This window comes from Lepus europaeus, unplaced genomic scaffold (assembly GCF_033115175.1).
Source record: "Lepus europaeus isolate LE1 unplaced genomic scaffold, mLepTim1.pri SCAFFOLD_394, whole genome shotgun sequence".
Lineage (NCBI taxonomy): Eukaryota > Metazoa > Chordata > Mammalia > Lagomorpha > Leporidae > Lepus > Lepus europaeus.
Window position 1 is genome coordinate 1 of NW_026909270.1, and position 72,089 is coordinate 72,089.

At 43.4% G+C, this 72,089-nt stretch overlaps 1 protein-coding gene across 1 annotated transcript; it reads right to left on the reverse strand.

Moving 5' to 3' along the window:
- Positions 1 to 10,879: 10,879 nt before the first annotated feature.
- Positions 10,880 to 49,797, reverse strand: LOC133755039 (leucine-rich repeat-containing protein 37A3-like). The gene is made up of 9 exons (XM_062185356.1): positions 45,050 to 49,797; positions 44,678 to 44,941; positions 42,963 to 43,034; positions 40,169 to 40,249; positions 21,853 to 21,924; positions 21,251 to 21,325; positions 13,164 to 13,282; positions 11,417 to 12,348; positions 10,880 to 11,101 (listed from the first exon to the last, which is right to left on the reverse strand). The coding sequence occupies exons 1-9, from the start codon at positions 49,795 to 49,797 to the stop codon at positions 10,880 to 10,882; spliced, it is 6,585 nt and encodes a 2,194-aa protein (XP_062041340.1).
- Positions 49,798 to 72,089: the final 22,292 nt, after the last annotated feature.

The window sequence follows — 72,089 nt, forward strand, 5'->3', positions numbered from 1 at the left end:
TGATTTTTGGGCCCATCTTGAACACTGTCCCTGTTATTTATAGCCTTGGACTTGTTAGGTTGCAATCCCTGGCTTTACCACTTAGCTTTGCTCATTTACAATCCCAGGTGTCTTTGTTTTGTTCATTTAGAGTCTCAAAACTCTTATCTCCTTAATATTTTTTAGGTTCCAGGCTTTTTTGATTCTCAATTGCATGTCTCTTAAATGCAACCCTTTGCTTGTATAAGGCTTGCTCTCTGCACTTAATTTCAGTCGGCTTTTATGCAAAGTCTGCCTTAACAGCATGCAGGCTCAATGTTCATTAGAAAACCTTCTCCCCATCTTGTAGCCACCTGCCTTCACTTTCCATCCAAGTTCAACCTAACCTAGCTGGCTTTTTCCTACCTGTATCACCACGACCTACAGAGGTGAAAGAATGGTGATTGTAACCCACTCTGTGTTTTTGGATGGTGTATGACATAGTGTTATTGTGACCATAGCTAACATTGATGAGGTTATAGGTTCAGGTGCTACAACAGAGACCCACACAAGGGTAGGTTAAAATAAAAGAGCAGTTTATTGGGCTCTTGAGTAATGACGTGGTTAGGATGTCTGGGGCTAGTGTTTTGGCTCATGTGTCAGGGACCCTGGTACCTTTTATTGCTCTACCTTCCTTGGGGTGTGGCTCTCATCCACATGGAGATTTCGTAACCCTTCATTTCCTTCCACCCTGCAAGCCCACACAGCTACAGCATGTGGCAAACCCTCTTTCCAGCAGTACCCGCCAACACTTAAAGCTTCAGCTTGAAGCCCTGTTTCCGCTTCTGTTCCATCCTTGGGCGTCTTCCTCTTCTTGAATGGGGGTGCGCTCCCTACTGCATTCTCCAAGACTCTGCAGCGTCCCAATCCCACCAGGATGTTGGGAGCCACAGCCAGTGGAGCCTGTTGCCCTGGACGTGGGAGGCCCTGGCTTCCAGGATGGGAGGCTATGAAGCAGTGTTAACATTGTGCCTTCCAGACTTTGCCAGACACCAGTCCTCCTCAGCCTGCTCTGCCTTTCCCACCCTCATCTCCCTGCTGACCTCTAGCCTTGAAGTAGCCAGAGGGCCTCTGCTTTCTCCTGGCCTTCCCTATAACACCTCAGGAGTGTAGAGAGCACACAGAGCCTTGTTAAAGTAGGTGCCTGTGTCTTGGAGATTGACTCAGGACAGCTGGCATAGGGGATCCTCCAGGTGGAGGCATATGTCCATGTGTTGGGAGGGTGGATCCCCCTGACTCCATGGGAGCCTTCCAGACCATGCGGATATGTGTCTTCATCTGGCTGCTCATTTGCATCCTTTACACCATCCTTTTTGATCAGTTGGCAAGACTAAGTGATTATTTTTCTGGATTCTAGCATGTGATTGTACCCAAAGAGGGATGTCACAGGAATCCAGATTTACAGCTACCCAGTCAGAAGCACAGGTGGCAGACTGGATTTTTGATTGGCACCTGAAGTAAGGTCAGCCTGTGGGACTAAGCCCTTAGCTTGTGTGACCTGACACTAGCTGTGTCATAATTGAATTGAATTATAGAATGCCTACTTGGCATTCACAGAGAATTGCAGAACTGCTTAGTGTGGGAACTGCCCCCCCTTCCCCCCAGCAGGGGTCAGAAGTGAAGTACTGAAGAGTGAGATTAATAGTGGGGAAAATTGGTTTTTTTCTTTTTTACCCTATGTGCAAGAGGTTTTACTATATATTTACAAATTCTTTAACCCTTCTCTCTTCAAGAGATCGAATCATTGAGTTCTTGACCATACTATTGGCAGAGATAATGCCCTGTACTTCTGAGGCTAGTTCATAAAAAGTGTCATCTGTCTCTTTGTCCTCAGAACACTCCCTTCCAAAAGGAGCCAGTCATCATGGTGTGAGGACACGTCACCAAATAGCATGTGGACAGGCCCCCTAATGGGAGACACTGAGGCATCCCTCCTTGGCCGGCACCAACTTCCCCTGATGATGAGTGGGTGAGCCACTTGGGAGGTAGATCCGCCAGCCTCAGTTAAGCTCTCTGATGCCTGCAGCTCTGGCTAATAGCTTGAGAAACTTTTGAGTGACCCAGAGCCAGAGCTGCCAAAGCTACCCCTGAATTCTTGACTTGGAGAAAATCTGAGTGGTAAATTTATATTGTTCTTACAGAGCATCAACCATAACTGTCTGACACAGGGTTAAGGCAGACAGACTTGAGACAAGCCTCTGACATGGTGTATTAATTAATGATGTCTAGATCATGGTTGGGGACTTTGGCCCCAGGCTCTAAGTCTCCTCACTACCACAATACTTGCCGTGCCTACAAACTCATAGTTTTCCTAGGTATAAAATTCCTTGCTTCCCTGTCCCATAAAAAGGATGCTAGCATCACATTGTGCAGGGAGGAGTTAGAGTTTTGGGGGAAGATGTACAAGCAGAGCGATACAAGAGCAGACTCAGTCTCCCTGGTTTTCAGACAAAGGTGCGTTAGGCTGGACTTAGCTTGCCTGTGTCTGCCATGGATAGAGTTCTATAGAGGAGACCTGCCCTGGAATGTACTACATGTTTAAAGAGGTGGCGAGGCAGAGGGCACATAGGCCATCATCAATGGAAACTGTCTGATGGTAGAAACTGTCTCACTAGAAAGGGGGAGCCTGTTTTCCCATTGTGCTCATGTGTCTTGAGCTATTTGTCTGCCAACAAACTGAAAGGGGGAATCCAAGCCCTGCTGCATTGTCCCACCTGTTAGATACCCAATCCCCCAGGTTCCTGCTGAGTCTGGACCTCCCAGTTGATCTCTCGCTCTCTCCATTTCCAGGCTATCAGCACTCTTGTAAGACTGAAGCTTGGTCACATCTTCTCTCTGCTTAAACTGTCAGTAGTTCATCTTGTTTGGCCAAGTTCATGACCAGGTATGGTTCTCCGTCACATGTACAGCTTCATGAACTGTCTTCTACTTGCACTCCATGTTCTAGAAGACTCACACAGTTTGTTGCTTCTCTGCCCATGTGCCGTCCTCTGTTTAGAGTGCCTTTGCTTCCTCCTGGCAGCTAAAACAATGCCTTTCTTTCCCAGCTACTTTACTCCTTCCACACCTGCATCCCTTTCCACTCAACCAGGAGCCTGGCCACTTGTTGGTACTGAGCTACTGTCATGTGCAACACAACATGGATTCAGATGGTTGTCTTTCTTCTCAGTGTAGGAGCCCCATGAGTAAAGGGACTCTGCCCCAGTCAGCTCCCTCCCCAGCACAAGTTCCTCTTTCTCACACTGCCCTGGCCACCTATCTCCTCCTCTGAACCACTGCATTTCTTTTCTGTATCCCTTTTCCCTAGTCATCTGCTGCTGCTTTTCATCATCTTTTTAAAAGTGCTTCATTTCTCTCTGGCAGGTTTCATAGGAATCTGTGAGAATTTCATTCACGTAGTGGCATTGGTCTTCTGAGCTCAAGTTTGCCTGTCAGTAAGTTGGAGGTAGAGGCAGCTTTTGTGCCACCTGGCCATGGGTTCCCATTTTCCCTTCAGATTACAGCCAGCGGTGTGCACCTGACCCCAGGGGAGACAGGTCATCAACAGCTGGCCAGGCTCTAGGGTAGGATACAAACTGAGCAATCCAGGACAAGCTGGGCAAAGCAGACTCTCACTCTTGGGAGTTTTTGTTTAGGAATAACAATAGCCAAATTGAGGAGAGAGCACTTAGAAGAAACCAAACACTACCAGCATCTTGATCTTAGACTTCTGGCCTCCAGATCTGTGAGAAAAGCAGTGTCTATGCGTTAAGTTACTTTATTATGGGTACTTTAGCAAAAATAATACAGGGAGTATACCCTCATATGTGTTCTTCCAATTATCTTCCAATGTGTTCTTCAGATTATCAAGTGATATGTAAACCCAAAGTAATGTTGATGACATTGAAAAAACTGTTGTATTAAAATATGGTGGTCTTCATAAGAGTATTTTAGGCATGGAAAGCCAAGACACTCTGGAAAAAAAAAGAAGACCTAAATGAAATATCTCTGTGAGTGAGATCCCAGTGGACAGAACGGGGCCATCAAAGAAGGAGGTACCTTTCTCTGAAGGGAGGAGAGAACTTCCACTTTGACTATGACCCTATCGGAATAAGATCAAAGTTGGCGAACCCTAAAGGCTTCCATAGCCCTGGCAACTCATGATTAGAGGCTACGGAGATTACTGACGCCATAAACAACAGTGTTAAATTGTTCAGTCAACAACAGAAGTCACTGTGTACTTACTTCTCATGTGGGATCTGTCCTTAATGTGTTGTCCAGTGTGAAGTGATGCTATAACTAGTACTGAAACAGTATTTTTACACTTTGTGTTTCTGTGTGGGTGCAAACTGATGAAATCTTTACTTAGTATATACTAAATCGATCTTTTGTATATAAAGATAATTGAAAATGAATCTTGATGTGATTGGAATGGGAGAGGGAGCAGGAGATGGGAAGGGTGCGAGTGGGAGGGAAATTATGGGGGGAGGGGAAGCCATTGTAATCCATAAACTGTACTTTGGAAACTTACATTTACTAAATAAAAGTTTAAAAAAATGTGGCAGGCTTATTTTTATTATTGAGACTAATAAGAATTATTTAATTTGAGGCTGTATTACATTAAAACATTATCTAAGCCTCATATTGTGTACCACATTGTAAATATTGTAAGTAAGCCAAAATAGGAACCTGCAGCTGTCTGGAATCCCCATCCAGACTCCGGGAAGCCCAAAAGTCTCTATTGTGATTTCTCCCTGTTTATATCCAACACTCGTATTCAAATCAACATCCCCCTCCCCCAGTTATAAAATGTGACCAGCGTGGGGGCGTTTCTGTGACCCTACTTCCTAGTACTGTACCTGTGCCCAGCTGGTGCTCAGTGAACAGTAACAGCCACCGTCTTTTCCCAACAGTGTGATCATCGCTGCTGTCGCCACTTTGGTGGCAGCCCTGGTTGTTCCTTTCTTCTTCTTCTTCTTTTTTTTAAGATTATTTATTTGACAAAGTCACAAGCAGCAAGGGAGAGAAAGAGAGAGAGAGCTCTTCCATCTTCTGGCTTACTCCCCAAATGGCTGTAAAGGCTGGAGCTGGGCCAGTCCAAAGCCAGGAGTGAGCAGTCAGGAGCTTTTCCCGGGTCTCTCACATGGGTGCAGAGGCCCAGGAACTTGGACCATCTTCTACTACTTTCCCAGGCCATAGCAGAGAGCTGGATTGGAAGAGGAGCAGCTGAGACTAGAACCAGTGCCCATATGGGATGCCAGCACCACAGGTGGAGGCTTAGCCTACTGTGCCACAGCACCGGCCCTGGTTGTTCTTTTTCTCTATCCCTGTGCCCTACAGCAGGTCCCAGAGGCTTTGGAGTCTAACAGCCCTAGGTTAAAATCCTAACTCTTCTCCTGGCTCCTGGCTTCAGACTGGCACAGCTCCAGGCATTGAGGCCAATTGGGGAGTGATGGAAGACCTCTCTCTCTCTCTCTCTCTCTCTCTGATGGAAGACCTCTCTCTCTCTCTCTCTCTCTCTCTCTCTCTCTCTCTGCCTCTGCTCTTTCTGTGTAACTCTGACTTTCAAATAAATAAATCTTTAAAAAAATCCTAACACTTTTGGATGTGTGACTTTGGGCAGGTCACCCCCATGCCTTGAGCCGTGTTTCTTTATCTGTCAAATAATGATAAAGGCATTTGCTCCCATGGATTGCTGGGATACCTGATACAAGAATGTAAAATGCCTGACATAGAGCCTGGCACAAAGTAGGAAAATCCTGAATGGCAGTGGCTGCTGCCACTGCCCATTGGTTTTGGTTTTTAAAAAGATTTGTTTATTTACTTTAAAGGCAGAGTTACAGAGAGAGAGAGAGAGAGAGAGAGAGAGAGAGAGAGAGAGAGAAAGAAAGAGAGAGAGGTTTTCCATCCGCTGGTTCACTCCCCAGTTGGCTGCAATGGCCGGAGCTGAGCCAATCCAAAGCCAGGAGCCAGAAGCTTCTTCTGGGTCTCCCACATGGGAGCAGGGGCCCAAGGACTTGGGCCATCTTCTACTGCTTTCCCAGGCCATAGCAGAGAGCTGGATGAGAAGTGGAGCAGCTGGGACTTGAACCGGCACCCATATGGGAGGCCAGCACTGCAGGCGCCAGCTTGACCCACTACGCCACAGCGCCGGCCTCTGTGCATTGTTATTAGTACCATTTCATCCTATATTTTAGACTCAGGAATATTGGTAGCTTGCTGAAGTGTTTCTCACTTCCAGTGACGAACTTTGGACAGTGACTTGGGAGGTATTAAGATCCAAATATTCTGACCACCTCCAAGGCCCTCCGAGACCGACCAGAGGAAGCGGGTCCTCTGTGAGCTGGAGGTCTAGTCCCCCTCAGTTGACTGGTTCTCAGTGATCCAGGGGAGAGAAAGCACCAGAACACCTGGTATTTGATTTAAAAGTCTGTGCCTTGAGGATGTGTTTTCCTGTTCTCAGACTGCTGTTATGGAGGAAGAGAGGTGAGAGTCCTTGCCGGTGCTGTGCGCACGCTGCCCCTGTGGAGGGCTTGACTCCCTCCGAGGCTTCTAGAAGCGGTCCTGCTTTTCTTGCCTGTGGCCCCTGTTATTGCATATAATAAATATTTGACAACATTTTAATTTCTTGCCACCTGACTAGAATTGCTTACGAATATCACATCCATGAATGTAAGAAATTAAGTATTTTATAAGCACCACTGAGATGCCAATATCAGAAAACAGGATGTGCAGGTGACAGAGGCGGGTCACTCCATGTTTTCCTCGGGGGCTTCGCTCTCTTCACCTTCTGCAGAGGTCTCTGGAGGTGGCGTCTTCTCAGCGGGGCCCTCACTGAGCTCCCTGTGAGAAGAGAGCAGAGCAAGGCTTCCCCTCCTGCCGCTCTCCCCGCCTCCCCAAGCTCGGTACGGTGAAGTGGCCCTGTCACGTGCCCTGCGTCCTTGTCGAAAGCTCTTCCTTTACGGAAGGCTCCTTGTACAGGGGCAAGTCCTCGGCTTTCGTGCGTGTGCCACCGAAAGGACTGAGCAGACGCCTCAGCCAGAGTGGCCACCTCAGCCGGAAAAAGCCCTAGGAAAGAGAAAAAGACATGTGAATTGCGCATTTTCCCTGCTGTCTCTGGCCACAGACTGCAGCCTCCTCCCATTTACCTGAGTCTCATCTTCCGAACACTTTTTAGGCTCTTGTTCGTAAAAGCTCCTTGGGGAAAAAACACACAAGACCATTAGAGACTAATGCCATTGTTCACTTCTCACAGTGTGCATCTCCGGTCTTCCTGGGATGACACATGCACCTCAGCCATCACTGCAGTGAGCAGTCACTACAAGCCGGGGTCTCAGACACAATTCCCAGGGCGCTGGGCTTCCAGGAGCCCTCTGTCCGCACAGACCTGCAGTGTCTCTGGGGAGACTTTTGTCTGTCATCAGTCCCAGTGCCTTTCTTAGCCAAGTATGCTTATGCAGTGGACACACTGCACCACCACTCCGGGCAGAAGTATTTTCTCTCCCCAGAGGCATTTGACACCTGCCCCTTTAGGATTGAGCCTCACGAGCATCATTCACTGGGGTGTAGGGAGAACATGCTTGTGTTTCCATAGCTGCTCTAGTCCCCTATAAATTGAATCCTATGAAGCAATGCCCGAGTCCAATAGCAACGTTACCCAGCTCATAGATTTTTCTCACTGCAGGGTGTCTGTCACTGATGGAAGATGGAGTTGTGAAACCACTTTAAAGGACAAAACCAGCGTGGAAATACAAGGTACCCTTTTTGAATATGATTAAAACAGAAAGAGAGTGCATTGTTTCAGCAACTGCTTGTGTCTACAGAGTGTGTGGGTATTGATTTGCAATAGAAATTGTAGCACACAGCCCAAGCTCACTATGACCAAGGGAGAAGTCCCTGACTGGGGAGGAACCATCTTCTCTGTGATAGTCAGTGGCAGTGTGACTATGGGACTAGTATTGTCCCTTTCTCCTTGTATCCTTACCATAACAGGGAGAGACAAAAGGTCTGAGAAGTTGTGAATAAAAGGCATAGGCAGCGGGGGTCTGGAAACCAGTAAGTTGACAAGGTAAGTTTTCCAGGCACCTCATACGTTTTACTCTCCAGCAGCCTTGAGGGTGACTGTCCCCCTTCCCCCAGTGTGATGTGACTTTCCATAGCCCTTCTCTGAGCCTCTGGGAAGGCCTCTGGACTGGCCAGATGCCCAGCAGCAGCAGGAACAGCACAGCCAAAGCCCCTCCCTAGCTGCTGTGTCTCGGAAGGACCCCTGACAGCACATGTCTCCATGCTGGTCCTGTCTCCCCAGCCATGGCTGAGGACCAGTTTTGCTGGAATGAGGCAAAACATTCTGATGGGTAGTCTTCTGCCTCTGGCAACGTCCTCATTCTAAAATGAGCAGGTTTAAATAGATGAGTTCTAAATACTCCTCTACTTCTATACTAATGTAACAATTATCAGATTGATACTTACGTTGAAGCTTTTTCTATGTCTTCTGTTACTCTTCCTCTATGAGAGTAAATCTGTTTTGTAAGGAAAAGCAATCATTATTCACCATAATGATACTATCTCCAAATTGTTTACCTTCCGTTTACTCCTCTAAAACTCTTGCCTGCCCAATAAGATAACTTTTTTTGAGGACAGGCATTCTATCTTGTTAATAGTTCTCACTCTTCCACAGTCCTTAAATGCCTCTGGGACTTAATACATTCTATTGACAGCCATTCATCAATGAGTCCTCTTAAAAGTGGAATGGGAGTGCAACGTCATGCATTTAATATATACAAATTTGGGAACATGGAAGTTGTAGTCCTTAAACAAAATAAAAAAAAATCTGGAAGAAAAAAAAAGTGGAGTAGAAGGAAACACCCTTAACCTGCTGAAAGTATGGACCAGAAACCTAAACAATGGTGTTTTAAAGGCAAAAACAGGAGTAGGATACTTATTAGACTGCTACTAGTCATCATTGTTGAAAAGGCTGAAATCCGTGCAATAAGAAAAATAAATGGGGTATAATTACTGCAAAGGAAGAGGCAAAACTGTCATCATTTGCATAGGAGATGGTGGACAACCTAAAAAGCCCAAGATAATCGCTGACATTTCCTTGGCAGTAACGTGTGGGTCCGAGGAGGTGACTAGGTGCTGAGTCAGGAGAGCAGTACAGTGGATCTCCTGTTTGTTTTGCCCCACCAGTGACACAGAGCCCTTCTGTGATAGCAATAGAAAGGAATAAACTATCTTGGAATAAACTCAACGAAAGTTGTATAAGATTTATGTGATGAGGATGCTCTTCTGAAGCCCATAAAATGTCATGTTTCTAGGGTAGCATAAAGATATCAGTTCTCAAATTACTCCAAAAATTCAGTGCAACTTAACTCAAATCACAAGAAAACTTTTTACAAAAACCAAGCAGCTGCCATCCTTTAGGGAAAAATATATGAGAAAAACTACTAAATTTATGAAAAAGATTAGAGAGCAGGAGCTTGCCCTGCACTGAAACTGTGTAGTGTTAGGGTGGGCACTGCCCGTGCTGGTCTCTTTCTCATCTCCTCTGTGCTGTTATCACTTACTTCTTGTGCCTAGACATGTCTTTTAAAAAACTTTCATTGAAGATATACAGATTTCATGGATACAGATTCAGGAACATAGTGATGCTTTCCACCTTACCCTCCCTCCCACCCACACTCCCATCCCTTATTCTTCCCCCTATTTCCATTCTTATTTTTTATGAAGATCTATTTTCAGTTAACATTATACTCCTAAGATTAACCCTACACTAAGTAAAATGTTCAACAAATAATATGAAGAAAAAAATTCACTGTTCTTCAACAGTCCAGACAAGGGCTATTTAAAATCATCACATGTCAGGGATTTTTCAATATGGTGGCATAGGGAGGCAGCTTGCTGCTCTAGTCTAGGAGTGGATAGTTAAAAAAAAGTGGAAGGAGTGCAATCTCAGGGAAGGTTTAGGGGGAAAATGGTAGAGGAAACTCCATGCAAATTGGATGGACACTGTGGACCTATGTGGAGGGTGTGGACTTGCACAGTTTGAGACCCTAGCAGTTGAGAGCCTCAGCACCCCTTTGTTATGAGGTGAGACCATACTGCAGCAGCTCAAGCCACTGGCAATAAAGCTGTGTTAAAAGCCTGGCATGGGTCTGGCTTGGAGCCCTGTGGGGGTGGTGTACCTGCCAACCTAGAGCAAAAAAAAGGGGGGGGGCTCACGTTTCTCTCTCCCTGACCACAGGCACTGGCATGCTGTAAGTAGCCAAGAGAGGCACCATTTTGGAGATACGTAACAACTGCTCGAGCTACTGACCGCGAACCCAGCAACCAACCTAGAGGAGATGCTGGACTCTGGGAGAATTGACAGGGGGCTGGGTGCTTGTGACTGTGGGAGCCTTGTGTGGTGGGACTGTGAAAACACTGGGCTGTGTGGGAGGGTGCAGGCAACCTCCATGGAGGGAACATATTTAGAGTAGCTTGATGCAGGAATCAGCTGCAGTGCATCAGCTGAACTTATTTAGACAAAGTCTTAGACATTGGAGCAGTAGGATGCTACGTAGATCTAATGTTTCTGTAAGATAATACTTTTGTCTTTTGGCTGCGTCCATTCTCCCAAGGGCAGTGACAGTTCCTAATCTCATTGTTTCAGCAATGAGGAAAGAGTTCAGTGGTAGAAGAGAGTACATCAAATCCCTGACATAATTTTGGAGAACTTCTGCCACTTTACTCTGGCTTTCTTACACTTAACCTCTCCAAATGTCCAGTCCCTTGTTATCTTGGTTCCAGTTGCACAGAGATTTTCCATGAGTGGGGTTCCTATAAAAAATCTGTGGAATGTGCTTTTCAAGGAAAAGAATAAAGCGCATCTCAGTCTTGGTGACTAAAGGGGAAGGTCAGCTCGTGGTACATGGAAAGTGGCTTTGATGCTCAGTCTGTGGATTCCGAATATATTACAAAGGAAGGATGCACTCTGGAAATCTGAATGAGTCGTCCTTACCTTAATGAGACAGAGGATGATAACCAGCATCGTGAGCTCTGCCGTCACAGGTATTGCCACGATGAGCTTGTTGTGACAGCCGTGATCTTGAGCTCCTTTTGCGAGCTAAGAAAGAGCACAGTTTAAAAAGACAGAAGAAAGAACTAGAAAATATGAATGCTTAATATTCAGAACCCCCTTCTTCCAGGTGAGTGGCTTAAAAGATCTTAAAAGACCATACAAAATCTACTCTAATATTATAATCTTGGTATTACTCATTTTCTTCTACAGTGTATTAGGTCTGCCTCCTTCCCTAAGGGAACCAAGTGTCACCGTCTTGGCTAAAGTTACATTACTGAGACAAGATCTGGTCTGGGAGCCCCTGGTCTTCCCGTGTGGGGTCTCCTAAGTGATGGAAAGGTGCAGGTCTCCTGTCCTCACCTTACTCGACTCCTGCTCTTTCTGTCCACTCGGGGCTTCTGTACTCTCATTGATATAGGTCTCAGTCCTCCACTGCTCTGTATCCCATTCTTCCTTGGCTATCTTTTCTTCCTGCTGCTCACTGAGGAGCTTCATCAGGATGCCTGTTTTGGAGATGAGCTTGGCACAGGGCAGTTGCACCTGGGCCTCAGAGCAGTCCATTTTCAGAGTGCGGATGATGTGAGAAATGAGCCTTCTCACGTCAGTGTTGGGGATGAGGGGCTGTAGCTGCTGATTCAGCTGAATTTCCAACTGTTCCCCCTGGGACAGCATCACGGGGTAGGTGAAGCCTGCGGGCATGGTGGGGGCTTCAGTGCCCTCGCTGGGGTATTCCCACTGTGTTTCCTTGGTTTGGTCCACAGTCGGCATTAGGTTGAACTCGGTCCCAGCAGAATCTGTAAAAGACCTGCCCAGGATGTGTTTCTTCAGCAAAGAGGAGGCTGCAGCCCCATGTTCCTTTGTGAGCAAGGGCTCTGTGTGCAAGGAGTTTCCGACCAACTCCCTGGGCCTCTGAGCCACTTGAAGCTCCTTCAGCTCCCTGGAGCCTGCTCTCCCAAGCCTTCTTCCCCCGATGCTCTCCGCAAAGGGCCAGGTGCCCTGTCTCCTCCCGAGTCTCTTCTTCCTCATCTCCTGGTGGTGCCTTTTCCATAAGCCCTTTGGCCCCTTGATGACTTTGTTCACTCTCTGCAGCCTGTACCCCACACTTGGCGTGGTTGCCAGGCTGTTCTGTGACGGGGCCGGCTGTTCACTCATGCGACCTGGGAAGTCCACGCTGTTTCTCTCTGATACTGGGTTCTCTGGCTCAATAGTCAGCTCCTTGCTGGTGTTGTTCTTCCGGGCTTGCAATATCTTCATGAATGCCCCCTTTGGGTTCCCTATGGATGCTTCTTCAACTGTCAAAAAAAGAAGAGACTTCTTTTTGGTACGGAAGACTGATGGGACAGCTTTATGTCAGTCCACAGCCTTACAGTCATCAATTAAATTAGGAGTCAAATCCAATATTTGGGGTACCATTGAGACTGTAGAGAGAAAAGTAAAACCAAACTCAAACCTATGAAATTGCAACAAAAAGAGGAGGAAAAAGATATTTTTGAGAGAGGCATTCGGAAGAGTTCACAGTGTTAAAAAAACAGGAACTATGATCAGTATTATTTCATTGGTTTCCAATGACCGACCACTGCAGCCTTCTGACTGCATCGGAGGAGCCAGGCAGCCATTTCTGGTTATGGAACCAGAAACTGCCAGGCTCCAAATAAAACAGCATCATGTGTACTCTTTTATACAAGTGCAAAAACAAACAACCGCAGTGAGCAGTGTAGACCTGTTCTGTAAGACAGAGGGCCCTTGAGGCCCAACACATAGAAAACCAGTTTATAGACTGTGTGCAAATGAGTTATCATTGAAAAGCAAAGCACCCAAGAGCACAGAACACCACATGTGTGGTTCCCAATATTACTTCCTTCCCCTTCTATCTCTTTTCCATGATCCTTAGTGCATATGTAAGTTACATTATTAAATTACATAGTGGTAATTGGGAACCTGACTTTTAGCAAGGGAGCAGTGTAGCAATTTAGGGAGTTTAGATCTAAATGAATGAATAAAAATACAGCAATTACATTGTTACTTTAAACTTGACCCTCAAATTTTAAAATAGGAAATTTAAAACAAATAAAAATCTAAAAAAGATCATCAGGTAGTTCCGACTCACGGCAATGTGTGGTATTTGCCAGGCATTCATTGTCACAATGAAGCTTGATGGTCTTGCAGACAACCTCGATAGTATGTTTAAATTGGCAGAGGCAGCAGGCCATATGGCTAGGTAAGATCCTATGAATAGAAACAGAGAATTAAGTTACGTGTAAAGGGGTTCCTTGGGTAGGTCAAACAGGTGAGCCAAGGTGCCAGCAAAGGAGTTCTTGAGGTATGTGGCCAGGACATTTGGGTAGGAGCCTGGTGGCCAATTGTTGCTCTTGAATATGAGAATAAAGGAAGGAGGGAGAGGTGGCCAAAGGAGGTATAGGCGTGGAAGTGGTTATGGTGTGCCCAAAATAAAGTTGACAGGGTGAGCATTGGGCACCATAGTTCTGTAGTTTGACTCAGGGGTGTCTCCTTCCAGTTCACAAGTCTCACTGTGGGTTGGGAGTGCACAGGAGGACTTCCCCCAACCCCTGGAGTCCCCTTCTCCATCCCTATTGGAAGTGTTCACTATTAGAAACTACTCTGGTCCCAGAAAAATGACTGACTACAGTAATTGTTGGGAAAGATGTGGAGAAAAAGGAACACTCGTTTACTGTTTGATGAGTGAAAGTAATTGGACCAGGCAGGTGTTTAGCCTAGTGATGAAGATGCTGCTTGGGACAAGCACATGCCATTGTGGATTGCATGGCTCCATTTCTGATCCCTGTTTCCTGCCAGTGAGTGCCCTGGGATGTGTCAGGTGGTGCTTCAGTAAATACCCAGAAATGGAAAGGCTGCAACTTATGGTAGGTGTGTGTTTTTAAGTTTTTAAGAAACTGTTAGTCTATTTCCATTATATTTTTTTTTCAAATTTATCATTTTAGCAGTTTCTGTGGAAGGAAGAGAGAGAACAGACACAAACACACACACATCTTTTCATTAGGTGGTTTACTCCCCAAATGTCTGTGACATCCAGGGCTTGTCCAGGCCAAAGCCAGGAGCTCAGAAACTAGTTTGGTTTTCCATGTGAGGAGCGAGAACTCAAGTCCTTGGGGCATCACCCACTGCCTTCCAGGGTGCACATTAGCAGGAAGCTGGGGTGGAACAGAGCCAGGACTTGGATCCAGGCATTCTGATGTGGGATTTGAGTATCCCAGGTAGTGGCTTAACGGCTGCACCAAATGCCTGCCCTCATAAACAGTTTAATTTTTATTTGTTTTGTTTTTTAAAGCTTTTATTTAATGAATGTAATTTTCATAGGTACAACTTTAGGAATATAGTGTTTCTTCCCCCATACCTGCCCTCCCACCCACACTCCTATCCTACCTCCTACTCCCTCTCCCATCCCATTCTTCATTAAGATTCACTTTTGATTAACTTTATATACAAAAGAGCAACTCTATACTAAGTAAAGATTTCAACACTTTGCACCCCCCACCCCCCACCCCCATAAAAAGTACTGTTTGAGAACAAGTTTTGCAGTTAATTCTCATAGTACAACTCATTAAGAACAAAGGTCCTACATGGGGACTAAGTGCAAACAGCTTAATTTTTAATACCCCCAAATTGGAACAACCTAAGTGTTCACAAATAGGTGAATAGATAAACTATGATAGGTTCATATAATGAAATGCTATTCAGCAATAAAAGGAAATTAACTCTTGGTACACACAACAACAAGAGTGTCTTAATCATGTTGAGTGACAAAAAGTGGTTAGAAAACAGTGCATACTGTGTGGTTCCATTTCTATAAAAGTGTAGAACATGCATATTAGCCCATAGTAACACAAGAAGGTCAAGGTTATGTGGAAATTGGATTGGGGAGAGCAAGGAGGGATGGAAGGGAAGAATAATAAAAAGATATAAGGACAAGTTGAGGTGGCGGGTATTTTGCTGTGGTCATGGCCTATGCTATATACATCTATCCACATAGATTGTCCACTGTGTCTATTGTTTCTTCATCTCTGGAACTACTGTGAAATTGCTCAGAGGAAAGAAGGAAGGGAGGAAGCAAGAGAGAGGAGGAGGCAGGAGTAGGGGTGGGAGTGAGGGAGCAGAGGAGGGGAGGAAGGCTAATAATTGAGTCCACATGAGAAGTATGCTGCTTGTGATACTCACATCCTGTATCGCAGTGCCTGGGTTCTCAGTGTACTTTTTGTACTATTCTTTATTTTTCTTGGGGGATTGAATTATTTTTAAAAGATTTATTTATTTATGCTATTATTTATTATTATTTTTCACTCCCCAAATGGCCACAAAAGCTGAGTGGAGTAGCTGGGATTCAAACTGACATTCCAATATGGAGTGCTGGCATCACAAGTGGTGACTTACCTTGCTGTGCCACAAGGCGTGTCCCTAGTAGGTTTGAGTATTTCTAAAATTAAAATTTGGCAAAAATGCTAACAAAGCTAGTTGGTTATCTTACTAAGAATTATTGGAGGCTGTTTCAGGGAGATAAAAACAGCCTGTTTAATAGGAGTGAGTCCTCAAGATGATACTTAAGCAGTATAATCACTTAGGAATATGGATTCCATCGCCAGATTAGGTTCACATCTTAGCTCTGCTAATAATATGATCTTGGGCAAATGGCTTAGACTCTGTGTCTCAACCACCTCATTCTGATAGCACCTACCTCTACTGAGATGTGAGGATCAAATGAATCAGCGCTTGAAATGTGCCTGACACATGTGAGTGTGCAACACAAGTTAGCCACTGTAGTTGTTCACTTGCAAACCACTACCTGCACAGTACTGATGCTCTCCCACCTTTGGTTGTTTGGGGACCTTCTCTGAGGCAAAAGGATGACTTTATTAGGAAAACAGAAAGTGTGCTTCATGGAAACATGAAGGCTGTGGGTTGGGAGCACAATGTATAGAGTTTAGATTAACACTGGGTACACTTAGTGGGCCTGGATCTTTCTAACCAATAGAATAACCAATAGTTGAGTTGTTACAGATGACTAATGTTACTTCTTTGGGTCCAGGGAAAGCTTCATATAGAAAGAATGTACTCAGAATGGTAACCTAGCATTTTACTAGACTTCAATGCTAACACGAAATTTTTGTTAAGTCCTTTCCTACCCCTAACTTTGTATTTTGAAAATTTTCAAGCCTACAAAAATATCCGAAAGATTGGTGTCATGAATTTACATATTCTTTCACTTAGATTCAACTCTTGCTAACATTTTGCCACATTCACTTTCCACGTGTGTGTCTCTATACACTTCTTGGACAAACCATGTGAGAATGAGCTGTAGATATGATGACCTTTTATTGCTAAAACTGAAGTCTGTGTCTCCTACGAACAAAGGCATTCTCCTGTATATCCACAACACTGTTATCACCCAGTCAGCTTTACATTAATATCACCGTCTATTGTCCACATAGAGGAGCTCTCAGTTGTTCCAAACATGTCTTGGCTATTTTTAAATCAGCCATTGCATTTTATTTTCATGGCTCTTTAATTTTCTTCAGTGTAGAACTGTTCCTGGTTAGCAGTATTTCAAGACATTGACATTTTTGAGGCATTCAAATCAGTTGTTTTACAGCATGTACCTCAATTTGTCTTTCTAAGACCAATACTGAATATAATCACCATGGATCATTTATTTTTTTATGTGGCTAAGATTTTTTTTTAAAAAGTTTTATTTATTTGAAAGGCAGAGTGATGGTTGGGTGGAGAAGGAGAGAGAGGGGAGAGAGAGAGGGGAGAGAGAGAGAGAGAGAGAGAGAGAGAGAGAGAGAGAGAGAGAAGGGACAGAGAGAGAGGGAGGGAGGGAGGGGGAGAGAGAGAGAGAAAGAGAAAGAATATGAATGAATGTGAATAAATCTTCAGCCACTAGTTCATGCCCCAAGTGACCACAGGAGCTGGGGTTGGGCTGGGTTGAAGTCAGGAGCCAGGAGCCAGGAGCCAGGAGCCAGGAACTATATTCAGGCCTCTGCTGGGTGGCAGGGGGTCAAGCACTTTGGTCATCCTATGCTGCTTTCCCAGGTTCATTAGCAAGGAGCTGGGAGGGAAGTGGAGCAGCTGGGACTTGAACTGGCACTCCCATATGGGATGCCAGCATCACAGACAACTTCACCTTATGTCACAACACCAGCCCCACCAGGGACCATTTCTAGCAGGAACACTGCATCTTGCATAGGGAATGTTGTAGTTTTGCTGCTTACTAACATGGATGCACTAGGGATGATGTCAGTGATAAACTTAAAATATTTATTTTTAGAAGATTTATATTTATTTGTGAGGTAGAGTTACAAACACAGAAAGGGAGAGACAGAGACAAAGATCTTCCATCTTAAGCTGGTTCACTTCCCAAATGGCCTCAATGGCCAGAGCTGGGCCAATCTGAAGCCAGGAGCCAGGAGCTTCTTCCAGGTCTCCCATGCAGGTGCAGGGGCTCAAGCACTTGGGTCATCTTCTACTGCTTTCCCAGGCCATAGCAGAGAGCTGGATCAGAAAAGGATCAGCCAGGACTGGAACTGGTGCCCATATGGGATGCTGGCACCACAGGTGGAGATAGCCCACTATACCACAGTGCTGGCCCCCAAATCATTATTTTCAAAATATTGGCAACTCTGGGGCCGGCACTGTGGTGCAGTAGGTTAATCCTTCACCTGCGGCACCGGCATCCCATAGGGGCACTGGTTCTAGTCCTAGCTGCTCTGCTTCTGATCCAGGTCTCTTCTATGGCCTGGGAAATCAGTGGCAGATGGCCCAAGTCCTTGGGCCCCTGCACTCGCATGGGAGACTGGGAAGAAGCACCTGGCTCCTGGCTTCAATTAGTGCAGCTCCTGCCATTGTGGCCATTTGGGGAGTGAACCAACAGAAGGCTTTTCTCTCTGTCTCTCTCTCTCACTGTCTGTAACTCTATCTGTCAAATAAATAAATAAATAAATAAATAAAATCTTTTAAAAAATTGGAAAATGTTTTGAAATTGCTAATGACCTGAGGTATAGCTTATTCTTACTAGGTAATATTTAAGTATTAAAGACCATTGCACATTAATATGCAATAAAAGGGCCAATGCTGTGGTGTAGCAGGTTAAGCCTTTGCCTGCAGTGCCAGCATCCCTTATAGGCACTGGTTCAAGTCCCAGCTGCTCTGCTTCTGATCCAGCTCCCTGCTAATGCACTTGGGAAAGGAGCAGAGGCCCAAGTGCTTGGGCCCCTGCACCCACGTGAGTCGGAATAAGCTCTGACTCCTGACTTTGGCCTGGGCAAGCCCTGGCTGTGGTAGTGTTTTGAGATAGGAACTAGCAGATGGAAGATCTTTCTCTCTCTCTGTGTATTTCTGCCTTTCAAATAAATAAATAAGTCTTTAAAATGCATTCAAGACCATTGCTTATGAATCATGACACAAATGAGCTGGTCTGCTTTGTCTAAACTCCTGAGGACTTCTAATAATGAACTGCAGTGTAACAATTGCTTTCAGGTTTTTATAGCCTTGGTTGCAAATGGCTCCAGAAAATGCTAGCACTTTTCCTGTCCACTGATGGTCAAGTATAAAAAAAACAGCTAGAACACCACTCCCTTGGCTAACAGAGAAAGCTTGTTGATGATGAGAGCTTTGACTCTTTGGAAAGGAAGGCCTCTCACTGACCTAGGAGGGATCCACTGTGGCAGATGCTGCCCAAGGTTGAGGAAGAGGAGGCTAGAGCAGAAACCAATGGATTTGATGATGTAGGAAAGTTAGTCAAGGAGGTGATCTGAAAGAAATGATTAGAGCAGGGTATGCTATGAGAGGCCTTTCCCCATTCTTATCTTGTGGAGTCCACTCAACTAGCCTTATCATAGTTTCTGTTTAGCTTGTCCAATTGGCAGGGAGGAGGTCACAGTGGAAGTTGCAGTAAGTTTATGATAAAATGTCACAATAGGGCTCTAAGGAAATACTTTTTAAAACTTCAAAACTTGAGATACTTCAACCTCTACATGAAAATTAACTAGAATGGATCATGGACCTAAATGTAACTCTACAGTTTCTACAAGAAAACAGGAGAAAATCTTTGTAACTTTAGATTAGACGATGGGTTATTTGAAAGATTTTTTTACGAAAGGCACAATAAAAGGACAAACCATACAAGATAAAAAGTTGCTATAGGCTCATCAAAATTAAAAAAATTAACTTCTACTCTTCAGAAGGTACAGTTAATAGAGTGAAAGGATAACTCACAACCAGAGAGAAGATATTTAGTAAACATACATCTGAGAGAAAGTACTCATACCCAGAGCATACAAAACACTCTTAAAACTCCCTAAGATTAACATCAAATTACTACATGGGAACAGATTTGAATAGACACTTTGTAAAGATATTTGCACAACAGTATCATTAATTATTAGAGAGTGCAAGTTTAAACTGCAGTGAGTGTACCCAAGGTGCCAGCGTTAGGATGACTGAGTCCCACATTTGAGCACTTGTATTTGATTCTTCACTCTGGTTCCTGGTTTCAGCTTCCTGCTAATATGTTTTTCTGCCGTTCTTGGGCTTGAGTAATTGGGGTTCCTGCCACCTACATGGGAGGTCTGGGTTGAATTCCCAGCCGTCAACTCTAGCTTCAGCCCAGCGCTGGTCATGGTGGGCATTTGGTGAGAGAACTGATTGACTTTCAAGTATCTATTTTTAAATACTAAAAAAAAATAGAGATTCCACTATATATCTACTAGCAGAAGAGCTACATTTAAAAAATTTTATTTTTTAACTTATTCGAAAGAACGAGAGAGAGGAGAGAGAGAAAGAGAAAGAGAGAGAGATATTGATTGATTGATTGACCTTCCATCTGCTGGTTCACTTCCCCAAATGCTGATAACAGCCAGGGTTGGGCCAGGACTATGCCAAGGACATAGGTCTCAATGTGTGGGTCTCCTACATGGGTGGCAGAGACCAGAATACTTGAGTTACCATCAGCTACCTCCCAGGGTGCACATTAGCTGGAAGCAGAGTAGCTGGGACTCAAACTGGGCACTCTGATATGGGATGCAGGCATCCCAAGTGGTATCTTTTTATTTATTTATTTATTTGACAGGTAGAGTTAGACAGTGAGAGAGAGAGACAGAGAGAAAGGTCTTCCTTCCATTGGTTCACCCCCCTATTACCCCCAAAAATGGCCGCTACAGCCGGAGCTGTGCCCATCTGAAGCCAGGAGCCAGGTGCTTCCTCCTGGTCTCCCATGTGGGTGCAGGGCCCAAGCACTTGGGCCATCTTCCACTGCCCTCCCAGGCCACAGCAGAGAGCTGGACTAGAAGAGGAGCAACCGGGACTAGAACCCGGTGCCCATATGGGATGCCGGTGCCACAGATGGAGGATTAGCCAAGTGAGCCATGAATGCCAGCCCCCCAAGTGGTATCTTAATGCTGTGCCACAATGTCCAGTTTCTAAATTTTTGTTAAAAAAGTTGAAATCTGAGGACTAGGACAACACATGTTGCAACTGCCACTCTCAAACAGTGTTGGTGAGAGTGCAGACTGCAGCAGCTACTTGGCAAACAGTTTAGCTGTGTGTTAAACAGTTCAGTATACACTTAGTACGTAATGAACTGTCCTACCCCTAGATCTTTACACCAAAGAAATGAAGACACATATTCACACACAGACCTGCATGTGAGTGCTGCTAGTGGCTTTATTTATAATTGCAAAAAGTTGGAAAACACAGTTCTGTAAACTGATGAAATGGATAAACAAAATGGTATAACTACACAATTGGAATGTTACTCAGCAATAGGTAGCCACAGCAACATGAATAGTAGTTTAATCTCTAAAGGATTATGCTGAGTAAAAGGAGCCAGACACAGGAGGCTACACTTACTACGTGATTTTGCTTATATGACACTGTGGAAAGAAAAACTACAAGAATAGAAACAGGATGAGTGGTTTGCAGGGCCTGGGTCTGGGGATAGGAGGAGACAATTGATTGGAAAGGACCATGAGGGACCTTTTGGGGTTGATAGAAATGTTCTACATCAGGAATTTGGTGGTGGTTACATAACCACATGTTTGCCAAAATTCAATAAACTTTACAGTGTGAATTTCAATACATAAAAATTATACCTCCATAAGCCTGACTTAAGAAAACATGTCTACAGAATTACATGGAAATAAACCTAAGAAAAAGATAACTTACAGTTTTTCCAATTGAAGAGTCATCATGAGGATGTTCTCAACTGTGGTAAGTGATACTTGTGTTGCTCCCAAGTCTCTGAAGGAGAAAGCCCAAACATTCATGGTGTGGAACTCAATAAAAAAAAATCTGTCCTTAAAAAGATTGTTTCAGGAAGATGTGGTTACATCAGTTTTGGCTTCTCTATAAAGAAAGACAGCTCAAGAGTTTGTCATGGAGACAGATCCAGAAAGCCCTGGTTGAAATGACTTTACTATGTGCATCATCAGATTAATGACCTTGGCATTGAAGAGTAGAACCTACAACTTTTTATGCCATTGTCTTATTTTTCATTTTATACTACATTTACCTCTTTTAATTACTTAATTTGTTATTTAAAAAATTTACATCTATACCTCTTTGCTTGGGATAAATGGTGTTCCTAACATGTATTTGCATGTAACACTGTCTCCCCCTGCCAGCTGTCTTTCCCATGATAAATTCTTTCTCAGTTCTTGCCTCAGTCAATAATTTTTTCAGTAATCTAATTTAAAATTATGACATTTTAGCCTCAATCTCAAATATTTAATGTTTGATGAAAATAAAAAGATTATTTTAATACTTACAGATATTTTAATGCTGGCAGTTTAAAAAGATATGAGTCTTCAACATTTGTCAGAGGATTACGATTGAGATTTCTGAAAAATGCAGTGGAATTAAAGTTATCGGCCTTTTCAAAAAGCACAAGACTGTATGAGAAATTATGTTATTTTTTGTGTAGACATTTTAGGCTTAAAATTACTTTCTGTGTACTTATAAATCACCCTTAGAATTCAAAAAGCACTTGTTCTTTGGGAACTACCTATGTCTCTTAGAGGATGAATGGAGAAGAGAAAGAGAAAAGATACAAAAAATGCATAATAAACAAAAAATATGCAAAAAACCTTTTTAGGTCAAAAACCTTAGAAGTGGAGCCAGTGTTTTGCCTAGCAATTAACACCCAGATTGGTATACCTACCTCTCAAATCAGATGCCTGGATTTGATTCCCAGTTTCAGCTTCTTCTTCTTCTTTTTTTTTTTTTGACAGGCAGAGTAAGACAGTGAGAGAGAGAGAATGAGAGAGAGGGAGAGAGAGAGGGAGAGGGAGAGGGAGAGGGAGAGGGAGAGGGAGAGAGAGAGAAAGATCTTCCTTTTTCCGTTGGTTCACCCCCAAAGTGGCCACTAGGCTGACACTTTGTGGCCGGCATGCTGCGGTGATCCGAAGCCAGGAGCCAGGTGCTTCCCCCTGGTCTCCCATGTGGGTGCAGGGCCCAAGGACCTGGGCCATCCTCCACTGCCTTCCCGGGCCACAGCAGAGAGCTGGACTGGAAAAGGAGCAACCGGGACAGACTCCGGCGCCCCAACCAGGACTAGAACTCTGGGTGCTGGCGCCGTAGGCAGAGGATTAGCCTAGTGAGCTGCAGCGCCAGCCCCAGTTCCAGCTTCTAATTGCAACTTCCTGCTAATGCAGACCCTGGGAGGCAGTGGTGGTGGCTCAATTGGTTGAGTCTCTGCTGCCTACTTGGAGACCTGGACTTCAGCCTGGGCCTGGCCTAGCCTCGCCCAAGCCATTGCAGGTATTTGGGAAGCGAACTAGTGGATGGGAGCTGTCTGTGTCTTAAAAAAAAAAGACATATAGAAGTGACCACACTGATAGGGAAGCCCTTTTTTTCTTTCTTTCTTTTTTTTTTGTAGGAAACACTAATCCTGTGTTCTCCATAATTCAAGGTGCTTGCCTTTCATCTTTAGAAATTTTAAACAATCCATGACTTAATTCATTGTTAATGGGAAAAGAACCCAGGTCAAAGCCATACTCCTGTCATGTTCTTCCACTGGTGTTCTCATGTCACATCACAGTACATCACATCATATCACATTATCACATCACATCACATCACATCACATCATATCATATCATATCACATCACATCACAGTCTTTGTTACGTTGCTTGTCATCACCTGTTGGCCTGTCAGTCTCCTGGCCTGTTAGCTCCTTGAGGGCAGGGATATTGTTACTGTCTTTGTTATGCCTGAGTGTGTCATAGTGCCTGAAATTTACTGCATGGTTAGTAAATATTTGTTGAGTAAAGAAGTCACATTTTGTTTCCATACCAATACAATGAATAAATTCATAATGATGGAAATTTCATTCCTAAACACTGTAATAGATTTTTAAATTTTTTAAAGCAAGCAAACAAAAACAAAAACAGGTTAAAAAAAACTGCCTTTAGTTTAACTCTACTCAAAAACGTACTGTACTGTTACAGACTGTGAAAATAATAATTCTTACAGATGATATTGATTGGGCTGCCAAGCATCTGTGTTCAGCATTTAACACTGAATGTTCCCAATAACCTATGTGATAGATATTGTACCCCAGTAGCCTATTGTGATATGTATTGTGCTGAGTCATAGAGGTTATACAACTTGTTCTAGGTCGCTGAACTTTTAAGAAGCAAAGCTGGCCAACATTATGCTATGTTATATGTGTGTACATATTGTATGTCCACATGGGGAAATTTTATTAAGAGTTTTAGTTTAATCGGCTTATAGATAAGATTGTCCATAAATGTAAGCTGCTAAAATCAATCAAAGATACATTTTAATTTGTGTGACCTGAATCTGTGTATCATATGTTTTAAACTTGTTGGTAGAAAGAAACTAAAAACATTTTATATGATTGTGCTTAAGTTTACTGGTTAAACAAACTACACCATGTTAGATATTTAAGAGGTGTTTTCAAATACATGATTCTTAAAATTTATAGAAGGCATTGGACCTTCTGGTAAATGTTTTCTTAAGTTGTTATCTAATGGTTGAAACGGTTTGCTAAGTATTCATGTGATATTGCTATTGTCAGCAAGCGATCTAGGACTTGCTCCCTCATTTCTCTATTCTAAGCCCAACTTGTTCTTTCATTTCTCTATTCTCTTCAAGGTAGGAAACTAATTCTATTATGAAGGAATCTGTAGGACGCACAATTAAATCTTTAGACCATATAAAAGAGATGGCTAACATTTTTCTGTAATAGCATAGCCAAAATAAGAACTTAAATAATAATCTCATAGCTAGATTCACTTCGCCATCAGCGAAGTATACAGTAAGTAGAAAAAAACCCCATTTCAGACCAAAGGGAAAGAAAGTTTTAAAGTGAGAATATAATTTTCCTCATGGGCATTGTCTACCTTAGAAAAACTACTACAGAACATGCCTGTGACTATAGACTTGTAGTTCAGGCCACCGAAGATTAGAGATGGGACACGGGCACTCCCTTGATTTGCATCCTCTGGTCTGCTTTAACACAAACCAGGAGGAAAAGAAAGCTAGGCATCAGAAGCAATGGGTGGCAGGCCTATTAATGGCTGATCTGTACAGTGCTCTGCCCTCAAGGAGACCCAACAGGCCAGTCCACTGCAGTGGCTTTCAATGTGGTAAGCCTGGGCTTCAGCAGAAGTCAGCTTGGGAAGAGCCCTGGCAGCTCTGCCAAGAGTTGGATCACTGGAAATGGACCTGCCCTGGAGTCGAAGGATGCCCAGGTCAGAGCCACAGATCTTCTTGGCTCTAAGCTGAAAAGCCCTTCACTCAGCCCAACTTCCAAAGTGACCACTGCAGCTGAGGGGATGGTCAAGTAGGGTCAGCAACATTGCAGGCAGAACTGTAAATTTCTTGTTAGAGATGCCCCCTGCCTTTACCTGGCCAGCTCTCCTCCCAGGCCAGCCAAGTAATGAAAGTCAACAGAGTGCCTTCCCCTAGGAGGTTCACACCTCCCTTAGGATATACCCTATGTGAAGAGATAGATAGGTCTGGGCCTCTTAACTTACAAGGCCTAAAGCCCACCAGATTATTATCAAGCCCCTTCTATCAGGTTCTATTTGCCTCTCAATCAGAAAACTTAATTGTAGCTTAGACAGCACCTTTCTTAGCTCCTCTAATAATGACTCAGTCCTTTGTTCTAGACCCCGTCTAGCGCACTTGGGCCTCGTTCCTTTGTAATCATAACCTCTACTCTACCACCAATGGCTCTACTCCCAACCTGTGTGTACTGATGGTCCTCTTCCCCACTTAATGCTGTATAATTGTTCAGACCTGGTAAATGCCACTCTTAGGATCATTGGTTACTATCCTCACTCTGTCTTTTATGACCTTGTCTAAATATGATCAGAGTCGGCGAACTTGGAAGGCTTCCATAGCCTTGGCAACTCATGACGACAGCCTAGGGTGGTTACTGGCGCCATAAACTAGAGTGTCAATTTGTTGGGTCAACAACAGGAGCCACTGTGCACTTGCTCCTGATGTGGGATCTCTGTCCTTAATGTGCTGTACATTTTGATTTGATGCTATAACTAGTACTCAAATAGTATGTTTCACTTTGTGTTTCTATGTGGGTGCAAACTGTTGAAATCTTTATACTAAATTGATCTTCTGTATATAAAGAGAATTGAAAATGAATCTTGATGCAAATGGAAGGGGAGAGGGAGCGGGAGAGGGGAGGGTTGCGGGTGGGAGGGAAGTTATGGGAGGGGGAAGCCATTGTAATCCATAAGCTGTACACTGGAAATTTATATTCATTAAATAAATGTTAAAAAAAAGAAATTAAAAAAAAAAGAAAAGAAGCAAAGCTGGAGCTTGAACTCAATCCTGCCGCCAGACTGTGTCTAATATGTGTGAAGAAAAGGGTTTCCAAATATTTACTTTAATCTGAAGCTTGAGATGACTAAATATAGAAGTACTTTGAAAATTTCATCAACATTTTCAGGATAGCTCTCATGAAAATTAGTTTCTCTTTTTATTCCTTTTCCCTAATCATATCCCATGATTAAATATTTAGCTCAGAGTCATTGAGACTAGAGATTTAAAACCATGTTGTAGGTGACATCAGTGGAAACCTATGTAAACAGTGGAGTGAGAACATTTGAAAATTTATCCCTTCATAAAAGGAACAGCAAAATGGTAAAAGTGGTCAGAATCAAGTTTTTCATAATTCTGGAAATTTAACCAAAGGCTTGCAGCAACCTGTGGGGGCATTTATTCAAGAAAATTGGCTGACTTTCTGTAAGAATAGTGAGATTTGTGTGGGTTTCGTGTATTTAACTTGCCCTAGACAGTTCTTCCCTGGCAAGCTCAGTGGTAGCCTTAAAAATAGCCTTGGCAGCTTATGACAAGAGCCTCAGGTGATTACTGACGTCATAAATAAGAGTGTCAATTGTTAAATCAACAACAGGAATCACTGTGTACTTACTCCCCATGTAGGATCTCTGTCCTTAATGTGTTGTACTGTGTGAATTAATGGTATAACTAGTACTCAAACAGTACTTAATACTTTGTGTTTCTGTGTGGGTGCAAACTGCTGAAATCTTTACTTAGTATATACTAAGTTGATCTTCTGTATATAAAGATAATTGAGAATGAATCTTGATGAAGAATGGGATGAGAAAGGGAATGGGAGATGGGATGGTTGCAGGTGGGAGGGAGGTTATGGGGGGAAAAAGCCACTATAATCCAGAAGTTGTACATTGGAAATGTATATTTATTAAATAAAAGTTAAAAAAAGAAACATCTGCTTTAGGAATAGACTGATGTCTTAGTAATATTTGGGTTTAGGTTTTTGGATTGTGGATGAATTTTATTTTTAATTTGTTGCTTCTCAAATTTTTTTTAAATTATGAGATGTATTACTTGCATACTCAAAGTCATATGTAACCACGTGAATGTTGGATAATGTTTGACTTAGTCTAAGTTATTTTGTCTACATTTGAACCAAATCAGGAATAATAATGAGAAAAGAGAAGTATGCGTAAAATGAGCAACAACAACAAAAAAACCTCAAACTCTCCAAAAAAAAATAGCCTGTATGCCCAGCATCAGAGAGAGTGAGGGAGAGAGAGTGAGAGTGATAGAGGGATAGAGGGATAGAGGGAGGGAAGGAGGGAGGGAGAGGGAGGGAGGGAGGGAGGGAGACGGAGAGAAAGAGAGGGAGAGAGAGAATGAAAATGAATGGAGATGAGCATGCAGAATGAAGCTTAGCTCCTCCAAAGTGCATTCCCAGTGAGTTGTCAGAATCTTCCTGGTGATTCCCTGGAAGACCTGACTTGACTTCTGTGTCTTTAGTTTATCTGAGGGCTGATTAGTGTTAAAAGCCTCTCTCAGAGGCTGTTTTTGGGAAATAACTACAGGCAAGTGCTTCACCATGGAAGCTGTGTGAGACACTGGATAGCAGTTGGGACCAAAAAATAGTCCAATCAAAAAGCTTAACGTGAGAAGCTAAGGAATAAGATGTTCATTAGAACTTTGAAACACTGCAATATACCCTCAGGACACTGGAAGATGGTGGAATGTATTCCTGTGAATTTGGAAGGCCTTACACATATTTAGGGCTATAAGCATTGCCAGGAAAGACCTAAAGAGGCCCTGACTTCTTTATAACTGGCTGATCCTGAGGTTCTGTGCATGCGGGAAGTGAAAGCTAATACAGCCCTGGACTGCCTGGTTAAGAACAGAAAGGACACAGTACAACGTGTACATGGAGCTCTTTGACAGAAGCTGGGAGATTTGTTGATTCCAGATTTGTAGGGAATTCTCTATTCAGTCCTGACCCCCAGGCTAACCAAGTAGAGACTTCAATGGCCACAAACAATAAGTAATACAAACTTTATAGCATTGGTTCAGAAAAGTGGTTAGATAACAGCATCTGCTACAACAAGCATTAGTAACACCAAACTGTGAAGACAGGAACCTAATTTTTGGAATTGCTACATCATTTAAAATGTCCATTTTTTTTATGAGAGTGAGAAGGAAACAAAATATGGCTCATACTCAGGGGAAATGCCAGTTTCAGTAAAAAACTATCCCTGAGGAAACCCAGACATTGGACTCACTAGATAAAGATTTGATTCAGTTATTTAAAATAAGTTCAGAGGTGGGTGTTGTGGTGCAGTGGGTAAGCTGTCACTTGGGATGTCCACATCCTACCTGGCTTCTGATTTCAGCCTCCTGCTGATTCACGTGCTGGGAGACAGCAGATTCTGCCTCAAGTATGGGAGCCCTTGCCAGCCATGTGGGAGACCCAGATGGTTTTCCAAGCTTTTGGCTTTGGCCTGGCCCAGCTCTGATTTTGCAGGCATTTAGGGAATGAACCAGCAGATGGGAGACCTCTCTGTCAGTCACTACTTTCAAACTAATGTTAAAATGGAAGTGATGATGAGGACACCCTGGTTGAAAAAAATAGAAAGGAAACCATTTAGTTTTGTTTAGTAAAGAACTAATGAAAACAATGCCTCATCAAATAGACCATATTAAATATGGAAATTACTTTAAAAGAGGAACAGCTGATTGGTGCAGCAGTCAAGATGCTGCTTGGGACATCTGCATCCCATAGCAGAGTGCCCGGGTTCAAGTTCTGATTCCACTCACAACTTCAGCTTCCTGCTAATGCAGAGTATTGGAGGAAGCCGGTAATGCCACCCACATAGGAGACTTGGACTGAGTTCCCCATTTCCTGTTTCAGCCTGCCCCAGCCCCACATGATGGAGATAGTTGGGGAGTATAACAGTGGGTGGAAGATCACCATCTTTGTATGCTTTTTAAATAAAAAAAAACACAGAAATTATAAAAAGGAGCCAAATAGAAATTGAGGAGTTGAAAAACATAGTAATTAATATGGAAAATTCACCAGTAAGTGTCAGTGGCAGATCTGACTAAGCAGAAGAAAGAATCAGGAACTTGATAACAAATTGAGATTGTTGAGTTGAAGGAACAGAAAGAAGGAAGAAAGAAGAAAGACAGATGGAATCCTAGAGCGTAGGACACCATCAAGCTTACTAATTTCAGAAGGAGAAAACAGGAGAAAGAATATTTGAAGAAATGGTGGCCTAGGCCGGCGCTGCAGCTCAATAGGCTAATCCTCCACCTGCGGCGCTGGCACCCTGGGTTCTAGTCCCAGTCAGGGTGCTGGATTCTGTCCTGGTTGCCGCTCTTCCAGTCCAGCTCTCTGCTGTGGCCTAGGAGAGCAGTGGAGGATGGCCCAAGTCCTTGGGCCCTGCACCCACATGGGAGACCAGGAGAAGCACCTGGCTCCTGGCTTCAGATCAGCATCGTGCTCCAGCCACAGTGCACCGGTCACAGCGGCCATTAGAGGGTGAACCAACGTTAAAGAAAGACCTTTCTCTCTGTCTCTCTCTCTCACTGTCTAACTCTGCCTGTCAAAAAAATGGTGGCCTCAAACTTCCTAAACTTAATAAAAATATGGATCTATATATGCAAGAAGTTCAAGGAATTCTTAAGTAGGATAAACTGAAAGAATTTCACATATAGACATATCATAATAAAACTATTAGAAGCCAAACACAGAACATCTTGAAAGCAGCAAGAGAAAATAACATCATCTACTAGGTATCGTCAATAAGATTAATAGCTGATGTTTCATCAGAAACAATAGAGGCCCCAAGGCAGTGAGATGGCACATTCAGTGTGCTGCAGGGAAGAAATATCAACCAAGAATTGCATAGTTTTTCCGTAATACACATTTCTGTAAACTTTTGAAGACTCCTCAAATGCATGGACTTCTAATATGTTTTAATTCCACATTCTCAAACTTTATTGTTAAAAGCAGTATATGGTTGAACTCTGTAATTAATACACAATTATTCTTAGGCATTCAAAATGAACAGAAAAGTGATCTCTGTTAAATATAAGAGTGGGAATAAGAGAGGGAGGAGATGTACAGGTCGGCACATACTCACTCGGACTTACCTCCAATGGTAGAGCTAGAAATGTGCCAGGGGATTCCAATTCAGTCTTATCAAGGAGGCATGTACCAATGCCATCTCACTTGTTAAAGTGATAAGTTTAAGTACATAATTGATCAAAAAGATAGGGTAAGTATCAAAGAGATTTCACAAAAAAAGACCAGTGTCTGCAAATAATGAAGGATAAAATTCAAAGGGAGAGTGATCTGGTGGGGGAAGCAGGACACACAGCAGACTCATAGAATAGCAAATGCCCTAAACAGAACTCTAGCCTCAGAATCAACCCTTGGGGCATTCAGATCTGGCTAAAAGGCCCATGAGAGTCTCACAGGCATGGAAAGCCAAGACACTGTGGTGAAAATGACCTGAATGAAAGATCTGGGTGAGCAAGATCCCAGCAGAAAGAATGGGCCATCAAAGAAGGAGGCACCTTTCGCTGAAGGGAGGAAGGAACCTCCACTGTGATATGGCCTTGACTAAGTAAGTTCAGAGCTGGTGATCTCAAGAGGCTTCTATAGCCTTGACAGCTCATGGCAAGAGCCTCGGGTGATTACTGACGTCATAAATAAGAGTGTCAGTTGTTAAATCAACAATGGGAGTCACTGTGCACATGCTCCCCATGCAGGATCTCTGTCCTTAATGTGTTGTACTATGAGAGTTAACGATAAAACTACTAGTCGAGCAGTACTCTATATCTTGTGTGGTTGTGTGGGTGCAGTCTGTTGAGATCTTTGCTTAGTATATACTAAGTTGATCTTCTGTATATAGAGATAATTGAAAATGAAACTTGATGAAGAGTGGGATGGGAGAGGGAGTGGAAGATGGGATGGCTGTGGGAGGGAGGGAGGTTGGGGAGGGGGAAAGCCAAAACAATGCAAAAGTTGAACTTTGTAAATTTACAGTTATTAAATTAGATAGCAGTATAAAGGTAGGGGAAGAATGGAGCTTTAGAAAAGCAAAGTTTCTGTATACTATTGAAGTTATTTTGATAGTAATCTGAAGAAAAATGTAAAACTAATATGTTAATTATAATTTCTAGGACAACCACTAAGGAAATAACTTGAATATATTGTAGAAAAAAGGGGGATGGCCATTTGGTCTAGTGGTTCAACCACTGTTTGGGTTGCCTGCATCCTGTATTAGAGTGTTTGCAAAGGAGTCTGAGCTTTGCTCCTAATTACAGCTTCCTGCCAGTGTGGACCTTGGGAGGCGGCAAGTGGTGGCTGAAGTGGTTAGTTTCCAGTTGCCCATGTTGGGTAGACATGGACTGAGTTGCCAGCTCCTGGCTTTTGCCTAATCCAACCCTGGCCAGTACAGGCATTTAGGGAGTGGGCTGGGAGCTGTGGCAGCGGCACCCCAGATGGGTGCTGGTTTGTGTCCCGGCCGTTCCTTTTCCCATCCAGCTCTCTGCTATGGCCTGGGAAAGCAAGCCCCTGTACCTGTGTGGGAAGACCCAGAGGAAGCTTCTGATTCCTGGCTTTGGATGGGTTCAGCTCTGGCTGTTGTGGCTATTTGGGTAGTGAACCGGTGGGTGGAAGACCTTTCTCTCTGTTTCTCCCTCGCTCTGTACTCCCTCAAATAAATAAATAAAATATTTTTAAAAAAGAAAACTTGAATGAATATAAACCATCTAGATGTACCAGACTTCTACAGAGCAATTCCCAGCAATATCAGCATAAAAATGCTAAAGATGTATTCTCTTCTAGTGTAAACAGAACATTCTCTAGGAAGATCATATGTTACATCACAAGACCTATCTCAATACATTTAAAAGCACTGAAATCATACAGAGTATGTTTTCAACTAAAGTAGAATGAAATTAGAAATTAGAAATCTAAGCAGAAAAACATCTGGGAAGTTCACATATAAGTGGAAATCAGCACCCATGAATAACCGGTGGTTCAAAGAAGAAATCACAAAGGAAACCAGAAACTATTTTGGTAGGAATGAAAGTGAACACAGAAGATTTCAATACTTACATGATGCAGCTGGAGCAGTGCTCAGAGGGAAGTTTATATATGTAAATTCAAATGTTTATAAGTCTCATGTCTGTACCCAAACTTCCTCCCAAATAAACAAGCAAAGCAAAAATGAATGGAATAAGGTTCAGAGCAGAAATATAGAAAAACAATAGAGAAAAGTCAATATAATAAAAATTGGCTTATTGAAAAGATCAACACACTTAAGTTAGACTGACCAATAAAATTATTAAAATCAGGAATGAACGGGGACATTACTATTGACTTTATAGACATCAAAAAGATAAAAGGAAAACTGAGGACTATATGCCAGTGAATTAGGAAACATGGATGGAATGGACACGTTCTTAGGATACAAACTGCTGAACCTGACTTCAAATTAACAAATCTGAATAGATCTATATCATGTGAAGTCAGATGCAAAAGGCTGCAATACTGTATGATGCATTTGTATAAAATGTTCAGAATAGGCAAACCCATAGGGACAGGAAGCAAATTAATGGTTTCCTAGGCCAGGAATGGGGAAGAAAACTGGGGAGTGATTTCTAACTGGCACAGTGTTTCTTTCTGGGGTGATAAAAATGTTCTGAAATTGTTAGGTAGGAAGCTAGAAATTAGCCTCTCTCTCTCTCTCTCTCTCTCTCTCTCTCTTTGTGTGTGTGTGTGTGAGAGAGAGAGAGAGAGAGAGAGAGAGAGAGAGAGAGAGAAGGATCTGAGGAAGCCGGCATCTGCAGGAACCCAGCATCCTCACTTCAAAGTCCTGCCCAGACCCTGATGATCTTCCAGATGGTCCCAGCCCTTCCACCATGGGAATGCTCTCTCCTTAGCACCTGGCCTGATAAACATCAGACAGGCACCCGAGGGGCAAGCCCCTCTGTCCAGCAAACCTGGGGAAGCATTTCCTGATTAACATTTAATAAACCATTTGTCCTAGGGGAGGAGGAGGAGGAGGGGAAGGAAAAACCTGGACCCCATTTTCCTTATAAGCCCCAGTCTAGACAAAGACTGCATGCTCAGCTCTCTGCTCTCCACTGAGCTGCCCGCCTGGCCTGCCAGGTGTATTCTCTCTGCTCAAACACACCACCTTGCTTTCCCCTGGTCCGAGTGACTGGGCACACTCTCTCTGTCCCTTCCATTCTGACAGATGCCCTGTCCCCAGTGAAACCTTGCTACTTTGCTCTCTGTCTCACGCCTGAATTCTTTCTTGCATGAAGACAAGAACCCCACATGACTTCTCTCTGGTGACAGAATCAGATAATGGAGATTATTGTAGAGCCTTGTGAATGACTATACTGGACACCACTGGATTGTATGCATTTTATGATAAGTGGATTCTATTTCATTTTTGAAACAGAACCATATTGTAATATATAAAGCACAGGTGCCAGAAAACCAGACATGCTGCTATCTGGGAAAAGAATGAAACATCTGATTCTTCTGTGATCAAGTTCAGGGTCAGTGGTGAGTTCAAGAGCCATGTATTGTCTTGCCAGTGATCTCCCCCATTCAACTGTGTTCTCCCAGATATTTTTAGTATTATGAACTTGTTCAACTCAATTATTTAATATTCAGTAAGGATGCTAGATGAAAAATGTATCACGTGATTGGCAAAGCAAGGTTTCTCAGACTGGATTTTGACTATCTTCTGTTTTGTTCTTTATTCTGTGAGATCACGAGGGAGCCTTGTGCAAGAAGGCTCCTTGGCCTCTGCATCTCCCCTTGGCACCCTTTTCCCAAGCTGTGAAGAATGATGGTAGAGCATTAAGTAGCCCAGACTATTTGGCCATGTTTGTTGTTCTCCACTGCTTCACTCTTCCTTAGCAGCACCCATGGCCTTGTACCAAATGGCTCAGCCTTTCCTTTTAATGAGGCAGCCCTTCTGCAGTTGACGTAGGGGCCTTGCATTTGTCTCCAGTGAAGTCACACTACAAGGCCACTCTCTACTCTCCTACCTCTTCCTCCCATTGCAGAGCATTCATTTCTTCATTAGGGTTATGCATGGGCAGTGGAGAGACTGAGCAGGAACTGTCTCAACAGCTCTAGGTGGACTCTACAGATGCTCTTTACCATGGACCATTATGTTTTTTTTTTGACGGGCAGAGTTAGAGAGAGACAGAGAGAAAGGTTCCTTCCATTGGTTCACCCCCCAAGTGGCCCCTATGGTGGACACGTTGTGCCGATCCGAAGCCAGGAGCCAGGTGCTTCCTCCTGGTCTCCCATGTAGGTGCAGGGCCCAAGGACCTGCGCCATCCTCCACTGCACTCCCAGGCCACTGCAGAGAGCTGGATTGGAAGAGGAGCAACCGGGACAGAATCTGGCACCCCAAATGGGACTAGAACCAGGGGTACCAGCGCCACAGGCAGAGGATTAATCTATTGTGCCACGGCACCACATTATGTTTTGAGGTTCATGTGGATTCCACCATTTCTGGCCCAGTTCCTTCACTTTATAATTGATGGTCTATTGAATCTTACTCCATTGCCTTTTTGATACGCTTGTGGGAGTAAAATGTGGCAGCTTTTTTATAGCCCCTGCAAATCAGAGTCCAAGTGTAAGAAATATTTGTTCTAAATGATCATGTAAAATTTACCTTATTAGAATAGAAAACATATTTTTGCTTTAGCTTTTTGATGTAGAACAATGGGACAGAGTAAACTGGCTCACAAAGTAAGTAGAACATCTCTTTACTGCCAATTTCTCCTCTAAACTCGTTTACACAGACCCAGCAGATGGGCTACATTTCTTTTGTATTAACTGAGGAAACAGAAGAACTTCTGACCTGGATATGCTGAAATCCTCACAGCTTTAACTGAAGAATGTACAGATGGGGCCGTGAAAACACAGTCTCTATGCTAGAATCCCAAGGTAGGCAGGGAATCCTCGCTTCTCAGAGAAAGGAGGCAGAGGAAATAAGCAGAGTGGCCTTGTCCTTGGTCCAGGGTGTCTGTCGTGCCTGAGGACATAGACTCCTTTTCCTTTACCCCATGAGCTGTGAAGCTTCTCAGTAGAAGACCTCTGACTCCATCACATAAACCTTTCTCAGGAGCAAAGTCTGAGGAGTCTGAAATTGCTTGAATTTTAATCAAAGTTCTGAGAATAGAAGAGTCTTGAAGAAGACTCTGTGTGAGGAACAAGGGAAGAAGCAAGGGCCCTACAATGAAGCAGCAAGTGACTGGGTAAGGAAATCTCTGAGTCTTTCTTTGTGGCATTTACCTCACCAGGCGATGTAAGGGTTAAGTTCAAGAGCGAGGACTGGAGACCTAGGAAAGCCGAGAGGCGGCATGGCCTTGAACACTGAAAATGTGGAATTCCAGAGGGAGATGGAACTCTCTGCTCTGAGAGCCCTGTTCATTGCAGAAGTCAACTTCAAGATACAATGCACAGTGCCAATGCTGTGGCATAGTGGGAAGCCACTGCCTGCAGTGCCAGCATCTCATATGGGTACCAGTTCAAGTCCTGGATGCTCTACTTCTGATCCAGCTCTCTACTATGTCCTGGGAAAGCAGTAGAAGGTGGCCCAAGTCCTTGGGCCCCTGCATCTGTGTGGGAGATCCGGAAGTATCTCCTGGCTCCTGGCTTCAGATCAGCATGCCTCCCACCATTGTGGCCAGCTAGGGAGTGAACCATCAGATGGAAGGTCTCTCTCTCTCTCTCTCTCTCTCTCTCTCTCTCTCTCTATCTGCCTCTCCTTCACTCCGTGTGTAACTATGACTTTCAAATAAATAAATAAATCTTTTAAAAAAAAGATACAATGCACAAAAAGGCGAAGTTGCCCTCCTTCAGCTCTTGTTCACCAGGGAACAAAGAGCTGCACAGACAATTTCTCACAAAGTTCCTAAGTAGTTGTATCACTTATTAACAGCATGAACTAAGTAACCAAGTTACTCAGTTTAACCTCCCTCACCCACACAATAGGGGTTATCATTTCTAAATGGCAAGAGTTGTTGGGAAGATGGAAGCACCTGTATAATCATGTACCATTTTCCAAGCAATGTTGTGCGGTCTTCATGTTATCTCACTTGTGTAAGTACTTAGTATAGTGCCTAAAATGTAATAACCTAATAAAAGGAGGAATTAAAGATGTATATGGTGGGGGCCAGCGCTGTGGTGTAGCAGGTAAATATACCGCCTGCAGTGCCAGCATCCCATATGGGATATCGGTTTGAGTTCCCGTTCCTCCACTTCTGATCCAGCTCTCTGCTATGGCCTGGAAAATCAGTGGAAGATGGCTCAAATCCTTGGGCCCCTGCACCCATGTGGGAGACCTGGAATAAGCTCCTGGCTCCTGGCTTTGGATCAGCTAGCTCAGCTCCAGTTATTCTGGCCATTTGGGGAGTAAACCAGTGGATGGAAGACCCCCCTTATCACCTCTCTGTAATGCCTTCCTTCCTTCCTTCCTTCCTTCCTTCCTTGATTTATTTATTTGAAGTTCAGAGTTACACAGAGAGAGAATAGGTAGAGAGAGGGAGAGAGGTGCAGGGGCCCAAGGACTTGGGCCATCTTCCACTGCTTTCCCAGGCCATACAGGGAGCTGGATGGGAAGTGGAGCATCCAGGTCTCAGACCAGCACCCATATGGGATACTGGCACTTCAGGCCAGGGCATTAACCTGCTGTGCCACAGCACCAGCCTTGCCTCTGACTTTCAAATAAATGAATAAATCTTAAAGAAAAAAGTAAAAGAAAAAAAAACTAAAGCCAATGAAGAGAATACTTTAAGAGAAGTGTATGGGGCAGAGGAAGAATTACCTTAAGAGAAAAGAAGACCTCTTGTTACACAGATGAGAATGTGGTGCAGACGAAAAGACTATGAGAAGAAAAGTGTAATAGTTGCAGGAAGTGACAATGTGAAAACTTGCGAACCCTTACAAAACACCCCAAAGGGCAGGCCTGAGTTGTTCTCTTCATCTGTAAGGTTTATGCCTCTCTCTGAGTTTGGGGAGATGCTGTTTGGATTCCAGGACACACCACAGAGGGATGACCGTGCCAGCAGTGTGCAAATGCAGGTGCATCCACAGCTTGCCTGAAGGAAGCGATGCCCATGGCTGACCTTCAGTGTATGACCACACCCGGCTCACCTACCGTGTCAACAGTGGGGCGAATACCCGAGGAGGGAGAAAGCCTGGACTCTCCTCCTAGTTACCCACAGTGCTTGTGAGTAACAGACAAGTGAGCATGTGGATGTGCTCTGTCTGGATAAGGCTGCAGCTCTCTACACTCTAGAGTCCTTCCATTACTAAACTATGAAACTTGTATTGTGAGAACCAATGAAGTGCCTAAAACAATTTTTAGAAAGAAGCCATTGGGTTAAGACTTAATGTACATGAATGAAGCAGAAGAAATAAAGTATACTTAATGTTTAGAATTATCAATTACTGCTGATTTTCCATCATATATTTCATTTCTGATTTCAGCTGAAAGATTGATGAGTATTACTATTCAAAGAGTGTTATGTCACTGGTAAGCTCTTGGCATGTCTTTGAGGTAGATTTCATATTCACAATAGACTGATCCTACCACACTGCTGTTGTTACACAGAGGCTTCATTCAGAAGAATATTTACTGGACTGCCTGTAGTACGTGCAAACTAAGGGTGAATGCAGATTTTGCTGAGCCTGAGCCTTACCTAATTTGGGGAATCCCTTATAATGACACATGCAAAATTATGAATATAAAAATTGCTCCAGCCCCTCCCAGGACCTTGGAAGGGGCATGTGCAAGCGTAAAGCCTTGAAGCTTAGGCTGCAGTTCATGATGAATCCAGCTCAGCTGGAACTCTTTTCTGGACTCTGTAATGCAGTGAACAGGATTGTTTTCACTTTAAAAACTCTAGTCTTTGGGCACAAGATTACTGGTGTCTTCCTGGGGCAATGGGCCTTTGAGAAGAGAGGCAGTAGGCTTTCATCTCAGGATAGCAAAAGTTTCCTTGAAGCAGATTAGCTTTGTCTAATAAAAGAATATGTCCCCAAATAAAGGAGACCAGCTCTCAACACACACTTGGTGTATTACAGCCATTATGCCCATTTTTGAAGTAACCACGAGTTAGATATGTTCAGATTGTATGATAAGAGAATTAGTTTCCAATACCAGCTAGCTCTGGGTTTTGCATCACCATGAAGCAAATGCTTTTTTTCTTTTGCTTAAGATGGACACAGAATCTTGAGATAAATGAACCGCTGCCTCGTCCACTGTGCGCCATCCCTAACTCTGTGCTCCTACTGTTTCAGCTCCTCTCTGGCCTTGCTGCACAGATGCTAGCATGGCTGTCACTCATTTTCCCATCAATGTCCAACTTCCCGCTGCTGGCATGAAAGTCTCTTGGAGGCAAAACTTCTGTCCCATTCCAATTTGTACCCTCAGCACTTAATACAGCACCTGGCACTTGGTGGGCCTGGCACTCAGTGAATATTATTAAATGAATTCATTACTTTTCATCCACTGTGATTCCACAGATTTTCTCCCTATGTTGTCTACAGAAAACTGTAGTGGAACTCAGCCCCTTAGGAGGGACTCTAATGGAAAGATATATGTTGAGGCCATTTTTACTGATGCTACCAAAGCCACTTGGTGTAGGGGCTCCAGGAACCAGCTCCCCGGTGTGTGGGTGAAGGAAAAACAGACTCTCAGTGTTCTTCCTCAAGATCTGCAGGCACTGTTGGTCCATCCCCAACACATCCTAAAACCTTCCATCATAACCAAAATGAATTGTGTTTGACAGGGATTCTGAACCACAGAACAGGTGGATAGTCTTTCAATGTCAGGTTTAGTGGAGAATCTTTATCTTGAATCTATAATTCCCTCAGGCCATTGAACATCACAGAATTATAGAGCTGAAAGGGAATAAAACTCACTTTCTGTTGCAGTTTAGTCAGGACAGAACATGTGGGATTAGGCTAGAGCAGTGTATTTTCTTATTTTTTTTACACTACAGTTTTTTTTTCCTTTCCAACATTTATTATTTATTGTCTTTTTTCATTTATTAAACTTTAATGAATATAAATTTTCAAAGTACAGCTTATGGATTACAATGGCTTCCCCCCTCCCATAACTTCCCTCCCACCCGCAACCCTCCCCTTTCCCGCTCCCTCTCCCCTTCCATTCACATCAAGATTCATTTTCAATTCTCTTTATATGCAGAAGATCAGTTTAGTATATATTAAGTAAAGATTTCAACAGTTTGCCCCCATATAGCAACACAAAGTGAAAAAAATACTGTTGGAGTACTAGTTATAGCATTAAATAAGAGTGTACAGCACATTAAAGACAGAGATCCTACATAATATTTTTTTAAAAATTAATTAATTTTCTATGCCATTTCCAATTTAACACCAGGGTTTTTTTTTTTTTTTTCATTTCCAATTATCTTTATATACAGAAGATCGATTCTGCATATACTTAGTAAAGATTTCATCAGTTTGCACCCACACAGAAACACAAAGAGTAAAAATACTGTTTCAGTACTAGTTATAGCATCACTGCACATTAGACAACACATTAAGGACAGATCCCACATGAGATGTAAGTGCACAGTGACTCCTGTTGCTGACTTAACAATTTGACACTCTTGTTTATGGCATCAGTAATCTCCCTAGGCTCTAGTCATGAGTTGCCAAGGCTATAGAAGCCTTTAGAGTTCGCTGACTTTGATCTTATTCCAATAGGGTCATAGTCAAAGTGGAAGTTCTCTCCTCCCTTCAGAGAAAGGTACCTCCTTCTTTGATGGCCCCGTTCTTTCCACTGGGATCTCACTCGCAGAGATCTTTCATTTAGGTCTTCTTTTTTTCTTTTCCATGATATCTTGGCTTTCCATGCCTACAGTTTAACATATACACCACTTCTTCCTATTTCAAAGGTTCTTAGTATCCACAGATAATTTATAAATCGAGAGCTAAATACATTTTGGAAAAAGCTCATGATCTGGGTGATGGGGAGAGATGTGCCCTTTGGCTGGGTCTCAGAAATTATTTTTGCATTATGACTTAAAAGCAGGTTACCCTGAGAAAGCACAAGAATGTTTTTCTCCCAGAGTACTTGGTGTTAGATTTTTGAAAAAAAAATGGAAATTAAGACCTCATTTGCAGAGTTTATATACAGGACTTAATACCCAGATAACCATAACTATATACAATTTTTACAAATAAATGGTTTTTAAATATGTGTTCATCATCTATTTCACTTACACACTGTGCAAAAAAAGTATTCCATGCCACGCCTGAAATGTCCCAAAGCTCAGTTCTGTCAGTAAATTGCAACCAAGATTTCTACAATAAAAGACACAATCAAAGAGAATGAATAAGAAAAAAGATATATTTTAAGAATACTCTTCTCTCAGGAGGGATTCTAATTTTTATAGATGAAACAATACTTCCACATTTTATCTACACACTAAAGAATTTACAGGTACTGGAAGATTTGGTTCTGAATTATACTTGGACATTTACAATAAATTTCATCGTATCATTTTCATATTACACACGACATACTTGTACTGCGTGATCTTTATTTCTCTGGAACAGTTTCACAACTTGAATGCTATTGACATTTTGGATTCGATAATGCTTTTCTAGTGGAGGTTTGTGAACTGTGTATTGTATTTAAGAAATATCATAAATTAAAAGTCACAACTGCCTGATTCTAGCATTTTCCCATCAGAAATGAGACAGTAGGCTAAGGGGAAACTTTTATCTTTTTTAAAAAAGATTTTATTTATTTGTTTGAGAGTTATAATTACAGATGGAGAGGAGAGACAGAAAGGTCTTCTATCCACTGGTTCACTCCCCAAATGGCTGCAATGGCTGTAGCTGGGCCAATTGGAAGCCAGGAGCCAGGATCCATGAGCCTCTTTGGGGTCTCCTACATGGGTGCACAGACCTAAGTGCTTGGGCCATCCTCTACTGCATTCTCAGGCCATAGCAGAGAGTTGGATTTAAAGTGGAGCAGCTGGGACTAGAACTGGTACCTGTAGAGGAATCCGGCGCCACAAGTAGCAGCTTAGCCCACTGCACCACTGCACCATTGCACAGGCCCTGGGAAAATTTATCTTAAAGTGATCATAACCCTTCTCCTTTGTCTGTTATATGTCTTGTTTGTATTCAGAAATAATTTATGACGTCTATACAAGTTGTCCCAGTGATATAACCCGCAAACTGTTGTGAAAAATGTCAGTTAATTCTTTTTTTTTTATTATGTTACACTCAGCACTTCAAAATTTCTAGTTCACTGTCCGAGGTGACATGATAGATTTTTATTTTTAGTTAATTACTTTTAATGTTAAGTATTTTCCCCCAAAATTGGGAGTCTAAACTGATTCCTTTCAAAAATCAGTAAGGAAAAGATAATTCAACAAATGGACAGTGGACAAAACCTCAACGAAACATAGATATTCAATAAGTATATAAAGACATTTAAATTTATAAGTAATCAGAGAAATCCAAATTCAGCTGGGAACCCTTTTATTTGCCTGTCACATTAGCAAAATACAGAGCATCCCGAGGTGAAAAGGTGAAGGGAAGAGTCAGTGTTGGGGCATAGCAGGCTAACCCCTCACTTGAGAAGCACAAATTCCATATTGGAGAGCTTGGTTAAAGTTTTGGGCCCTCTGCTTCTGAGCCACATGCCTGCTAGTGCACCTAGGAGGCAGCAGATGATGGTCCAAGTGCTTGATTCCTCGCCATCCTTGTGGGAGACCCATAATCAAGTATTAGATCTTAGCTTTGGCCTGGCCCAGCCATGGCTGTTTTGGGCATTTGGGGATAAAGCAGTGGATTGAAGATTCTCTCTTTCTCTCACTCTCTCATTTGCTCTCGCTCCATCTCCCCCTTCCCTCAACTCTCATATTTCAAGTAAACAAATACATCTTTTTAAAAAGGATGAAGGGAAATGAATGTTCTTATTTTCTGTTAGCTGGAGTGTAAGTAAGTGTGCACAGCTTTTCTGAGGGCGATTAAAATTTCCTATTTCTGTAGTCTCCATCTATTTTCATTCTTTTTTTGAGATTTATTTATTTATTTGAAAGTCAAGTTACACACAGAGAGAAGGAGAGGCAGAGAGAGAGAGAGAGAGATCTTCAATCCACTGGCTCACTCCCCAGTTGGCCACAACTGCCGGAGCTGTGCTGATTCAAAGCAAGGAGCCAGGAGCTTCTTCAAGGTCTCCCACATGGGTGCAGGGGCCCAAGCACTTGGGCAATCTTCCACTGCTTTCCCAGGCCATATCAGAGATCTGGATCAGAAGTGGAGCAGCCAGGGCTCAAACCAGTGCCCATATGGGATGCTGGCATGGCAGGTGGAGGCTTTTCCCACTCTGCCACAGCACTAGCCTCCCCATTTTCTTTCTAGACTTCTATTTTGCAAAATGCTTGTCCATGTTCACAAGTGTGCACAAGGATTTTCCTTGAAGCAATACATGAGAAGTGGACATAATCCAAAATCCATCAATAGCGGGATTATTAAGTAAACTGTGAAATGCCCATCCATACTATAGAATTTCATGTAGGAGTTAAATGAATAGGATAACTGACTGAGTACTAGAAGGGAAAGAAATCCAGGAGAAACCATGAAGTGAAAGAGCCAAGTTGCGGGATGTTACTATTTAGGTTAAAAAAAAAAGAAACCACACAACAAACCTATTATGCTCTATGTAAATATGTTTGTAGGTAAGTTTTTGGAAGGATATATGCCAAACTCAGAGCAGTGATTATTCCCTCATAGGTAGGGAGTTAGGACACAATGAAGGTCTTCACTATCCCTATCACTTTTTATCTACTAAGAATATAATCAGTATTACTGATAAATGATTCTTATTTCAAATTCTATGCCTTGTTAAAACAACCATAGAATTATAATCAACAGATGTTGATTGTGACATGGAGAGGGGAATACTTTTTCTGACATACTGACCTCAAAATAGTAGAACAAGAAAGCTCTTACAATGCAGTTAGTTTTTTGTATTCATGTTTTGGGAGCGTGTACTCACAGTGTCTCAGCCCAATGGTATGCTTTCCATACATTTTCATCAATGAAAGAAATTGAGTTTCCTTGGAAATTTCTGTAAAGGAACACAGTTCATATCCATAAATAGGTTGGAAAAGAATGAACAAAATGAGGCACCCTCATGGGGGAGTATTGAAATACAGAAATATTATCAGCTTTCTAATAAATACCAGTGCTCTTAAGGTCCATAGCTCTCTGCTTCCCGGTTTGCTCACTCAACAAATAATGTGGGGCCACTGACAAACAATGAAGCATCCTCTCAGAAGCTTATCTTCATCTCTGTGCAATCTCTGACAGTAAAGACAGTCACTTTGAATATTAAGTATTTTCACCAAAATAACTCAGGTGTCTAAAGTGACTTCTATAAATCAGTGAGAAAAGGATAAATAATTCAAGAAAAAAATGGGCAAAATGTATTGTCACAAATAAGAATAATGAAAACCTATGACAGGTAATACCAGTGCTTTGGCCAAGCACCCTCTGCTGAAATCTTTCCAAGTACAGAATGGATACAGACAATTTAAAATCAGAGGGACTAATGTGCTGATGTGGGAAAGCCTTTTGGAATACAGCATAGGGTAAAAGTGCCGATCACTGAGCCAGGAGCCAAGCATTACCTCCATAGGAAAAAAAGTGAGAGGAGGTTGGAAGGAAAGACACACAGCCTGGGTTATGGGTGATAGAGTGAGGACCAGGGGATGATGAGGGTTTGTGGGGGTTCATACTTTCACATTTTATCCTACATTCTTTGCACTTTTTCAAAAGTGGGAAGGTACTCATAATCGACACATGTTTACAAGAAGCTGTTAAATGACTTATATTTAGCTTCAACTCTGAATTGCTGTGAGTGCTTACCTTTCACTCTGTCCTCAGTCCTCAGCAACAATGAACCTATTTGTTTTAGGTACACATTTTCCTGGAAGCAGGAGCAGCAATAAAACAGATACCTGTCTGCTCACCTGTCTGGTGGATATGTCCACTCAGGTTACTTTATGCTCACCAATAAAAAGTGCCTAACACCGAACACATCTCCTGCAAACGGGCTCTTCTTTCTGACTGCTGTGCTTCTGCCTTACAGACCACCATCATTCTCACTGTCATCCAGGGAAAGACTGTGGAGTCACCCGTTTCTATTTTCTGTTACGTCCATCGCACAATTCTTTAAGCCAGCTTTACAGATGAGGAGATTGAATCCAAGCTAAATAACTTTTCCAAAGTCACAAAGCTAATCACTGAGAGACCTGTGTTCAAAGCCAGGCAACCTGGCTCCAGAATCTATCCTTAAAACTGTTGTATCATCTCTAATAAGTTGGGATGAGGGTTGTGTTTAAGAATGGGAGTAAAGCAATGAGGTAATAATATGGTGAATGTCAATACATAAATAATCAGGCAAAGGAGTAAGGGCAATCACACGAGACTGAAGAAGGCACACAAGACTAAGAAGAGAAGGAGGATAACGAAAGCTCACAAGCAAAGTGGCCACTTGGGGGGGGTGAACCAATGGAAAAAGGAAGACCTTTCTCTTAGTCTCTCTCTCTTTCACTGTCTAATTCTGCCTGTCAAAAAAAAAAAAAAACTACACACACACACACACACAGTCAACATAAGGTGGGGACTTGAGGAAGGCTCAGAAGATCTTGAGGAAAAGCTGCTGAGACAGGCAGGCTGTAGGGAACTATGAGGAAGGGAGATTCTTACAATATGCTGAAGGTGCCGTTGTAGCTGTTGGGCTCTGGTACAGGAACTTTGTGAAGCTTCTGCACTGGGCTGAGGCCAGTGCATGAAAGTGTCTCATTTCTGCAGGAACAGAGCTCACATACATTTATGGTGGCAGCCGCATTCAGGGGCTTATCTGTGACTTCAGTTAGGGTTGAGTGCTGAGTCTGAACCTGGCTTGGATGTAGATCTGTAGTCTTCTTCAGGGATGGAGAGTGGCCAGCTTTTGTAGTGGGTACCAGAGTTCTGGTAAGCTCCATCTTGGAAGGCTGAGCTATGACACTGGGTGATAGTGGGTGCTGAACTTGATGCTGACCTGCTGTTGGAACTTTCATCTCATTGTCCCCTGGGGACTGAGGTACGAGCTCCTTTAGTGGCTCTGTAGAAGGAGTTAGGGTCATTTGCGTGGTAGTAGAAGGTTTAACCTCTGTAGTACGTTGTGGAGTTTGGGTAATTTCCAGGTCCCGAGGCTTAACTGTGACTGGAGGCAGGTTTGTATGCTGAGTCTGAATCTGGACTGGAGGTGAAAATGTCACCTCAGGGTACATTGGATAAGGAGGAGGAGATATAGGCTTCAAGGCTGTAGAATGTCCATCCTGTGTAGTGGGTACCTGAGTTATGGTTGGCTCTAGCTTTGAAGGTTCAGCTGTGGCACTGGGTGACATTGGATGCGGAATTTGATCTTGACTTGGTTTTGGAACTACCATCTCATAATAAACTGGAGGCTGATAGACCGCTTCATTTTGTGGCCCTGGAGGCTGCCCTGAAGTCTCCTGGGTGGTTGGAAGTGGTTCACCCTCCACAATGGATTCTGGAGTTAGGGTAAGTTCTACATCAAAAGGTTGAACTGTGACTTCTGTCAGGGTTGGATGCTGCACCTGAACCTGGTCTGGTTGTGAAAGTACCTCCTCATGGTGCACGGGAGGTACTTTAGTCCTCTTCAGGGCTGTAAAATGTTCAGCCTTCCTGGTATGCTTTGCATTTATGGTAAGCGTTGTGTCCAAAGGCTGAACTGTGATATTAGTAGGCAATGTTGGAAATTGAGCTTGATTATGACCCAGTGTTGGAACTGTCACCTCTTGATGTGTTGGAGATTGGGTTACACCCTCCTTGGGAGGTTGACTTGAGGTCTCCTGCTTGTCTGTAGAGGGTTCAGTCACCATACTACTGGTTTCTAGAGTTATGGTAAGTCCCAGGTCCAAATGTTGAGTTGTGACTGGAGTCAGGTTTGGAGATGGAGCTGTAGTCTTGCTCAGTTCTGTAGGATGCTCAGCCTCTGTAGTAGGTTCTGTAGTAATGGTAAGTGCCAGGTCTAAAGGTTGATTTGTGACACTGGGTGATAGTGGAGGTTGATTTTGATCCAGACCTAATGTTGGAACTGTCATCCCATGATGCACTGGTGGCTGAGCTACAGTTCCTTTAGGTGGAGCCTCCTGCACATTTGTGGCAAGTTCAGCCTCTGTAATGGGCTGTGGAGTTATTGTAAGCGCCAGATCAAAAGGTTGAAATGTGATGCGGGGTGATTTTGGAAACTGAGCTTGATCCTGAGCTGGTGTTGTAACTGCCACCCCCTGATATCCTGGGGCTTGAGCTATACCCTCCTTAGATGGCCATGGAAGCTGAACTGGGGCCTCCTGCATGATTGGAGAAAGTCCCCCTTCCATTCCAGGTTGTGTAGTTATGGTGAGCTCCATGTCCAAAGGTTGAATTATGACTTTGGTCAGGTTTGGTTGCTGAGTTTGAAGCTCCTGCTTGGTTGCAGATGATTGAGTATTAGGGAAGTCTTGTGGCTCAGCTGGGGCTTCATTTTGCACTGGAGCATGTTTTGCATTCTTGAGGGGCTCTGGAGACTCAGCTGGAGAAGGTTCCATCTTTTCAGGCAGTGCCGGAGGCTGGGCAAGAGGAGGCCTAAGCTGGGTTGGAGAAAATTCAACTTGCTTGGTGGGAACTGTAGGCTGGGCAGGTCCTTCCTGCTGACCGGGGTAAGGGTAAACTTCTAGAGTGGGCTTTAGGGTTCTGGCAAGGTCAATATCCACATGTTTTGGTGTGGTTTCAGACAACCTTAAATGCTGAGTTCTGAGTATTTCTTCCAGAATATGAGGTGAAAATGTCATATTCATTGGAATAGCATCACTAATCTCTGGGAAGATTACTGAAGGCTGGTTTGTGTCTCCCTGTTGGAGTGGTAATTGGTAAGCACTCATGGGGCGCTCTAGAGGTGGAACAGAAATCCCCTGCTGGCTTGGTGAAGGTTCCTTCAGTTCTTCAGGCTGAGCTGGGACCCCTGGAACTGGGGAGTGCTCATCCTCTTCCGGGGGCTTTGGCTGCTGAGCTGTGTCTGCCTCCTGGTCTTTCAAAGGCTCAGGCTCCATAGGGAACACTGAGGCTTGATCTTGGGCTTCCTGATGGATTGGAGAAGGTCCGGCCTCCTCAGGGGTCTGTACATTTTCAGCTGTTTCCTCCTGCTGGGTCGAATAGGGTTTCTCATCCTGAATAACTTCTTGAGACTGAATTAGCAGTAGTTCAACCTCTTCAAGAGGCTTTGGAGGCAGAGCTGGGACTGAGGCCTGAGTTGTTGTGACCTCATGGCTGACTGGAAATGTTTCCATTTCTGCTGCAGGTTTTGGTGTTAGGGTCAGCTGCAGGTCTGGAGGTTTAGTAGTCACACTGGGCAAGTCGTACTGCTGAACTTGATGGTGACCTGGAGGTAAAATGGTCACTGCGTGAGGACTTGGATGCTGGGCTGGGACTTCTGAAGAGGTTGAATCTTCTGTAAAGAAGACAGAAGACTCAGAGGGCCGCATTGGTTGCTCCTGCTCACTGATATAAGGTTCGGTCTCCATAGGTGGGACTGGAGTCAGAGCTAGGGCCTCTAGCTGGCCTGGAGGAGCTTGAGTCTCCACCAGAGCCTCCGCATACTGAGCAATCTGCTCCTGTTCTCTGAGAGAAGGCTCTGTCTCCACGGGAGGGCCTGGAGGAGGCTGAGTCTCCACCAGAGCCTCTGCATACTGAGCTATCTGCTCCTGTTCACGGGGAGAAGGTTCTGCCTCCACGGAAGGGCCTGGGGTGTGAGCTCTGGGTCCCTGCTGGAATGGAGAAGGTTCTGTCTCTGCAGAAGGGACCAGAATCTGCTCTGGGGTTTCCTGCTGGGCTGGAGAAGCTTCTGTCTCCAGGAAAGGGCCCAGAGTTTGATATGGGGTCTCCTGCTGGGCTGGAGAGGGTTTTTTCTCTATCGAAGACTCAACATACTGAGCGGGCTGCTCCTGTTCACTAGAAGGTTCTGTCTCCACAGGAGGGCCTGGAGTCTGAGCAGAGCCCTCCTGCTGCACTGGAGAAGAGTCCTGCTCCATGGTGGGCTCCGGAGTTATGGTCAGTGCCACATCTGCAGGCTTGATGGTAATGTTGGGCAAGTTATAACGGTGAACTTGATTCTGATCTAGAGACCAGTCAGTCCCCTTCTGAATCTGTGTTGTCTGAGCTATGATGTTCTCCTCAGGAGTTTCTAGCATTTGAGCTCGGGGATCTTGCTGTACTGGAGATTTGACTTCCACAGGGAGTGCCAAAGGCTTCTCCAGGGCCTCCAGTTGGCTTCTAGGAGGTTCAATCTCAGGAGACTCAGAAGGCTGAACAGGCTGCTCCTGATTGCTGGGGGAATATTCAGTGTTCACAGGCAGGCCGGGAGTCTGAGCTGGGGCCCCCTGCTGGGCTACAGATGGGCTGACTTCCTCAGCATACTCTGAAGGCTGAGCTGTGGCATTGTTTTGGGTAGAGAAAGGCCCAGTCTCCTCAGGGAGCTCTGAAGTCTGAGCTAGACCCTCTTGAGTCCAAGATTCCACCTTCCCAGGGAATTCTGGAGTCTGCACTGGGGCCTGTTGTTGGGTTGAGGGGAGTCCCACTTCCTCAGGATGCTCCAGAGGCTGCGCTGGAGCCTGCTCCGTGCTTGGAGTAGATTGAACTTCCTCACCAGCCTCTGAGGCTTCTGTCAGCTCCGTGTCTGCAGGTTTCAGTGTGACGCTGGGGAAGTTTGCTTGGAGAGCTACAACCTGAGGTGAGGATGGAGTGTGAAGATGGTGATGCACTGATGCCTGACCTACTACTTCTGCAGTAGCAAATGGATTCTGAGCTGGGGCCTCCTGCTGCCATGGAGATGCTTCTTCCTCGGGCTGCTGTAGTTTTGGTACTGGGACCTCTTGCGGGGTTGAAGCAGGCTCATCGGTTTCAATGGGCTGTGGAGGCGGAGCTTGTTCTTCTTGCTGTGGGGAGGAGGATTGGATGGGCTCCTGAGTCTCTGGATTTGGAGTCTGGCCCTCCAGCAGGAATTGAGATGGTTCAGCCTGCTCAGAAGGCTGTGCAGGTTCCCCTGGGTTCTCCTGGGATTCCGTAGGAAAACCACCAGGATAGACCACATTGTCAGCCGGCAAAACTTGATTTTGACCCTGAAGCTTGGCCGCTTTGTCTGGAGTTCCTACACCAACCTTAGGAAGTCGTCTAAGCCGAGCTAGATCTTTCTTGGGGATCAGGGGTGAAACAATCAACTTGTTTCCTTGTGAACTCTGACTGTCTAGAGGCAGAACGAGTGCTTCAAATGACTGGTGAACCTTTCCTTCCAGTCGAGGAGGCAGAACTAGGGGCTGATCCTGATCCCTGTCTAGCACGGGAATGGCCTCTGGTAGCCTTTGTTGTCGAGGAAACCTATTGAAATACTGGTACGGATCAGCAAGCTGTTCTGACTCTGGGGGCAGCCCTTGAGCTGAATCCATGTCCAGAAAAGGAACAAAACTCACAGTGGACTCTTGAGGTGAGGCCAGCATCTGAGAGGGAGCAGAAGACCGTAGGTCATCAAAGCTGCCGGGGTCTGCCGGGAGTGTGAGCGCGTCAGGTGATTCAGGTGGGGCATTCGAGGAGTGGGAAGACCAGGGCTCAGAGAGCCAAGGGAGGCTGGAGGTCAGCTGGACCAGGTCCTGGGCCCTCTCCAGAGGCTGAGTCGCCTGGACTGGTAGCCACAAAGGCTGCCAGTTGAAGAGGAGCCATGTGACCCACAGGCACAAATGGGTCATTGACAGGGTTTTCAGGATACAGTAACTCAGGCTGCTGGGGCACATGCAGTATGCCCTGAGCATGAGCTAATGAATTTTCCGGATACAGTAACTCAGGCTGTTGGGGCACATGCAGTATGCCCTGAGCATGAGTTAATGAATTATGGCAGCCCCTTAGAGGGCATGCCTTAGCAACTGTGAACCCCGCCCCACCCTTTATGACACCTGACTTTTATTTACACATTCTTTATTAGGCTCTGCCTCCAGGGCTCTTCTGCTTTGAGCCAGGGCAGCCTTTTTCTACAGCCACTGGGTCACAGACCCAGGTGGCTCCAGAACCCCAGCAGCCCACTAGTGTGGGGTGGGGCTGGGGAGGCGGAGTTTCCCAAGGAAGTAACAGGGCTGGTTTTTTTTGGGGGGGTCTTCAGAGTTATCTGGTTCTGGTTGCTAGCTTGAAGTTTCCTCCTCCAAGTTCAAATCCAAGAGCAGTCTTTCCTCCCATCAGGGCTAGTTAGGGCAGAGGTAGGAGGACACATATTATGCTTATTTATTATGGAACAAGGCCATTTCCTCTAAAGTCTCAGTATCCTTATTTTCATATTTGACAATTCTGTTAAGTAGGGGCTACAATGAAATCAGTTCTTAGAAGATTTCTGTAGAGACATGGGCAATGCAGTGTGGGTGTGATGATTAGAACAGAAATCAATAGCAGTTTACATTGGTATAGGAAAACTTCCCCCATTCTATCCTGGCTCAGTACAGCTGCTAACCTATGAAGGACCCTTATGGGGGGAGGGACAAGAAACTAGGCCTGGGCAAATATCGGGGGCTTCTTAAGAGGTTAAATGTTCCCCAGAGTCCAGCGGGCAGGACGTTCTCTCGGAAGGAAAAGTCAATCCCCTTCAGAGAATCTCTGGGCACGCCCAGAGCAGAACTGCCCCTCCCCTCCAGGAAACCTCTGGGCGTGCCCAGAGCAGAGCTGCCCCTCCCCTTCGGAGAGTCTCTAGGCGCGCACTTATGATGTCACTGCGACCGGCCAATCCTGTAACACCTCAGCACTCTCCCTCAGCACTCTCCCTCAGCACTCTCCCTCAGCATTCTCCGGTATGCTAATTGTCCCTCCGAACTAGCCAATCCCGTGCCACCTCTGCATTTTCCACCAGCACTCTCCACCAGCATTCTTCGCCAGCATTCTCCCATATGCTAATGGTCCCTCTGAACTGACCAATCCTATGCATGCGCATTAGGAATATGCTAATTCGTTGCCTATATAACCTGTGTGAAACTGCCGCTCAGGGCTCCTCACTGCCTGAGATGGGGGCCCGTTTGCGCAAACGTTCAATAAAAACCTCGTGCTTTTTGCATCAACTGGTCTGGAGTCTGGATCTTTGGGCGTCCTCCCGAGCAAGTGGGCATCTCTGCAACTGGGAGGTCCAACACCTAGAAGTAACAATGGCACTTTTTAGTGGTTTTGCCCTGTGTGGCCCATAGAGAAGATACGTAAGATGTTAAAGTCCGCAAAGCATACTGCTGTGACCAGAACCCAGCTGACTTCCTTCAGAGCCCTTTTCATAATCTATTTTATCATGTACTGTCTGACACAGCTTCTGCTATGGAAACTCCAAGAGAGGACTCTATCTTATTCCCAGTACCTAGCACATGGCTTGGCATATGGCAATGATTTTCATATTTTTTAAATTTGAAATGATTATTTGAGAAGTAGAGAGACAGAGGGAGGGAGAGAGAGCTCTTTTGTACTGGATTATTTCCCAAATACCTGCAATGGCTGAGATGGGGCCAGTCAAACCAGAAGTCAAGAACTCAATCCAGCTTTGCCATATGGGTGGAAAGAACCCAACTACCCAAGCCATGGCTGCTCTCAAAGTCTGCATTAGGAGGAAGCTGGAGTTAGGAGCCAGATCTGTGTGTTGAACCCTAGGTACTCTGAATGTGGGATACAAATGTCTTTGTTGCCAAGTACTCCAGTGTTAAAAATGGAAGTGAGGCTAGTGTCATGGCTCAATAGGCTAATCCTCCGCCTGTGGTGCTGTCACAGCGGGTTCTAGTCCCGGTCTGGGCACCAGATTCTGTCCCGGTTGCTCCTCTTCCAGTCCAGCTCTCTGCTGTGGCCAGGGAGTGCAGTGGAGGATGGCCCAAGTTCTTGGGCCCTGCACCCCATGGGAGACCAGGAGAATCACCTGGCTCCTGGCTTCGGATCAGCGCAGTGTGCCAGCTGCAGCACGCTGGCCGTAGCGGCCATTGAGGGCTGAACCAACGGCAAAGGAAGACCTTTCCCTCTGTCTCTCTCTCTCAACTACCCACACTCCCTGTCAAAAAAAAAAACAAAAAAAAACCCAAAACAGTGTCAATTAACATTGTTGGAGGGAATGAGGATGACTACAGTCTTTCTGTAAAGCATTCTCTTAATACTGAATTTGTGTGTGTGTGTGTGTGTTTGGGCACAATAATCTCAATATTGTTATCTCATTTACAAAAATAAGACATTAATAAGACATTAATGAGAAAGATAAGTACATAAATACTTTATAAAAGTAGAGAATTAATGCATTAGCAAATACAGAAATATATATTGCAGGATAAAGTCACCAACTGTGACACTGGCATCCCATATGGCCTTGGGTTCAAGTCCCAGCTGTTGCACTTCCAATCCAGATCCCTGCCAATCCACCTAAGAAAGCAAAAGAAGATGGCCCAAGTCCCTGGGCCCCTTCACCCATGTGGGATATCTAGAAGAAGCTCCTGGCTTCAGTCTGGCCCAGCCATGGCCACTGCAGCCATTTGAGGAGTGAACCAATGGATGGAAAATCAATCTCTCTCTCTCTCTCTCTCTCTCTCTCTCTCTTTCTCTCTCTGTCTCTCTCTCTCCTTTTTCTCTCTCTCTCTGTAACTGTGCCTTTCAAATAAATAAAACAAATAGTTTTTAAAAAGATCGGAGAAAAACAGAAAAGCATGTATGCTATAATGCAATAAGAAATGGTAGTTTTTGAGACACCAGTTAGGAAGCTTGCATCTCACAACAGAGTACTTGGGTTCATATCTTGGCTCTTCTCCCAATCCCAGTTGCCTGCTAATGCACACTCTGGGAGGTAACAGGAGATAGCTCAAGTAGTTAGGACCCTAACACCCACATGAGAGACCTGGATTGAATTCTGGACTTCTGGTATTTACCTGACCCAGCCCCAGGCGTTAAAGGCATTTGGAAGATGAAGAGCAGATTGCTGCACTCTCGCTCGCTGTCTCTCTTGCTCCGTCCCTCTATGTCTCTCTCAAATACATACATAAATACATTTTTAAAAAAGAAAAGATGATTGAGGCCAGCACTGTGGCATAGTGGATAAGGCTGCAACTTGCCATGCTGGCATCCCATATGGGCGCCAGTTCAAGTCCCAGCTGCTCCACTTCCAATCCAGCTCTCTGCTATGGCCTGGGAAAGCAGTGGAAGATGGCCCAAGTCCTTGGGCCCCTGCACCTGTGTGAGAGACCCAGAAGAAGCTCCTGGCTCCTGGCTTCAGATCTGCCCAGCTCTGGGCATTGCAGCCATCTGGGGAGTGAACCAGCAGATGGAAGACCTCTCTCTCTGTCTCTCTGCCTCTGCCTCTAAAATAAATAAACAAATCTTTAAAAAGAAATAAAGATGAAACTGATAATATTTCTTCAAAAATATAAGGGTATATAATTGTTTATGATCAAAGTTTAAGAGTAACATGAAACAGAAAACTTTGATTTTATTAGAAGATAGAACTGGGGCATTTTTATTTTTTAGATTTCTATTGTTTCTTGAATGCTTGTTTTCAATAAAGTAACATTAAATAAAAGTAAGTAAAATACTGAAAGGAAAAATTTTATGAACTACAGGTGGGGGAGACTATCTGTTACAAATTGAAGGAACCTAGAAAATTTGAAGAAAACAATTGATAGATTTATCATTATAAAAATGGTAAAAGATGCTATATTAAAAGCCAAAAATTCAAATTATAGAGTGGGGAAAATATTTTTAATATCCATAACAGGAAAAGGTTATTATCTCTAATATTTTAACAACACCTATAGGGTCTGGCATGGAGGCACAACAGATTAAGCCACTGTCTGCAGTGCCAGAATCTTGTGTGGGTACTACTTCAAGTCTCAGCTACTCCACTTCCTATCCAGCTCCTTGCTAATGCACCTGGGAAAGCAGTGGAAGATGACCCAAAATATTTGGGACCCACTACACACAGGGGAGACAAGGAAGAAGCTCCTGGCTCCTGGCTTTGGCCAGGCCCAGCCCTAGCCATTGCAGCCATTTGAGGAATGTACCAGCAGATGGAGGTTTCTCTCTCTCTCTCTTTCTAACCCTGCTTTTCAAATAAATACATAAATATTTAAAAATAAATCACCTACAAATTAATTAAAACAATTACTAGGGAAAAATATACTAGATGTATGAACCAGCAAGTCACACAAGACAAATTGAACATGGCCTGCAAATACATGATAAGACAGTGATTTTCAATATTAATTATGGATATGTCAATTCAAACATAACTTCTCTGCATATCTAACTGGCAAATTATTTTTATAAAAAATGGGTAGCACTGGGGACTGGAACTGGTGTAAGAAAATTGGCAGATTTAAGAACAGTTCATTAAAAAAATGTAAGAGCAACAGATGGTGATGCGCCAAGTTCTGCATATAAATTTCCCTGAAATTATCATCTGACTCCTAAAATGCACACGTGCAGGGCATACTGCAAGAATCTCGATGGAGACACTAGTCTTGTTTATGTGATCCCTTTGACTCTTAGTCCTATCATTATGATCAATTGTGAACAGAAATTGATCACTTGGACTAGTGAGATGGCATTGGTACATGCCGCCTTGATGGGATTGAATTGGAATCCCCTGGCATGTTTCTAACTCTACCATTTGGGCCAAGTCCTATTGAGCGTGTTGCAAACTGTACATCTCCTCCCTCTCTTATTCCCACTCTTATATTTAACCGGGATCACTTTTCAGTTAATTTTCAACACTTAAGAATAATTGTGTATTAATTACAAAGTTCAACCAATAGTATTAAGTAGAACAAAAAAACACTAAAAGGGATAAAGTATTAAGTTGTTCCTTGACAGTCAGGGCAAGGGCTGATCAAGTAACCATTTCACATAGTGTCCATTTCACTTCAAAAGGTTTCCTTTTTGGTGATCGGTTAGTTGTCACCAATCAGGGAGAACATATGATACTAGTTATAGCATTAAATCACAATGTACAGCACATGAAGGACAGAGATCCTACATGAGGAGTAAGTGCACAGTGACTCCTGTTGTTGACTTAACAAATTGACACTCTTGTTTATGGCATCAGTAATCACCCTAGGCTCTTGTCATGAATTGCCAAGGCTATGGAGGCCTTTTGAGTTCACCGACTCTGATCATATTTAGACAAGGTAATAGTCAAAGTGGAAGTTCTCTTTTCCCGACAGAGAAAGGTACCTTCTTCTTTAATGACCTGTTCTTTCCACTGGGATCTCACTCACAGAAATCTTTCATTTAGGTTTGTTGTTGTTGTTTGTTTGTTTTTTTTTTTTTTTTGCCACAGTGTCTTGGCTTTCCATGCCTGAAATATACTCATGGGCTTTTCAGCCGGATCCAAATGCCTTAGGGCTGATTCTGAGGCCAGAGTGTTGTTTAGGACATCTGCCATTCTGAGTCTGCTGTGTATCCCACTTCCCATTTTGGATCGTTCTCTCCCTAATGCTATAACTTAAATACTTAAACAGTATTTTACACTTTGTGTTTCTGTGTGAGTGCAAACTGTTGAAAGCTTTACTTGATATATGCTAATTTGATCTTCTGTATATAAAGATAATTGAAAATGAATCTTGATGTGAATGGAAGGGGAGAGAGAGCAGGAGAGGGGAGGGTTGCGGGTGGGAGGGAAGCTATGTGGGGGAAAAAGCCATTGTAATCCATAAGCTGTACTTTGGAAATTTATATTCATTAAATAAAAGTTAAAAAATAAAAATAAAAAAAAGGAATCCCAATAGAAAGCAACATCTGCAAAGGTGAGAAACAAAGAGAATTCAGCTATAGCTACCGCTTGTGACAAAGATAAGAACATTTAGAGCTCGAATTCCATCAAGTTAGAGGGGTTGATTATCAGCTTGGATTTTCTATGGAAGGGCCATAAAACATTTTCTATGGAAGGGCTATAAGAACAATAAAAAAAACAAACAAACAAAATAAACCAAAACTATGAAAATATACTTCCACTGGCTCAAGGTGACTGGTCAACAATTTATCTTCCTAATGGAATAAAATAACTCTCTTCAGAGAAAGTATATGGAGTCCACAGTCCCCATAACTAATTTTCTAGTATTTAGTATGTGTGACAACAGCACAATCAAAATACTAAATATGTGAAAAATGTGACCCATAGTGAACTGAAAAAGCAGTCAAAAGCAGTCAAAAGAAACTTAAATGACCCAAAAACTGAAGTTAGCAACAATTTTAAGAGGGAAACTACCAAGATTAGTAAGTCTGAAATTTTAAGTAAAAATGACCATTATGGGTGAGCAGATAGGGAAATTTCTGCAGAGAAGTAAAAATATTAGGCAGAACAAAATGGAAATGGTAGAACTGAAAAGTGTAATGTCTGGGACAAAAAAGCTCATGCCAGATGGACTTAGTAGAAGGGAATGGCAGAAGAGAGTGACCATGGGCCAGCGCCATGGCTCAATAGGCTAATCCTCCACCTGCGGCACCGGCACACCGGTCTAGTCCCATTAGGGGCACCGGATTCTGTCTCGGTTGCCCCTCTTCCAGGCCAGCCCTCTGCTATGGCCTGGGAGTGCAGTGGAGGATGGCCCACGTCCTTGGGGCTTGCACCTGCATGGGAGACCAGGAGAAGCACCTGGCTCCTGGCATCGGATCAGCATGATGTGCCGGCCACAGCGCGCTGGCCACGGTGGCCATTGGAGGGTGAACCAATGACAAAAGGAAGACCTTTCCCTCTGTCTCTCTCTCACTGTCCACTCTGCCTGTCAAAAAATTAAAAAAAGAGAGTGACCATGAAGATAGGTCAATAGAAAATATCCTTCTTGATGACTATTTAATGAGTATTTCAATAGAAAATACCCTACTTAATGTTTTCTTTGAAAAATTAAAAAAATTGTAGAGCCTCTGTAGCTCCTAGAGTATTAGGCAAATCTGTGTAATAATTACTCCAATTCCATATGAATTCTAATATTGGCAAACATTCATTACAAAAGCTTTCAATTTACTTTTAGTAATGGAATTTTGTTCAAATAATTTTATTGTTAACTATGGTATTTTTATTCCATTTTAATCCAGGGGATTAAAAACATTTTAAGGGAGGGAGAAGAGCTACAGTGGGAAGTATCATTATGCTCTTAAAACTGTATATATGACAAACTTGAGGGGCTGGCGCTGTGGCACAGTGGGTTAATGCCCTGGTCTGAAGCGCCAGTATCCCATATGGGTGCCGGTTCGAGTTCCGGCTGCTCCACTTCCAATCCAGCTCTCTGTTATGGCCTGGGAAAGCAGCAGAGGATGGCTCAAGTCCTTGGGCCCCTGCACCCACATGGGAGATTGGGAAGAAGCTCCTGGCTCCTGGCTCCTGGCTCCTGGCTTCAGATCGGCACAGCTCTGGCCACTGCAGCCATCTGGGGAGCAAACCATCGGATGGAAGACCTCTCTCTGTCTCTCTCTCTCTGCCTCTCCTGTGTAACTCTGACTTTCAAATAAATAAATAAATAAATAAATCTTTTAAAAAAACTTGAAATTTTTTCCCTTTATATATATATATATATATATGTATATATGCATATATATATTTTTTTAAAGTAAAAAAAAAATTAATGAAATTCAGGGGGCCAGCACAGTGGCTTAGCAGGTAAAGCTGCCACTTGCAGTGCCAGCATCCCATATGGGTGCCGGTTTGAGTCCCAGCTGCTCCACTTCTGATCCAGCTCTCTGTTATGGTCTGGGAAAGTAGTAGAAGATGGCCCAAGTCCTTGGGCTCCTGCACCCACATGGGAGACCCAGAAGAATCCCCTGGATCCTGGCCTCAGATTGGCTCAGCTCCAGCCATTGCAGCCATCTGGGGAGTGAACGAGCAGATGGAAGACTCTCTCTCTCTCTCTCTCTTTCTCTCTCTCTCTCTCTCTCTCTCCCCCTCTGCCTCTCTGTAACTCTTCCTTTCAAATAAATAAAATGTTTTAATTTTTTTTAAATTAAGCATGAAATTCACACAAATATAGTAAAGAAAAAAATTTTAAAGAGAATTTCAGTTTCTCTGTAGTGAATGGAGAATTGATGGGAGTGTTCTAAATAAATGAGTAACAGCCTGCAGTCCCAGCATCCCTTTCCCAGTTGCTCCTCTTTCTTTCATAGTCATTAAATCATTGATGACTTATTTTATAACCATTGTAAAGGAAATGATTGTGAGATGTTTCTAGTTCAGAACGATAGAAATATTTTTCATGAGGGGAGGAGAAGGATAGAGAATATAAAGGCAATTGCTACCTAACGCCAATTAACCTTTCTGATGGCACTCCACCATCAAGGCCCTTTCCTCAGCCCCTCAATTCTTTTCCTCCTCCAACATATTTCTGTGTGACTTTACTATCGCTAAAATACCTCTGTCCACATACACACAAGTAAAGGTGAATATAAGGGACCTTTGGTGAAACTCAGTGGTCATTGAAATTTGTTCTGCCCATAGTCTCACATTTCACCTTCTTTTCTTGTTTATTATATATATTTTTTTATTTAGTGAATATAAATTTCCAAAGTACAGCTTATGGATTACAAAGGCTTCCCCCCCTCAACTTCCCCCCCACCCGCAACCCTCCCCTTTCCCACTCGCTCTCCCCTTCCATTCCCATCAAGATTCATTTTCAATTCTCTTTATATACAGAAAATCAGTTTAGCATATATAAAGATTTCAACAGTTTGCCCTCACATAGCAACACAAAGTGAAAAAATACTGTTGGAGTACTAGTTATAGCATTAAATAACAGTGTACATCACATTAATGACAGAGATTCTGCAAGATTTTTTTTAAAAGATTGATTATTTTTCTATGTAATTTCCAATTTAAAACCAAGTTTTTTTTTCATTTTCAATTATCTTTATATACAGAAGATCTCTTTAGTATGTACTAAGTAAAGATTTCATCAGTTTGCACCCACACAGAAACACAAAGTGTAAAAATACTGTTTCAGTACTAGCTATATCATTACTTCACCTTCGACAACCTATTAAGGACAGATTCCACAAGGGACGTAAGTACACAGTGACTCTTGATGTTGATTTAACAATTTAACACTCTTGTTTATGGCGTCCATAATCTCCCTAGGCTCTAGTCATGAGTTGCCGAGGCTATGGAAGCCTTTAGGGTTCACCGACTTCGATCCTATTCCAACAAGGCCTTAGTCAAAGTGGAAGTTCTCTCCTCCCTTCAGAGAAAGGTACCTCTTACTTTGATGGCCCCGTTCTTTCCACTGGGATCACACTCGCTGAGATCCTTCATTTAGGTCTTCTTCTTCTTCTTCTTCTTCTTCTTCTTCTTCTTCTTCTTCTTCTTCTTCTTCTTCTTCTTCTTCTTCTTCTTCTTCTTCCTCCTCTTCTTCCTCCTCTTCTTCCTCCTCCTCTTCCTCCTCCTCTTCCTCCTCCTCTTCCTCCTCTTCCTCCTCCTCTTCCTCCTCCTCTTCCTCCTCCTCTTCCTCCTCCTCTTCCTCCTCCTCTTCCTCTTCTTCTTCTTCTTCTTTTTTTTTCCCCAGCGTGTCTTGGCTTTCCATGCCTAAAATACTCTCATAGGCTCTTCAGCTAGATCCAACATTCACCTTCTACAACCTTCTTGGGGCCATCAGCTTCCTCACAAAAGCACTAGTGCTCCTACCTGCTCTCCTCATCAGGTGTCCACCGTGTACGATGTTTGCATTCCAAATAAAATACACTCTTCCAAAGCTATTTGTTCAACCCCGTTTCCTGGGAGAAGTCTACCCCATTACATCTCGCATAGTCTCTTAAGAGAAGGCCTGGGGCTACTGTAAGATCCAGGCTTACCCAGAGGTCGCATCTGCAGGGTGAATTGGGATCACTTGGCTGAGGCAGGCCTGCCTGCAGCTGTTGGAGGGCTTTTCCCGGGAGCCTGTAGCATTGAACTTCTTCCTGCCAAGTTCTCAAGATGTGACTCCTCTGCTGCCAGGAAGTGCATCCCCTGGAAACGTTCTCTCCCACTACTTTGCACTCATCTGCACTTTCCCCAAGCCAGCCACTCTTCCCCTTCTGGCAATTTGAGATTCCTCTCTTTTAATATTTTTGCCAAGTTTCAGAAAAAGGCTTACTTTAAAAAAATATTTCTTTCAACTTTTTTTCGAAGTATAAAATTAACTTAAGCTTATCTTGTAAATAATTAGAAAATTGATGAGGGCATAAAGCACTTACTCCTCTCACCCAGAGACAACTGATTTTAATTTTTTAGTGAGTGATTCCCCTTGGGTTCAAATTCATTGGAAAGTATGATACCACTAAATATGTGAGTGCATTAGATTTCAGCAAACTATGACTTTCATTCTGTGTGTTGAGCCCCATAGGAAGCCTCTCCAATGAGAAGAATGAGGGACACACATTAGCCACCCCATTTGTGGGGGGTACTTTCCAAGCCCCTCACCTCAAGTGGATCCCTGAAGCTGCAGATAGCAACAATGTATACTAATGATCTTCAAAAAGTTCATGCAAAAATGCCTATTATCAACAATCTGTGCATGGATTTCAAATTTTTGCATTATAGTAAGCTTATTTTTTAATTCATTTTCTACAATCTCTTTTTTTTTGACAGGCAGAGTGGACAGTAGAGGGAGACAGAGAGAAAGGTCTTCCTTTGCCGTTGGTTCACCCTCCAATGGCTGCCGCGGTAGGCGTGCTGCGGCCGGCACACCGTGCTGTTCTGATGGCAGGAGCCAGGTGCTTATCCTGGTCTCCCATGGGGTGCAGGACCCAAGCGCTTGGGCCATCCTCCACTGCACTCCCTGGCCACAGCAGAGAGCTGGCCTGGAAGAGGGGCAACCGGGACAGGATCGGTGCCCCGACCGGGACTAGAAGCCGGTGTGCCGGCGCTGCAAGGTGGAGGATTAGCCTGTTAAGCCATGGCGCCGGCCCTCTACAATCTCTTTGAAGTACCCTCATATATACTATTTTTTTCTCGTGCATACATACCTGCAATAGTTTAATTTGTAAATTAGGCACAGTGATATTAACAACATAATGTAGATCTTAGCAACCTCATAAGATGATTTTTTTTCTTTCCTGATTAAACTGAGAGTTTTCACCTGTTACTGAAAGGAAGCAGTCTGAGGCTCCTGAGTTCTAAAGCAAAAGATGACTTTTATGTTTGAAGAGCAAGGAAGAACCAAGATTTTTCTAAATGATGATTTCCCACTCAGAAAATCCAACATGAGTCATTTCCCTGGTGGCCGATGGTTTTGTCATTCTTGCTTGGCAGTGGTCCCATATCTGTGGTGGCTAAAGCATATACAATGGAGGAGCCCACATTTTAGAAAAAGAATAATGAATTACAAATACATACGAGGTTAAAATATGACTATACTTTAAAATAAGCGGGTGGGAAATTGGAATACATTGCGATTTTAAAAGAAAAATGCTGTAATATCAATGAATAAAGAAGTTCAGTCTCACCAATGAAGGAGAGTACCATCGAATCTGTTAAGGGCCCTAATGGAACAAGGAAGCAGAGGAGGTTGAATTTGTTGCTGTTTGAACTGGGACACCCCCTCTTCTCCTGAACTTGGGAGTTAGTTCTCAGGTTGCTTGCATCTTTGCACTCAGACTGGGCCTTACAGTATTGTTTTCCCGGCTCTTGGGCTTTCAGATATGGATGAAGTACAGCCCCAGCTTTCCTGGTTCTCCAGTTTGATCCTGGGATTTCTGAGCCCCTGTACTCATGCTAGCCAATTCCCATGACAAATGTAAATATTCCTGTGGAATTTTCACAATATTCACTTTGCATGAACTTTTTGAAGACTTGTATCTTGTTATTTATTTATTTGTTTGAAAGGCAGAATTACAGAAACACACACAGTGAGAGAGATTTTCCATCTGCTAATGCAGATGCATCTCCAAATGCCTTAAACTGCTGTGCCACCATATCTTCCAAAATAAATAGATTTTAATTCCATTTTCTGTGTATCTTTTGAAGTGCTTTCATGTGTGTGTGTGTATGTGTCTGTATCTTCTATTGGTTCGGTTTCCCTGAGAACCTTGACTTACACACCTTCTGTTATCCACTGTTGGGGAAATATAATTTAAAACAAAAGCACAACCCAGAAAATCTTCACAAAGCTAGTAGAGAAAGAAAACAATTTTGTTATCAAATGAGGATTAAACATGAATGTGATACACATCACAAGCAATCTGCTAAAGGACTGCAAAGAGAGGAAGAAATCTCACCCTTTTATAAATGCAAACAGACCCAACCTATTACAGACATGTTTTCAAGATAAAGAATAGTCCTCAAGTAAGAAGACTTGACAGCACCATGTGCCACACATAGTTCATCTTGTGTTGCCTAAGTGGATTTCCAAAAATGATTAAACACTTGGAATCTAAAACCAATGTAGAGAGACCTCATTGAACACTCTGTGCTAGAAGAGTCACCTGCCTTTGCAACAGGAAGAAATTACCTTAAAATAAAGTCCATACTAATGCCCTAACAAAGCTTAAAAATAAGTTTTGAAATAATAAAGTAAATCTACAGAAAAACTGAAAGCCTATCAGTACAAATTATAAGACTCATCAAAGGAAGAAAATAAAACTCATTGAACCATCTTGATGATGTCTAGCATTTCACCAAAATATACTAGATAGGGGTGAGCATTTGGCACAGCAGTTAAGATGCTGCTTGGGCTGCGGTGAAGAGTGGTGTTGGTGTTGTGGCAGAGCAACTCGAACTACTGCCTGGGACACCTGCATCAATAAACCCAGGAGCCAGTTTGAGTCTCATTGCTCTGCTGCCAATCCAGCTCTCTGCTAATGCCACTGGGAAAAGAGCAAAGGATAGCCCAAGTACTGGGCCTCTACCACCCACTTGGGAGATACAGATGGGGTTCCAGGCTCCAGACTTCATTCTGAACAAGTACCAGCCATTGCAGCCATTTGAGGAGTGAACCAGTGGATGAAGATCCATTTCTCTGTATCTTGCTCTCTCTGTGTTGCTCTGTCTCTCAAATTGAATATATATATATATATATATATATATATATATATATATGCATGTATATATGTGTGTGTATATATGTATAAATATTATATATAATATAATTAATTATATTATATATAATATAATTATATATAATATAATTATATATGCATATATATGCATATATATATAATTATATGCATATATATGTGAATATATATATGTATATATATGTGTGTGTATATATATTAATGATGCTTGGGATGCCCACATCCCATATTGTAGTGCCTGGGTTCAAGTCCCAGTTTAACTATACGATACTTCCCCTTCCCCATTTACAATCTAACCTTGAGAATATCCATTCATTTGCAATTGTGGAGGGGAGGGGGGGAATACATCTTCCTCTTCTTTTCAGCTTCTAATTAACAAAAGCTAACCCACAAAGAGATGCACAAACAACAGATTCCAGTTAAGAAAATTTATGATGGAACACAGGTCTCTGTCAAATTTCATATCAGAGAAGACTCCATCAGACCCCCAGAAATCTGTTTAACCATCTTCCCCAGCTCCTGTTTTTCCCTTTAAAAGGATCTCTAGTTAAATTGCAAGGGATAGAAAAACATATTAAGTGCATCTGTCAAGCGACCTCAGCCACCTCCACTGGGAAGGAGAAGACTCAGTGCACAGGCTGCTGGAGGTTAACAGACCCCATGGCAGGATTTCAGGGATGGTCCAAGCAGATGCTGAAAAACCTTTTTTGGAGAAAATCTCTCTTCTCTTCCTGCCTTGGCATAGGATACCTGTAATACTTGTTGATGCAGGGACACAGTACTTTGAGAAGTGTACCGACTCTGTGGGGAAGTCAAACTGGATGCACCCTGGGAACCCTCTTTCTCCACTGTCTGGACTTCATGCCATTTGGACCTAGCTTAGGTTGAATTTTCTGGAAGCATTTGGTGGGTGTTAAAACTCTAAGAGTATTCTGTCAGTGCCTCTACAAGGAGCATTTGCTTTGGAAGAGAGCTCTCTTTGTGTTAGGATTTCTTTCTCTGTCCTAAAATATGAGTGACAGTTTTAATTCCATCTAAAAACCCTCTGAACCCTATTAGGATCTGAAATGAAGACATAATTTTCATAAGTGTGAAAGTGTTGCTGGTACTACAGTAATTTTGCAAAACAAATGCTCAAGTAACTTTTTTTCCCTGCATGTTCCAATTGAGATGATGATACAGAAAAATTTAAAATTGTTTACTAGATTTTCACTAAAAAATTTAGTAATTAAGGTCACCAAGAGCAAGAAGTAATTCTAACTGATTGATGGTAATTTTTCAAAAAGAAGATAAAGATTAAAAAAAAAAACCAAGCTGCTATAATACTGCAGCAGATTTCTGTCTCATAATATATATTATATAGGTGTTTATGTGTATGCATGTAGTATGTTGTGTCTACATAGTACAAACTTCTTAAAAGCTCTGTTTTAATTTACATATGGATAAATGAGTTATTGATGTAAATATTCCAGAAGTTATATAATATTTATAGAGATCTAGTATTTCTGGTAGGATGTTATCACTAATGATTGTTTACTTAATTTTTTAAGGAGGGAATTTGGCAGGGGGTGAGGGGTGGCATTGTGGTGTAGTGGGTAAAGCCACCATCTGTAACACCAGCATCCCACATGGACACAGTTTCAGGTTCATTTCCTGCTGTGCCAATTCTGATCCAGCTTCTTGCTAATGGTCTAGGAAAAGCAGCAGAAGATGGACCAAGTGTTTGAGCCCCTGCCACCCACATGGGAGATCAGATGAAGCTCCTGGCTCCTGGCTTTGGCCTGGCCCAATCTTGGCTAGTATGGTCAACTGGGGAGTGAACCAGCAGATGGAAGATCTCTCTTTCTCTGTCTCTCCCTTTCTCTGTAACACTTTCAAATAAATATATGAATCTTTTTAAAAAGTGGGGTGGCTCAAGAAAATGCAAATCAAACCACAATGAGATTCCACCTCACACCTGTTTGAATGGCTCTCTTTTTTTAAAAGATTTATTTATTTATTTGAAAGGCAGAGTTACACAGAGAGAGAAGGAAAGGCAGAGAGAGAGAGAGAGAGAGAGAGAGAGAGAGAGAGAGAGAGAGATTTGTCTTCCATCCTCTGGTTCATTCCCCAATTGGTCACAATGGTGAGAGCTGCGCCAATCCGAAGCCAGGAGCCAGGAGTTTCCTGTAGGTCTTCCCACTGTGGCACAGTGCTGGCCCCCTGGGTTTGTTTTTGCTGTTTAAGATTGCTTTAGCTATTTGGGAGTCTCTTCTTGTGTTTTCCATATGAATTTTAGCATAATTTTTTCTAGATCTGAGAAGAATGTCATTGGCATTTTGATTGGGATTGCATGGAATTTGTAAATAGTTTTCGGTTGTATGGACATTTTGATGATTGCTAAGTAGTATTATCACTAATTTCCACAAAGAGGTAATGTTACAGAAAACTTTAATTTTCTTCTTCATATAATGATTTAGCAAGAATTGGCTTCATTTTTGAAATATTGAACAAGTAGATCTGAATGATTTTCCATGTACTTGTGTGTGAAAAGGAGGTTGAATGTTACATGTATGTGATACACTTAGGACTGGTTTCTCCTCAGACAACTATCCCAGAGAGAATCCAAGGCATAAACACTCCAACAAATTTTCTTGCAATTTCTAAACTAATCTCCAGTCTTACTAATCCAGTTTGTCCATAGACACAGCTCACACATGGGGATCAAAAATTAGAGGACAAAAAAGTCATTCATAATGAGCATGACAAGTATAACATAGGAATAAATACCTTTGAGATTAATTAGCCCAAAAAGTTCTCTTTTCAATGATTCTGTTTAAGAGATCTGGCTTGATGCAAATGGAGAAACTTTTGCAAACATGCTACTTATGAAGAGGCTTTCTGTTTCCTAATGAAAAGAACAAGGAAAATTGTCTCCATTTCAATGAAAGATGTCACTAGAAATGACCATAGAACACACATACCATAATCAGTATTACGCAACATACATTGTATAGGAGAGGCCTCAGAATAGAGCTCCCAGACAATTTAGGGCCAAATGCTACAAGGAACATACAAGTGATTCTGAGCAACTTGTTCTCTCTCAGTGTCAGTTCTGTACAGTGAAAAACAGACAATAATCAATACGTGTCTAAGAAGGTTATTGTGCACAGTAACTGAAATAAGAAAATGAAACACTAAGCACAGAATTAGCTCATGTCAAATGTTCCATAAGTCATAGATAATCATTTCCATAACTGCATTTGAACACCCTTAAATGATGAAAACTCTAAGCAAATTGGGTACAGAAGGAACATTCCTCAACACAATCAAAGCAATCTATGAAAAACCCATGGCCAGCATCCTATTGAATGGGGTAAAGTTGGAAACATTTCCACTGAGATCTGGTACCAGACAGGGATGCCCACTCTCACCATTGCTATTCAATATAGTACTGGAAGTTTTAGCCAGAGCCATTAGGCAAGAAAAAGAAATGAAAGGGATACAAACTGGGAAGGAAGAAGTAAAACTATCCCTCTTTGCAGATGATATGATTCTTTATTTAGGGGATCCAAAGAACTCTACTAAGAGACGATTGGAACTCATAGGAGAGTTGAGCAAAGTAGCAGAATTCAAAATCAATGCTCAAAAATCAATAGCCTTTGTATACACAGGTAATGCCATGGCTGAGAAAGAACTTCTACGATCAATCCCATTCACAACAGCTACAAAAACAAATACCTTGGAATAAACTTAACCAAGGATGTCAAAGATCTCTACAATGAGAATTTAAAAATCTTAAAAGAGAAATAGAGAAGGATACCAAAAAGTAGAAAAATATTCCATGTTCATGGATTGGAAGAATCAATATCATCAAGGGGCGGAGCCAAGATGGCAGATAGTGAGGACGTGCTCCGATAGTCTGGAAAATAAAGTTTCATAAAAGTGGAATTACTGTAGCCTCAGGAAAAGATTCAAGAAAAAAACTGCAGAGGAAACACTTCCGGATCTAGTGGATGCGACACAGAGGACCTACAGGGAGCCCACCGCGTGGAAATCCAACCGCGGGACCAGAGCCGCAGAATCTCCCCAGCACGGGAACCAACGGGAGGTAAGACAAAAGCCTCAGAAACGCGAGACATTAGTGGGGAAAGGCAGAGGCCCCTCCCTTCACTTGAGCAAAACATGTGTAAAACATATGTAAAGCAAAACATATGTAAAGCGGCAATGAGTACACAAACACAGTAACTTTGGGTCTAAGGTGAAACTTGAGAACACATTGAGGGCTGCATAAACTCTGTGTGTGGTCCCAGGGGTAGTTCAAACGAATACTCACAGAGGCCAGATTTCAACTACCCTCAATTCCACTCAGCCATTCGGAATTACTTCCCAACTGAGTCAAAAAAAAAAAAAAAGAGAGAGAGAGAGAGAGAGATCCAGCAAGGAGCAAGGTGAGTCACTTTTTGCACAGCCTTAAACCTGAAGAATCAAGCAGAGCTCTCTGGCCACAACCATCACAGCCTCTAAGGATCCATCAAAGCAGACAGCCCACTTAGAGGCATAGTATAATGAGAAAAAAATCACCACAGCAAAAAAAAAAAAAAAAACCCATAAATTATCTCCAACATGCCAAACAACAAACGTAGCAACCGAGGTAACAAGAGCACGGAAGACACTATGATGCCCCCAAATGAACAAGACACCCCAATCCAAGATTATGAAGATGAAGAGATAGAGGAAATGCAAGAAGCAGATCTCAAAGCATTGATAAGAACATTAAGAAGTTCTCAAAAACAAATTCTTGAACTACAGAAATCCTTAATGGACAAGATAGAAAATCTCTCTCGTGAAAATGAAATATTAAGGAGGAATCAAAATGAAATGAAACAACTAGCAGAACATGAAACTGTGATAGTGACAAGAAACCTAATGAAATGAAGAACTCAATAGATCAAATGACAAACACATTAGAAAGCCTTAAAAACAGAATGGGTGAAGCAGAAGAGAGAATATCGGAATTAGAAGACAGAACAGGAAAGGAAACAGGCAAACCAAAGAAAAGAAGAAGAAATCAGAAATCCAAAAAATACTGTCAGGAATCTACAGGATACTATTAAAAAACCCAACATCTGAATTCCAAAACTCCTGTGTTGATGGTGTTTGAGTGTAGAGGCTTTGGGAGGTACTTAGGATTGGATGAGGTCAGGACAGAGGGAGCCCCATCGGCATTAGCAGCACTTTAGAAAGAGGGACCTGCGCCAGCATACGTGCTGTGTCCCAGCATGTGATGCTCTGTGTCATGTTATAATGCAGTAAGGGGGCCCCCAGCGGATGCTGGGCAGACATCTGCACCATGGTCTTGGACTTCCCAGGTACCAGAACAATGAGCCAAATGAGCTTCTTTATAAATCACCCAGTCTTAGGTATTTTGCTGTAGCAATAGAAACTAAGATAGTAGCATGCTTTACCCCCACACTACCATAGGGCTTTGTTCACTTAACACACCTATATATCTAGGAGAGAGATTGCCAAGGTCTATTTAATTTTTTATAACTGCTGCATCCTCTTATTATTCACAAAGGTGATCCTTTCTCAGTCTGGAGAGCCATAAGCCTTCACTTTTATAATAAGCCCTAAGAGCCCACATGTATCTTAACCAAGTACCTCACAATAACTGAAATTCCCCACACTTCCATAGTTATCAGCCTGGGCCCGAGAGAGCTTGACACTCACAGTACCTTTGAGGAACTTGGGAAACAATTTATCATGAGCCACTGCCCTAAAATACATTCAGTGTATGTGGCCTGTGCCCTGAATTCAGTGGTGGTTGGTCTTTTTTAATGGTTCTCCTTTAAAGAGCAAGGTCTTCTGAGAAAGACGGCAGTTAAGGTGGAGCACCTGCGGCTGATCTTGCTCCTGTCCTGATGTGGCCAAGGGGCACTGTGCAGCAGTGGGGTGACTGCACACTGGTGGTGACTCTCACTACCTCTCAGTTGTCCTGAAGCCTTGTGGATCTCTGGCTAATTTTGGGCCTTAAGACAGTCTGCTCTTAGGATATTTCTGCTTGTGAGAAACTTTAAAATTTCCCAGGTCCCAGGGGCCAGCACTGTGGTGCAGTAGGTTAATCCATTGCAGCATCAGCATCCCATATGGGCGCCAGTTCGAGTCCCAGCTGCTCTTCTTCCAATCTGGTTCTCTGCTGTGGCCTGGGAAAGCAGTAGAAGATGGTCCACGTCCTTGGGTCCCTGCACCTATGTGGGAGACCTAGAAGAAGCTCCTGGCTCTTGGCTTTGGATTGGCACATCTGTAGCCTTTGCTGTTATTTGGGAATGAGCCAGTGGAAGAAAGACCTTTCTTTCTGTCTCTTCTCCCTCTCACTGTCTGTAACTCTTCCTCTCAAATAAGTAAATAAAAATCTTTTAAAAAAATAAAATTTCCCAGGTCCAAATGGCCTCTAGAGAAAGAAATTTCACTAACCTGTTCCGATCTCTTGTTGTTGCTCCTGCAGAAGCTGCTTCTACTTCTTCCTGATTTAAGTATTTATTTGAAAGACAGAGTTAGAGAGCGAGAGCTAGAGTGAGAGAGAGAGATTTTCTATCTGCTAGTTTACTCCCCAAATGGCTGCAACAACAAACAACAGCTGGGGTTGTACCAGGCTGAATCCAGGAGCTGCTTCCGGGTCTCCCACGTGGATGCAGGGGCACAAGGACCTGCACCATTTTCTGCTGCCTTCCCAGGTGCATTAGGAGGGAATGGGATCAGAAGTGGAGCAGCTGGGACTTGAACCTGTGTCCACATGGGATGCTGGCACTGCAGGTGGCTTAGCCTGCTACAACACAGTGCTGGCCCCTTGCTCCTCCTTCTGGAGGTCCCCACGAGGCAGTAGATGTACTATTTGGTGTCACATCTGGCTACAGACTCAGCTTCAATGGCACAATCTATTAAGAGCATTTTGGGTGAATACTTAGTGCACTATCTGCTGAGCTTTAGGATCTTAGGCTATATTTCCTAATGAATCACATCGTGGGGTGCAGTGGAGCAGAATGAAGGGGCCATCTAAAACGCACTCAGCAATCTTGCTGCGTCATCCGTAGGGGCAGACTGGGTGTTAGGCATTGAGGGAAGGGCACGGGGGCTTTGTGGAGAAGGAAGGCTGAGTTTTCAGGATTCCTGACCTAATAGAAAACTGGGGGTGAGGGATGGACAGTGCCTTTTACTACACTCATTTCCAGGCAACCCCTAGAAGAGTGGGCCCAGATCATATAACCTTCAAACCAGGGCCCATCACAGTGGAATAGATGCACTTATTGGCCCCAATTCCTCGCCCCTCCCTGATCCGCACACTTGCCATAGTCTCATTGTGGGAAGACTGTGGCTTGCTTTGGCCCATGTAATGAAGGAGCAATGAAGACATAGTGGTGCTGAGCCTAGGCTGGAGGGGCCGCGTGAGTTTCTGTGGCCCTCATGTGCTTCTGCCTTCACTGTGAGAAGAGCTGCTCTCAGGGAGCAGCTGCCTCGGCCAGCCTGGGCCCCAGAGTGAATACCCGTGGACCAGAGCTGCCCTGGCTGATCGCCAGGCCCGTGTGAGCAGCAGAGCCAACCCTGCCAGCACAGCACTCGAGCAAAACTGTGGAAATGATCAGGCACACGTGTCCTAGTTGTCCTTAGTCACCTGGGTTGACTGTCTCGTGCAGCTGAAGTATGAAAACAGGGGACAGGGGACAGGGTGAATCAAGAAACTAATGGTCATCTTGCTGAGATCCCATCTTGCTTAGTTCACTCTGCCCATTTGGCTAGAATCTTCCCAGGTATTCTCCCTCCCCAAAATTCCTTTGGGTTAGTACTTTATGATTTTTGGGCCCATCTTGAACACTGTCCCTGTTATTTATAGCCTTGGACTTGTTAGGTTGCAATCCCTGGCTTTACCGCTTAGCTCTGCTCATTTACAATCCCAGGTGTCTTTGTTTTATTCATTTAGAGTCTCAAAACTCTTATCTCCTTAATATTTTTTAGGTTCCAGGCTTTTTTGATTCTCAATTGCATGTCTCTTAAATGCAACCCTTTGCTTGTATAAGGCTTACTCTCTGCACTTAATTTCAGTCGGCCTTTATGCAAAGTCTGCTTTAACAGCATGCAGGCTCAATGTTCATTAGAAACCCTTCTCCCCATCTTGTAGCCACCTGCCTTCACTTTCCATCCAAGTTCAACCTAACCTAGCTGGCTTTTACTACCTGTATCACCACGACCTACAGAGGTGAAAGAATGGTGATTGTAACCCACTCTGTGTTTTTGGATGGTGTATGACATAGCGTTATTGTGACCATAGCTAACATTGATGAGGTTATAGGTTCAGGTGCTACAACAGAGACCCACACAAGGGTAGGTTAAAATAAAAGAGCAATTTTTGGCTCATGTGTCAGGGACCCAGGTACCTTTTATTGCTCTTCCTTCCTTGGGGGGGTGGCTCTCATCCACATGCAGATTTCGTACTCTTCATTTCCTACCAGCCTCCAAGCCCACACATCTACAGCGTGGGGCAAACCCTCTTTCCAGCAGTACCCTCCAACACTTAAAGCTTCAACTTGAAGCCCTGTTTCCGCTTCTGTTCCATCCTTGGGCATCTTCCTCTTCTTGAATGGGGTGCTGCTCCCTCCTGCATTCTCCAAGTCTCTGCAGCATCCCAATCCCACCAGGATGTCGGGATCCACAGCCAGTGGAGCCTGTTGCCCTGGAGGTGGGAGGCCCTGGCTTTCAGGGTGGGAAGCTGCAAAGCAATGTTAACATTTTGCCTTCCAGACTTTGCCAGACACCAGTCCTCCTCACCCTGCGCTGTCTTTCCCACCTTCATCTCCCTGCTGACCTCTAGCCTTGAAGTAGCCAGAGGGCCTCTCCTTTCTCCTGGCCTTCCCTATAACACCTCAGGAGTGTAGAGAGCACACAGAGCCTTGTTAAAGTAGGTGCCTGTGTCTTGGAGATTGACTCAGGACAGCTGGCATAGGGGATCCTCCAGGTGGAGGCATACATCCATGTGTTGGGAGGGTGGATCACCCTGACTCCATGGGAGCCTTCCAGACCATGCGGATGTGTGTCT

Coding starts and splice junctions, on each gene's coding strand:
- LOC133755039 (XM_062185356.1), bottom strand. CDS start 49,797: ATGTGCCCCAGCAGCCTGAGTTACTGTATCCTGAAAACCCTGTCAATG. Junction 44,942..45,049: donor CTAAAGGAGCTCGTACCTCA/GTCCCCAGGGGA, acceptor GGAGCTTACCAG/AACTCTGGTACCCACTACAA. Junction 11,102..11,416: donor AAGAGCAGGAGTCGAGTAAG/GTGAGGACAGGA, acceptor GCTCTTTCTTAG/CTCGCAAAAGGAGCTCAAGA.